The sequence below is a fragment of the Heterodontus francisci genome, chromosome 1 (genome assembly GCF_036365525.1).
Source record: "Heterodontus francisci isolate sHetFra1 chromosome 1, sHetFra1.hap1, whole genome shotgun sequence".
Taxonomy (NCBI): domain Eukaryota; kingdom Metazoa; phylum Chordata; class Chondrichthyes; order Heterodontiformes; family Heterodontidae; genus Heterodontus; species Heterodontus francisci.
Genome location: NC_090371.1, coordinates 228,556,622 through 228,628,710, shown reverse-complemented (window position 1 = coordinate 228,628,710; position 72,089 = coordinate 228,556,622). Strand labels below are relative to the sequence as shown.

Genomic DNA, 72,089 nt, shown 5'->3' with positions numbered 1-72,089 from the left:
TCCTGGTAAATCTCCTCTGCACCCTCTCTAAAGCTTCCATATCCTTCCTATAATGAGGTGACCAGAACTGAACACAATATTCCAAGTGTGGTCTAACCAGGGATTTATAGAGCTGCAGCATAACCTCTCGGCTCTTAAACTCAATCCCCCTGTTAATGAAAGCCAACACACCATACGCCTTCTTAACAACCCTATCAACTTGGGTGACAACTTTGAGCGATCTATGGACATGGACCCCAAGATTCCTCTGTTCCTCCACACGACCAAGAATCCTGTCTTTAAGCCTGTATTCTGCATTCAAATTCGACCTTCCAAAATGAATCACTTCACACTTTTCCAGGTTGAACTCCATCTGCCACTTCTCAGCCCAGCTCTGCATCCTGTCAATGTCCTGTTGCAACCTACAACAGCCTTCCACACTATCCACAACTCCAGCAACATTTGTGTCATCAGCAAACTTGCTAACCCAGCCTTCCACTTCCTAATCCAAGTCATTTATAAAAATCACAAAGAGCAGAGGTCCCAGAACAGATCCCTGCGGAACACCACTGGTCACCGAGCTCCAGGCTGAATACTTTCCATCTACTACCACCCTCTGTCTTCTATGGGCCAGCCAATTTTGTATCCAGACAGCCAACCTTCCCTGTATCCCATGCCTCCTTACTTTCTGAATGAGCCTACCATGGGGAACCTTATCAAATGCCTTGCTAAAATCCATATACACCACATCCACTGCTCTTCCTTCATCAATGTGTTTTGTCACATCTTCAAAGAATTCAATAAGGCTTGTGAGGCAAAACCTGCCCCTCACAAAGCCATGCTGACTGTCTCTAATCAAACCATGCTTTTCCAAATAATCATAAATCCTGTCTCTCAGAATCCTCTCCAATAATTTGCCCACTACCGACGTAAGACTGACTGGTCTGTAATTCCCAGGGTTATCCCTATTCCCTTTCTTGAACAAGGGAATAACATTTGCCACCCTCCAATCATCTGGTACTACTCCAGTGGACAGTGAGGACGCAAAGGTCATCACCAAAGGCGCGGCAATCTCTTCCCTCGCCTCCCGTAATATCCTTGGGTATATCCCGTCTGGCCCCGGGGACCTATCTGTCCTCATGTCTTTCAAAATTTCCAGCACATCCTCCTTCTTAACATCAACCTGTTCGAGCATATCAGCCTGTTTCACGCTGTCCTCACAAACGACCAGGTCCCTCTCACTAGTGAGTACTGAAGCAAAGTATTCATTTAGGACCTCCCCTACCACCTCCAACTCCAGGCACAAGTTCCCTCCACTATCCCTGATCGGCCCTACCCTCACTCTGGCCATCCTCTTGTTCCTCACATAAGTGTAGAACGCCTTGGGATTTTCCTTAATCCTACCCGCCAAGACTTTTTCATGTCCCCTTCTAGCTCTCCTAAGTCCATTCTTCAGTTCCTTCCTGGCTACCTTGTAACCCTCTAGAGCCCTGTCTGATCCTTGCTTCCTCAACCTTAAGAAAGCTTCCTTCTTCCTCTTGACTAGCTTTCCACATCTCTTGTCATCCAAGGTTCCTTCACCCTACCATCCCTTCCTTGCCTCATCGGGACAAACCTATCCAGCAGTCGCAGCAAGTGCTCCCTAAACAACCTCGAAATTTCTGTCGTGCATTTCCCTGAGAACATCTGTTCCCAATTTATGCTCCCCAGTTCCTGCCTAATAGCATTGTAATTCCCCCTCCCCCAATTAAATATTTTCCCATCCTGTCTGCTCCTGTCCCTCTCCATGACTATAGTAAAGGTCAGGGAGTTGTGATCACTATCACCGAAATGCTCTCCCACCGAGAGATCTGCCACCTGGCCTGGTTCGCTGCCAAGCATCAAATCCAACATAGCCTCCCCTCTAGTCGGCCTATCTACAAATTGAATCAGGAAATCTTCCTGAACACACCTGACAAAAACTGCTCAATCCAAACTATTTGCACTAAGGAGGTTCCAATCAATATTAGGGAAGTTGAAGTCACCCATGACAACAACCCTGTTACTTCTGCACCTTTCCAAAATCTGCCTCCCAATCTGTTCCTCCGTGTATCTGTTGCTATTGGGGGGTCTATAGAAAACTCCCAATAAAGTGACTGCTCCTTTCCTGTTTCTGACTTCCACCCATACTGACTCAGTAGACAAACCCTCCTCGACGACCTCCCTTTCTGCAGCTGTGATACTATCCCTGATTAGCAATGCCACTCCCCCACCTCTTTTACCTCCCTCCCTACCTTGCTCGGACAAGGTCACAGAATAGCTGACCAGAAGGTCATGGAGCAAAGGCAAACAATATGTTAACGGTGTGCTGAAAGACAAATCATTCATACAGATAGGGTGTTAATGTGACTGAAAACTGAACAGCCACAAGCACAAACATGACAAAAAAGCAGTGGGTAGGCACAGTAGAAACAAACTGAGCAAACTAAAATAAAATAAACACGAAAAAGAAAAAAGAAAAAATAGCTAAAAATAAAAGTAAAATCGGGGGCCCGCCATGCTCTGAAATTATTGAACTCAATGTTCAGTCCGGCAGGCTGTAGCATGCCTAATCAGTAAAGCCTGCCAGACTGAACATTGAGTTCACTAATTTCAGAGCAGGTAGGCCCCCCATTTTACTTTTATTTTTAGTTATTTTTTTTTATTTTTTCTTCTTTGTGCTTATTTTATTTTGGTTTGGTCAGTTTGTTTCTACTGTGCCTACCCATTTTTTTTTCATGTTTGTGCTTGTGGCTGTTCAGTTTTCAGTCCATTAACGCCCTATCTGTACTAATGCTTTGTCTTTCAGCACAACATTAACATATTGTTTGCCTTTTCTCCATGACCTTCTGGTCAGCTATTCTGTGACCTTGTCCTATCAACACCTCTTTTGTTATCTCTTGACCCACTCCCGCTTTACTTGCTTAAAATCTTTTACATTTCTTATATCTGCCAGTTCCGAAGAAGGGTCACTGATCTGAAACATTAACTCTGCTTCTCTCTCCACAGATGCTGCCAGACCTGTTGAGTATTTCCAGCGTTTCTTTTTTTTTATTACAGATTTCCAGCATCCACAGTATTTTACTTTTAGATTAAGGTGTCCTGTGTTGTCCTTTAGATTAGTTTAGACGTCTTTGTAACAGGGTGTTAGGAGGGTTTTTGTTTTTTTAAATAAACAAGTTTGTGGTTCAGCCGAACCTTGTGTCATGTGCAATTTTGTTCGTGTAATTCCCAAAGTCCAAGAACTGCAGTAAGGGGGTACGGGAACAGAACCTCTTACAGCCTCTAGAGCATCCCTGATTTTAATCACACCATCATTGGTCGCCATGCTTAAATTGCCTAGAACCTAAGCTCTGCAATTGCTATCTAAACCTCTCTGTCTCTCAACCTCACTTTCCTCCTTAAAGTCACTCTTTAATACCTACCTTTTTGACTACATTTTACTCATCAGACCTCTTATCTCCTTATGTGGCTCAATGTCATATTTTGTTTTATATTGGTCCTGAGAAGCACTTTGTGCATTTGTATTACATTAAAGATGCTATATAAATATAAGTTGTTGTTGTAGGCTAATTAAATATTACCTGAGAAATGTTTAATGCATTCAAATCATGAGGTTATCCACTTTGGTGGCAAAAACAGAAAGGCAGATTATTATCTGAACGGTGATAGATTGGGAAAGGGGGAGGTGCAGCGAGACCTGGGTGTCCTTGTGCACCAGTCGCTGAAAGTAAAGCAGCAGGCAGTTAAGAAGGCAAATGGTGTATTGGCCTTCATAGTGAGAGGATTTGAGTACAGGAGCAAAGATGTCTTGCTGCAATTATACAAGGCCTTGGTGAGACCACATCTGGAGTATTGTGTGCAGTTTTGGTCTAGTTATCTGAGGAAGGATGTTCTTGCTATGGAGGGAGTGAAGTGAATGTTCACCAGTGTGATTCCTGGGATGGCAGGACTGACGTATGAAGAGAGATTGGGTCGATTAGGCTTGAATTCGCTAGAGTTTAGAAGAATGAGAGGGGATCTCATAGAAATCTACAAAATTCTAACAGGACTAGACAGACTAGATGTAGGAAGGATGTTCCCGATGGTGGGGGAGTCCAGGACCAGGGGTCACAGTCTAAGGATAAGGGGTAAACCATTTAGGACTGAGATGAGGAGAGATTTCTTCACCCAGAGAGTGGTGAACCTATGGAATTCTCTACCACAGAAAGCAGTTGAGGCCAAATCATTAAATATTCAAGAAAGAGTTAGATATAGTTCTTAGGGCCAAAGGGATCAAGGGATACAGGGAGAAAGCAGGAACAGGGTTTGGGTTTGGATGATCAGCCATGATCGTATTGAATGGCGGTGCAGGCTCGAAGGGCCGAATGGCCAACTCCTGCTCCTATTTTTCTGTTTCTATATTCTTTGGTCTTTTATTTCAATGAATGCGTTAACTTGTTTAAAAGAAATAGCAGAATGCCTCACTTAAATGGTAGACAAAATAGTTTCATATAATTGTGATTGATGTTTGTATGTTAGTTTGTCTTGTTTATCTTGGAAGTATTGATCAGTCACTTTATGTCTGATGTTTGTGCACAACTTTCCAATTTATTGGAAGGATGGACAAAATGGTAATCTTGGCAGTCTTAGCTGGCAGTTTTTGTGTGTTCCACAAATGACCTGGCCTTAAAATCATGGCATATTAATTACTTTTTGTACATATGATTGCCTTGTGATAGGAAATATTTGATTCCTAGTGATTGCATAATGTTCGCCAACTGTTCAGCAGTTTAGTGTTAAATTTCTGTTCATGGTCTCTGCTAAGCTTTTATTGATCTGCAGCTCTGTTACAAGCAGCTGTGTATTTGATGATGGGCTTGCATCTGTATCCTCTGGAAAATGTGTTTTCAAAGCATATCTTGCTAGTCTGGTTGGAGAATGCATTCATAATACCTTTTATTTTTGAAGACTTGCAGTGATCAATAATTATTGAAAATGGGTAACAACTTGTAACGACACATATTTAGGATCTCTGAGGCTGGAACTAAATAGTCATCCCTTCTTTATCCATTTTGATCCTGTGAGAATCCTGACAGAATAATGGCAGGTGTTATGACCAGGTGAGAAAGTGGTCTTGGGTCCCCTTTCAGCCTTCACCTGGTGTTAATGGTAATAGTGTTTAATTTTAAACACACCGTATTTTTAGCTTCCCCTTGGTGAATCCTTGTTCACCGCTTTTCAATTATAAGGCAAAGAAACCAACATAAACAGGCTTTCTTAGGTTTAAGGAAGAAAAGTTGAAATTTATTAAACTTAAACTCGAATTCAGTTAGTACCTACGGATACACGACGTGCCCAGGCTAGCATGCATATGCGATACACACATGCAAATAGAGACAGAAAAGAGCAGAAGAAAAATAAAATGGAAAAGTTTGAGGTAATATCCGAAGAGTTTTTGTTACGGTTCTTTGAGCTCACTGTAGAGTCCTTGATTGTAGATAGATCTTGCTTTTCATTGGGGCCCAGTATTCTTCTTAAACCTCGTTTGATGTAGGAGACTTTTCTCTCTTGGGATTCATGTGTCTTCAGTGGATTCAGAGGCTTGTGAGAAAGCGATGGGAGCAGATAGGAGAGAGATCTTCTCAGTCCAGGAACAAACAGACAATCTTCCCAAACTGTTTGAACAAATTCAAAAAAACTCAGGTTGCCCAGCAGTTTAGTCATGTGACTAGCTGGTTTGACCATGTCCGTTTGTGTATTCAGCCATCTTAGCAGTCAAACTGGAATGCGAGCTCCCCCACCTTTGATGTCTATTAGTATGTAGATGTGTTTTTCCAGCTCTGGCTAATCTGTTTAACAAGTCATTTCCTCGCTCCAACAACAGTTAAAAATCAATGTTCATGACAAAATTGATGTTCCTCATTCTTGGCAGGTGGGGGCCTAGCATGACACCTCCACACCCAGTGGAATGAAATACAATTTGAGAAAAGTGCATTTCAATATAAAATACAGAAAAAAAACATGCATTTCTCTTATTCATTCACAAATCCTAAAACTTATTAAAATCGCCCCTAGTTTGGCATCCCAATAAACATGTGGTTCTTTTAGGGAAGGTTCTCTTCCATTCATTCATTTATATGGTTGCCTAGGGCCTTTGTTCCTGCCGAGGTAATTTTCTTTCCCAGGAGAGTCAGTAATGGGCAGTCTATCCTGAAAGCTCCTTCAGTGCTTTGCTCAGTATTGCAAAGGCTTTTGTCTTTGGGGGATGGGTGGTTTACATTTTTCTGACTGCGGGGGAGTATTCTTTGCTGAGCTCTCCTTTGTCCTCTGGGACACTTCTGCCTGCAGGTGTTTATGCAGACTTGACTGCACCCCCCTGTGGCACTTCGACGAGGTGAGGCATCACCCTCATGTTTTTCTGCCCCTAGAGGTCTTTCTTTGTCCCTGCAGGTTTCTGTAAATGCTGTTAGCAACTCTGGTAGGGTGCTTCTAGTGTCTGCATTTACATAGGAGGATGTGGGATCTAACTTTTCAAATTTTTCGTGGTTGGCTGACCGGTGGGTAGGGGTTTTCATCGTGAATTTCTCCCGGACCCCCTTTAATCTGCCCTCTTGGTCACTTTTTCCCCTTCCCTGACTAACCTTTTGCTAGCCTTGTGCCTGCCTGTCCCCTTTGTTCTTGGCGGGGGTCCCTTACAGTTCATCAGCCCTCTGCTGGAGGGTCCTCCTAACACTTCTACAGGACTTCGAGGTGCAGGTTTCACTGTAGGTTGAGGTTTCCCCTCAACCTGGCACATGTGGCATCTCCTGCAGTACTCTACCACATCTTTGTGGAGTTTAGGCCAGTCAAACTGCCGTCTTATGTGGGCTTTGGTCTTTAATATACCTGCATGTATAGCCACTGTAGTCTCATGGACTCTTCTTAATATTTCTCTCTGTGGCACCACTAACTGGTGATCGACTGTCCACTCCTTGCTCTAAGGTCTGTGATGAAAACTCACTTTCCGCATCAGTACTCATTCTTTAAATAGTAGCAATCAGACACTCTCTCCGCTTCACTTTCAGATTGGGCAGCCTGTGCTGACTCTCATAATATTGGGTCGGCTCACTGAACTTCAGCTAGGGAAAATCCATTTAATTCATTCCCTAGGTCTCCTAACTTTCCAAAGAAAGTCTCAGACAGACAGACCTGGTCATCTGCCTGCAGTGCCAATTCAGTCTCCTCTGGGGAAGCTGGTTTGATCATGGCCTGATCCACTACACATTCAGGGAAACTGCAGGGGACTGTCTCCTGCCACTGCCCTGTCTCTCTGACCTCCTGTGGTCTTTCTTTCACTACTGGGGGAGCTACCACCTTCACCCCTGCCAGATCATTACCTAGGAGCAGGTCAACCCCGTCCACAGGCAAACTAGGGACAATCCCTACGGTCACCGGTCCCAAAACTAGGTCGCACTCCAGGTGCATCCAGTGTACAGATACAGGCATACACTGTCCTCCAATACCATTCACCATCATTCTGGTGTTCACTACACTCTCTTGGGGGAAAGGTCAGGCCTTTTCCCAGTAAAAGGGATCTAGTGGTCCCTGTGTCCCTGAGAATTACTATGGCTTGCTTGCCCCACTCGAGTGGTATTGGATTGCTTTCCCTTCAGATACATAACCTTGATAACCCTCAGAATCCTGTTAAATCCTATAAGCTTCCTGGGTCTCACTCTTACTGCAGGTAAAGCCACAGCTTGTTCTCCTGTGCTTTCCATCAGGATTCCTTCTTAACTGAGCGGGCGGGCCCTAATTAATCCTACCAGCTTTCCCTTTAGTTTCCAGCAGTCAGCTCTTGAATGCCCTGCTTTATTACAATGGAAGCACTCAGGTCTCCAGGTCTCACTCTTGCTCACAGCACCTTCCTTTTTGGCTAGACGAGGGCCCCCTGTGTCTCCTGCTTTCCTTTCTCTTCCTGGACTACTTGGGCTCTTATCACCTTCCCACCCTTTGTCCCTTTTGGATTTGTGGGGGTGGCTCGGGAAGGTTCTCCCCTGGGAAAGTGACATAAATTAAAGCAAACCCATCGGCCAGAATGGCCACTTGCCAGGATATCTGAACCCACTGTTCCTCTACATGGGTCTTTATGGAGAGTGGGAGAGGGTGTTTAAATTCCTCTAACAGAATTACTTCTCTGAGATTCTCATAGCTGAGCTGTATTTTAAGAGCTCTCCGCCCCTCAACAAAAACCAACTGTTCAATTCTTTCAAACTCCAGTTCAGTTTGATTAGCTTGCTTTTTGTGGGTTCTAAACTTTTGGCGATAAGCTATGGGTACTAATTCATATGCCCCGAGGATAGCATTTTTGATGAGTTCATAATTTGATGAACTCTCATCTGGCCACAGGGAATAAACCATATGGGCTTCTCCAGTTAGCTTGTTTTGTAGTAAAAGAGGACAGGTCTCAGCTGGCCATTTTAGCTGCTTTGCCAATTTCTCAAAGACACAAACAATTTTTCTGCATCCTCCTGGATTGGATTAGTTGAATTTTGGAATTAGTTGAGCTCGTTATAATAATTTTGTACCCATCCCTGAATTATGCTCCTCCATATTGGCCATGCTTTCACGAGGGTTACTCAGTCGCCCCCGAGTTAACTCAAGCTGCTTCAGCTCTCTTTCTTTGCATTCTTTCTGGAATATTCTTTCTCTCTCGCTCCTCTCTCTCTTTTGTTCCTTCTCCTGTCTTTCTCTCTATCTCTCCTCTCTTCTTTTCACTTCACGTTCCTTCTGGAAGGCTCTCTCCTTCTCCCTCTCTCTTTCCTCAAATTCAAGTTTCCTCTGTTCCAATTGTATCTTTGCTAACAATACCCTGTCAGAGTCTGCTTCTAACCCTGTTTCTGCCTCTTCAGATTCAAGGGAAAAATGGTTGGCCACTAGCCTTAGGAATTCAGACTTCCTCGCCTTGCCATGTACAGTGATCCCACACTGCTCAGCCATTTTCCTCAACTCCTCCATAGACAGTGCTTTTAACTTATCCCAAGTTACTTCACCCTGGCTTAGGGAGCTACTAGCTTCAGTTACAGACATATTAATATTCAAGCAAACACAACCACAAGAAAACCTGTATTGAAATCTTGCTCTTTTTTGATTGGAAACAATTTGGCTTCCCACTTTCAAGGTCTCTTGTTTGTCTGTGGGTAAAATTCCGGATGCTAGCATCCAAATTTCTGTTACAACCAGGTGAGAAATAGGTCTAGGGTTCCCTTTCAGCCTTCACCTGATCTTCCTGTAATAGGGTTTAATTTTAAATATACCGTGTTTTTAGCTCCCCCTTGGTGAATCCTTGTTCGCCTGCTTCCAATTTTAAGGCAAAGAAACCAGGACAAACAGGTTTTCTTAGGTTTAAAGAAGAAAAGTTGAAATCTATTAATCTTAAACTTAATCTCTAATTCGGTTAACGTCTATGGATACACGACGCACCCACGCTAGCATGCATATGCGATACACACATGTAAATAGAGACACAAAAGAGCAGAAGAAAAATAAAGTGGAAAAGTTTGAGGCAATATCTGAAGAGTTTTTGTTCCGGTTCTTTGAGCTCACTGTAGAGTCCTCGATTGTAGGTAGATCTTGCTTTTCATTGGGGCCCAGTATTCTTCTTAAACCTTGTTCACTGTCAGAGACTTTTCTCTCTTGGAGTTCATGTGCCTTCAGTGGATTCAGAGGCTTGTGAGAAAGAGATGGGAGCAGACAGGAGAGAGATCTTCTCAGTCCAGGAGCAAACAAACACTCTTCCCAAACTGTTTGAACAAATTCAAAAAAACTCAGGTTGCCCAGCAGGTTCGTCATGTGACTAGCTGGTTTTACCATGTCCGCTTGTGTATTCGGCCATCTTAGCAATCAACCTGGAACGCAAGCTTCCCTACCTTCGATGTCTGTTCGTATGTAAATGTTTTTTTCCAGCCACAGCTGATCTGTTTAACAAGTCATTTCCTTGCTCCAGCAACAGTTAAAAATCAATGTTCATGACAAAATTGATGTGCCTCATTCTTGGCAGGTGGGGGCCTAGCATGACACAGGGCTTTGGAAATTTTCTCAACAACAGAATTTTGTTGTTGGTACATTAATTAATTGTGCACAAGTTAAATTGTTACACATAGTCCACCTGTTGAAATTACTATATAAAGCAGCAATAATAATTGACAAAATAGTTTCATGAACAAATTACCCAATGTTAATACGAATACTGAATCAGAATTTCCAATGATCTTCAGCCAACTTTTGGAAAGTTTTGCAAGAGGTACACAATCAATGAGGTAATAATCCCTCATCACTCACATAACTGAGTCCTTAGACTGACACTAAATTGATGGAAACTCCTAGATCCCTGGACTGAATGGTTTATATAATTTCAGATTCAGACACAAGGACAGCAACAGATCTACTCAGATATCTGATATTAATCTTAAACTACCACATAAACACCAGAAAAACAATTTTATATTTAAAAAACTAACCTATGTTCACGCTATTCTCTTTTCTTTCATGTGCCCTCTTTTTAAAATGTTGTTGTTAATTTTATTCTTTTCTAACTGATAACTTCAATCCGACCCAATCTAACCTTTCCTAAGAGGAATTTCAGATGAGCAGATTAATAATTATCCACTAATCCCGCAAGTTATAAATTCAGGCCTATTATTTTTAATTTCTTCGTTTTTATTTCTGCCCCCCCCAGTTCTCACAGCCCATTTTGGATTTTGGAAAAAAGCCTAAAATTGCCACAAGTTTCTCAAATCTGGAGAACTTCATCAACTTTGCTTCCAATTTCTACCCTTCTCTCACCTTCACATGGCCCATCTCCAACTCTTCCTTTCCCTTTCTCAACTTCTCTGTCTCCATTTATGGGGATAGGCTATCAATGAATATATTCGTTATAAGCCCACTGACTACCTTGACTTCACTTCCTCACTCCCTGCTTCCTGAAAGGACTCTATTCCATTCTCCCAGTTTCTACATCTCTGTCACATCTGTTCCACTGATGCAAACTTCCACAACAGAGCTTCTGATATGTCTTCCACTTTCCTCAACCAAGGATGCCCCACCTCTCCCACTATGGTTGACAAGGCCTTTGGCTGTGTCCGATCCATTGCCCACATTTCTACTCTCACACTTCCCCTCTCTCCCAGAAGCAGGTCAGGGTTCCCCATGTCCTCACCTTCCAGCCCATCCGCCTCCATATTCAATGGATTATCCTGTCATTTCCACCACCTGCAGGATAATACCACCACCAAACACATCTTCCCCTCACCTTTCAGCATTCCAAAGGGATCGTTCTCTCAACAATACCCTGATACACTCCTCAATCACTGCTAACATTCTGTCCCCCTCCCACAGCACTTTTCCATGCAAGTGCAGGAGATGCAACATCTGCCCTTTCACATCCTCTCTGCTCACCATCCAAGGCCCCAAACACTCCTTCCAGGTGAAACAGTGATTTATGTGTACTTCTTTCAATTTAGTGTACTGTAATTGCTGTTCACAATGCAGGCTGCTTTCCGGCAAAACACAGATTGAGTGACCACTTTGCGGAACATCTCTGTTCAGTCTGCAAGCATGACCCTGAGCTTCCAGTGGCTTGCCGTTATAATTCTTCGCCTTGCTCTCATGCTGACAGCTCTGTCCTCAGCTTAATGCAGTGTTCCAATGAAGCTCAATGCAACCTCGAACAACAGCACCTTAACAGCAGGGATGGTGTAGGAGGGAGGGTTTTGGTTTCCTGGATAATTGGGGCTCTTTCTGGGGTAGGTGGGACCTCTACAAACAGGATGGTCTTCACCTGAACCAGAGGGGTACCAATATCCTGGGGGGGAGTTTTGTTAGTGCTCTTCGGGGGGGTTAAACTAAATCAGCAGGGGAATGGGAACCTAAATTGTAGTTCCAGTGTACAGGATGTTGTGAGTAGTGAGGTCAGGGATAAGGTTACAAGGACGCAAGAGGGCACTGGCAAGCAAGTACTTGGTTTAAAGTGTGTCTACTTCAATGCCAGGAGCATCCAGAATAAGGTGGGTGAGCTTGCAGCATGGGTTGGTACCTGGGATCTCGATGTAGTGGCCATTTCGGAGACATGGGTAGAGCAGGGGCAGGAATGGATGTTGCAGGTTCCGGGATTTAAATGTTTCAGTAAGAACAGAGAAGATGGTAAAAGAGGGGGGGGTGTGGCATTGTTAATCAAGGAGAGTATTCCAGCGGCAGAAAGGACGTTTGAGGACTCGTCTACTGAGGTAGTATGGGCCGAGGTTAGAAACAGGAGAGGAGAGGTCACCCTGTTGGGAGTCTTCTATAGACCTCCAAATAGTTCCAGAGATGTAGAGGAAAGGATAGCGAAGATGATTCTCGACAGGGGCGAGAGTAACAGGGTAGTTGTTATGGGGGACTTTAACCTTCCAAATATTGACTGGAAATACTATAGTTCGAGTACTTTAGATGGGTCTGTTTTTGTCCAGTGTGTGCAGGAGGGTTTTCTGACACAGTATGTAGACAGGCCAACCAGGGGCGATGCCACATTGGATTTGGTACTGGGTAATGAACCCGGCCAGGTGTTAGATTTAGATGTAGGTGAGCACTTTGGTGATAGTGATCACAATTTGGTTAGGTTTACCTTAGCGATGGGCAGGGACAGGTATATACCGCAGGGCAAGAATTATAGCTGGGGGAAAGGAAATTATGATGCGATTAGGCAAGATTTAGGATGCGCAGGATGGGGAAGGAAACTGCAGGGGATGGGAACAATCGAAATGTGGAGCTTATTCAAGGAGCAGCTACTGCATGTCCTTGATAAGTATGTACCTGTGAGGCAGGGAGGAAGTTGTCGAGCGAGGGAGCCGTGGTTTACTAAAGAAGTTGAAGCACTTGTCAAAAGGAAGAAGAAGGCTTATGTTAGGATGAGATGTGAAGGCTCAGTTAGGGCGCTTGAGAGTTACAAGCTAGCCAGGAAGGATCGAAAGGGAGAGCTAAGAAGAGCAAGGAGAGGACACGAGAAGTCATTGGCGGATAGGATCAAGGAAAACCCTAAGGCTTTCTATAGGTATATCAGGAATAAAAGAATGACTAGAGTTAGATTAGGGCCAATCAAGGATAGTAGTGGGAAGTTGTGTGTGGAATCAGAGGAGATAGGGGAAGTGTTAAATGAATATTTTTCGTCAGTATTTACAGTAGAGAAAGAAAATGTTGTCGAGGAGAATACTGAGATTCAGGCTACTAGGCTAGATGGGATTGAGGTTCACAAGGAGGAGGTGTTAGCAATTTTGGAAAGTGTGAAAATAGATAAGTCTCCTGGGCCAGATGGGATTTATCCTAGGATTCTCTGGGAAGCTAGGGAGGAGATTGCAGAGCCTTTGTCCTTGATCTTTAATTTAGTTTAGTTTAGAGATACAGCACTGAAACAGGCCCTTCGGCCCACCGAGTCTGTGCCGACCATCAACCACCCGTTTACACTATTCCTATACTAATTTTAAATTCACCGTGTTTTTATCTCCCCCTCAGTGAATCCTTGTTCACTGCTTTCCAATTGTAAGGCAAAGAAATCAGATAGGTCTCCTTAGATTTAAACAAGAAAGGTGGACGTTTATTAGTCTTAAACTCTAATTCGGTTAACAACTACGAATATGCGACGTGACCACACTAGCATGAATACGCGATAAACACACATGCAGATAGAGACAGAAAAAGTAGAAAGAATAGAGGGGAAAGTTTGAGGCAATATCTGGTAGTTATTTAAGTCCCCGGGGCCAGATGGGATTTATCCTAGGATTCTGTCGACAGGAATAGTGCCGGAAGACTGGAGGATAGCAAATGTTGTCCCCTTGTTCAAGAAGGGGAGTAGAGACAGCCCTGGTAATTATAGACCTGTGAGCCTTACTTCGGTTGTGGGTAAAATGTTGGAAAAGGTTATAAGATATAGGATTTATAATCATCTTGAAAAGAATAAGTTCATTAGAGATAGTCAGCACGGTTTTGTGAAGGGTAGGTCGTGCCTCACAAACCTTATTGAGTTTTTTGAGAAGGTGACCAAACAGGTGGATGAGGGTAAAGCAGTGGATGTGGTGTATATGGATTTCAGTAAGGCGTTTGATAAGGTTCCCCATGGTAGGCTATTGCAGAAAATATGTAAGTATGGGATTGAAGGTGATTTAGTGCTTTGGATCAGAAATTGGCTAGCTGAAAGAAGACAGAGGATGGTGGTTGATGGCAAATGTTCATCCTGGAGTTTAGTTACTAGTGGTGTACCGCAAGGATCTGTTTTGGGGCCACTGCTGTTTGTCATTTTTATAAATTACCTGGAAGAGGGTGTAGAAGGGTGGGTTAGTAAATTTGCGGATGACACGAAGGTCGGTGGAGTTGTGGATAGTGCCGAAGGATGTTGTAGGGTACAGAGGGACATAGATAAGCTGCAGAGCTGGGCTGAGAGATGGCAAATGGAGTTTAATGCGGAAAAGTGTGAGGTGATTCACTTTGGAAGGAGTAACAGGAATGCAGAGTACTGGGCTAATGGGAAGATTCTTGGCAGTGTAGATGAACAGAGAGATCTTGGTGTCCAGGTACATAAATCCCTGAAAGTTGCCACCCAGGTTAATAGGGCTGTTAAGAAGGCATATGGTGTGTTAGCTTTTATTAGTAGGGGGATCGAGTTTCGGAGCCACGAGGTCATGCTGCAGCTGTACAAAACTCTGGTGAGACCGCACCTGGAGTATTACGTGCAGTTCTGGTCACCGCATTATAGGAAGGATGTGGAAGCTTTGGAAAGGGTGCAGAGGAGATTTACTAGGATGTTGCCTGGTATGGAGGGAAGGTCTTACGAGGAAAGGCTGAGGGACTTGAGGTTGCTTTCGTTGGAGAGAAGGAGGAGGAAAGGTGACTTAATAGAGACATATAAAATAATCAGAGCGTTAGATAGGGTGGATAGTGAGAGTCTTTTTCCTCGGATGGTGATGGCAAACACGAGGGGACATAGCTTTAAGTTGAGGGGTGATAGATATCGGACAGATGTTAGAGGTAGTTTCTTTACTCAGAGAGTAGTGGGGGCGTGGAACACCCTGCCTGCAACAGTAGTAGACTCGCTAACTTTAAGGGCATTTAAGTGGTCATTGGATAGACATATGGATGAAAATGGAATAGTGTAGGTCAGATGGTTTTACAGGTCGGCGCAACATCGAGGGCCGAAGGGCCTGTACTGCGCTGTAATGTTCTAATTCTGATCTTTAGATTAGGCACTTTACAGTCTTCTGGACTCAACATTGCGTTCCAACAATTGCAGACTGTAATCTCTGCTCCCTATTTTGTTTCTTTTTCTTTGCATGTTTCTGACTTAATCTTGTTTATCTCTTGTTTTTGCTTTCAGAGGGCAGCTGTTCATTATTCTGTCATTCACACCCCCTCTGGACACATCCAATGTTTCTTTACTTGTCCCATTACTACCCACCTTGGCACTGCCCCACCAACTCTTTTGTCATTTACTGTCTCCCATCTTGTGCCCTCTCACAGGCCTTCCCTTTTGTTTTTATTCCACCCTCCCTCATTTGACCTACTTAAAAGCTATTGCATTTCTAACTTTTCCCAGTACTGATAAAGTCATCAAACTGAAATGATAACTCTGTTTCTCTCTCCACAGATGGTGCCAGAACTGCTGAGTATTTCCAGAATTTTCTGTTTTTATTTCCCAAATCTTTGTTGTGCTTTTCTGCATTAAATAGGGAAGAAGCAACTGATGGATAACTAAAATGAATCATGGCTCTGATGAATCTAGTAGTATTCAAAAGAAAATTTGCAATAAGCTATTCTCCTCACAATTCCTCCAATCATAACTGAGCGATAGCAAACCTTCTTTGAGATTTGGAGAAATTTCCTCATGGAGAAAAAGGTCATCCTGCAAAATCTAAATATTTCACGATAGCTTGTATCCATCTTCAACAAGACTCATAAGGAATTGCTTGATAAATCCGATTCCTCACAAAATAAATCTCTCATTCTGTGATAGCAACCTTCTAAGCTTATGGAACATGATGGTTGTAACCCTTGTGTGAGAAGGATAAATGAAAAGAAGGCAAGCCTCAGATTAGGAATATATTCCATTCTCCCATTCTCTCTCGAGTTGTGGTTCAGCAATTGGCCAAATATCTCAACACGAAATTGATTATATCAGAATTGTGTTTGACTATTTCAGAAAGAGAGGTACATCTCTTTTGCGACACAATGAGAAAATGGTTTTCCACAATGGAGTGAAGTTCCTGATTTGCAAATAACCAAAGTTTGTAACACAATGGTGCAGTAAATCAAGCAAAATGCACTCTAATCATGGCTTTGTTAATCTTGTCATTGAATCCTGAATAGTCACAACTAACCTAGTTTGGATTAAAGTAGGTCAATACACCTAAGCACTTGATGCTGCTCTTCCTTTTTGTTACAATTTAACTGGGTCATGTATTATCACTTTTGATTGATGGATCATCCTCTGCTTAGTGTGGGAGCCATTAGCAATCATGGCAGTAGTTCAGTTTATAATTAATTATTTTTTAATTTCATATTTAGAGATACAGCAATGAAACAGGCCCTTCGGCCCACCAACAACCACCCATTTTATACTAATCCTACATTAACCCCATATTCCCTCCCACCTACCTACACTAGGGGAATTTACAATGGCCAGTTTACCATCAACCTGTAAGTCGTTGGCTGTGGGAGGAAACTGGAGCACCCGGCGAAAACCCACGCGATCGCAGGGAGAACTTGCAAACTCCGCACAGGCAGTACCCAGAACTGAACCCGGGTTGCTAGAGCTGTGAGGCTACGATGCTAATCGCTGGACCACTGTGCCACCCATGTGAACAGCAAGTGCTTAGTACATAAACACATTTCAAACAGAAGACAAAGTGATTATTGTCATTCCAATGCCAGACTGAATAGTTGCTCATTGAGTTCAATGGGTTAAGTTTTCCTCTTCACTACTTGGGTGGTATTTTGGTGGAGGGGGGTCACATGTCTGTTCTACAACCCACATGATTTTCATTCCATTGATTTCATATTTATTTAAGTTGTCCTAACCTTTAGTTTGGTGCTGGAATGCTACTGTCATCTTTAAGGAGTTATATAAAGCATGCACAAACCTTGAGAAAAGCATTAAAAAGAATGACCCCTTCATTCTCATTGAAAACGGGTAAACAGTTCTTGCTGACACAGACCTGACCCTAATGTATCTGTGTTAATTTCCCATATATACACATGCTATCATTGTCTATTCTATGCCTGGCAGCTCATCCAAATTAGAGACTACAGCCCTGATTTTAACCACTTATGCCAGATGAGAGTTTATCATGGAAACAGTTCAAGGACGTACACAGAAGATTTGTAATACATGACTGGGCAATTTCCCATTGCATTGCGCATTTTTCACAGCTGCTCCTGCTCTTCCATGATAACCTGCCAGATGATAACTTCCTCAGAAGAGCAGTGAAAACCCAGTGTAAACTTGTGATAGTGAGGTCAGATTTACTGATCCTGGCATTAAATGGATGTGCAAGGGCAGAAAATTGACATAAATCTATGCCATTTGTACCAGTGGAGTGGGAGTATCTCCAAGGTAATTCCTGGCCCAAGTACAGTCTTTAGGTGAGGTGGAGTTAAAAGGCACACAGATAAAATCCATCACATTTTTTTGTATGTTATAACTTGCAGCGAATGAGAAAAAATGAAGAAAGCATTTTGAAAAATTTATAGGTACTTGATGACCACACAATCAAACAATATGTCAAAACCCATTATAATTGTGGACAGAGGAATTCATAGAGGAGAATTTTAACCTGGATGAGCACATGGATTTGGGTGTTAAAACTGGCAAAAAGATAGGTGCTCCAACTGTCAAGTTCTGTGTTGAACTCGAGCTCATTAGGTTGTTTGCAATCAAGCCCCTTGGAAATGGTGGATTGCCTAATAGAAACACAGAAAAATAGAAACGTAGAAAAAATAGAAGCAGAAGTAGGCCATTCGGCCCTTCGAGCCTGCACCACCATTCAATACGATCATGGCCGATCATCCAAACTCAGTACCCTGTTCCTGCTTTCTCCCTGTGTCCCTTGATCCATTTCGCCCTAAGAACTAAATCTAGCTCTTTCTTGAATATATTTAATGATTTGGTTTCAACTGCTTTCTGTGGTAGAGAATTCCACAGGTTCACCAATCTCTGGGTGAAGAATTCCCTCCTCATCTCAGTCCTAAATGGCTTACCCCTTATCTTTACACGGTGACCCCTAGTCCTGGGCTCCCCCGCCATCGGGAACATCCTTCCTGCATCTGGTCTGTTCAGTCCTGCTAGAATTTTGCAGGTTTCTATGAGATCCCCTCTCATTCTTCTAATCTCTAGCGTATACAAGACTAATCGACCCAATCTCACTTCATACGTCAGTCCTGCCATCCTAGGAATCAGTCTGGTGAACCTTCGCAGCACTCCCTCCATAGCAAGAACATTCTTCCTCAGATAAGGAGACCAAAACTGCACACAATATTCCAGATGTGGTCTCACCAAGGCTTTGTATAATTGCAGCAAGACATCTTTGCTCCTGTAGTCTAATCCTCTCGCTATGAATGCCAATATACCATTTGCCTTCTTGACCGTCTGCTGCACCTGCATGCTTACTTTCAGCGACTGGTGTACGAGAACACCCAGGTCTCGCTGCATATTCCCCTCCCACCCAGTTTTGTGTCATTTGCAAATTTGGAGATATTCCATTCAGTTCCCTCATCTAAATCATTAATATATATTGTGACTAGCTGGGGTCCTAGCACCGATCCCTGCGGTACCCCACTGGTATCTGCCTGCCATTCGAAAAAAGACCCATTTATCCCTACTCTTTGTTTCCTGTCTGCCAACCAATTTTCTATCCATCGCAATACACTACCCCCAATCACATGCGCTTTAATTTTACATGCTAATCTCTTATGTGGAACATTGTCGAAAGCCTTCAGAAAGTCCAAATAAACCACATCCACTGGCTCCCCCTTATCAACTCTACTAGTTCCATCCTCCAAAAATTCTAGTAGATTTGTCAAGCATGATTTTCCTTTCGTAAATCCATGCTGACTCTGCCCCATTCTACCACTGTTCTCTAAGTGCTCTGCTATAAAATCTTTGATAATGGACTCTAGAATTTTCCCCACTACCGACATCAGGCTGACTAGTCTAGAATTCCCTGCTTTCTTTCTACCTCCCTTTTTAAATAGTGGGGTTACATTAATTACCCTCCAATCTGTAGGAACTGTTCTAGAGTCGATAGAATCTTGGAAGATGACCACCAATGCATCCACTATTTCTAGGGCCACTTCCTTAAGTACTCTGGGATGCATACCATCAGGCCCTGGAGATTTATCAGCCTCAATCCCATCAATTTCCCCAACACCATTTCTCTACTAATACTGATTTTTATTTATTTAGAGATACAGCACTGAAACAAGCCCTTCAGCCCACTGAGTCTGTGCAGACCATCAACCACCCATTTATACTAATCCTACATTAATCTCATATTCCTCCCACATCCCCACCATTCAACCTACCACCTACCTATACTAGGGGCAATTTATCATGGACAATTTACCTATCAACTTAAAGGTCTTTGGCTGTGGGAGGAAACCAGTGCACCCGGCAAAAACCCACACTGTAACAGGGAGAACATGCAAACTCCGCACAGGCAGTACCTAGAATTGAACCTGGGTCGCTAGAGCTGTGAGGCTGCGGTGCTAACCACTGTGCCGCCCCTTCAGTTTCTTCAGTTCCTCTCTCTCACTAAGCCCTGTGTTCCCCAACATTTCTGGTCTGATATTTGTGTCCTCCTTTGTGAAGACAGAACCAAAGTATGCATTTAGTTGGTCAGTCATTTCTTTGATCCCCATAATAAATTCCCCTGTTTCTGGCTGTAACGGATCTACATGTGTCTTCATCAATCTTTTTCTCTTCACATACCAAAATAAATTTTTACAGTCAGTTTTTATGTTCTCCGCAAGCTTGCTCTCGAACTCTATTTTCCACTTCTTAATCAATCCCTTGGTCCTCCTTTGTTGAATTCTAAACTGCTCCCAATCCTGAGGTCTGTTGTTTTTTCTGGCAGATTTATATGCCTCTCCTTGGACCTAATGCTATCTCTAATTTCCCTTTTAAGCCATGGTTTGGCTCCCTTTCCTGTTTTACTTTTGCACCAGACAGGGATAAACAATTGTTGCAGTTCATCCATGCGCTCTTTAAATGTTTGCCATTGCCTATCCACCGTCATCCCTTCAAGTAACGTTTCCCAATCTGTCATAGCCAACTTGCGCCTCATACCTTTGTAGTGTCCGATAGAACAACAAAGAACAAAGAACAGTACAGCACAGGAACAGGCCATTCAGCCCTCCAAGCTTGCGCCGATCTTGATGCCTGCCTAAACTAAAACCTTCTGCACTTCCGGGCTCCATATCCCTCTATTCCCATCCTATTCATGTATTTGTCGATGCCTCTTAAACGTCTCTATGGTACCTGCTTCCACCACCTCCCCCGGCAACATGTTCCAGGCACTCACCACCCTCTGTGTAAAGAACTTGCCTCGCACATCCCCTCTGAACTTTTCCCCTCTCACCTTAAACCTATGTCCCCTAGTAACTGACTCTTCCACCCTGGGAAAAAGCTTCTGACTATCCACTCTGTCCATGCCGCTTATAATTTTGTAAACCTCTATCATGTCGCCCCTCCACCTCCGTCGTTCCAGTGAAAACAATCCGAGTTTATCCAACCTCTCCTCATAGCTACTGCCCTCCAAACCAGGAAACATCCTGGTAAACCTCTTCTGTACCCTCGCCAAAGCCTCCACGTCCTTCTGGTAGTGTGGCGACCAGAATTGCATGCAATATTCTAAGTGTGGCCTAACTAAAGTTCTGTACAGCTGCAGCATGACTTGCCAATTTTTATACTCTATGCCCCGACCGATGAAGGCAAGCATGCTGTGTGCCTTCTTGACTATCTTATCCACCTGCGTTGCCACTTTAGTGATCTGTGGACCTGTACGCCCAGATCTCTCTGCCTGTCAATACTCCTAAGGGTTCTGCCATTTATTGTATACTTCCCACCTGCATTAGACCTTCCAAAATGCATCACCTCACATTTGTCCGGATTAAACTCCATCTGCCATTTCTCCGCCAAAGTCTCCAACCGATCTATATCCTCTGACAATCCTCATCACTATCCGCAACTCCACCAACCTTTGTGTCGTCCGCAAACTTACTAATCAGACCAGCTACATTTTCCTCCAAATCATTTATATTTACTACAAACAGCAAAGGTTCCAGCACTGATTCCTGCGGAACACCACGAGTCACATCCCTCCATTCAGAAAAGCACCCTTCCACTGCTACCCTCTGTCTTCTATGACCGAGCCAGTTCTGTATCCATCTTGCCAGCTCACCTCTGATCCCATGTGACTTCACCTTTTGTACCAGTCTGCCATGAGGGACCTTGTCAAAGGCTTTACTGAAGTCCATATAGATAACATCCACTGCCCTTCCTTCATCAATCATCTTCGTCACTTCCTCAAAAAACTCGATCAAATTAGTGAGACACGACCTCCCCTTCACAAAACCATGCTGCCTCTCACTAATAAGTCCATTTGTTTTCAAATGGGAGTAAATCCTGTCACGAAGAATCCTCTCCACTAATTTCCCTACCACTGACGTAAGGCTCACCGGCCTATAATTTCCTGGATTATCCTTGCTACCCTTCTTAAACAAAGGAACAACATTGGCTATTCTCCAGTCCTCTGGGACCTCACCTGTAGCCAATGAGGATGCAAAAATTTCTGTCAAGGCCCCAGCAATTTCTTCCCTTGCCTCCCTCAGTATTCTGGGGTAGATCCCATCAGGCCCTGGGGACATATCAACCTTAATGCTTTGCAAGACACCCAACACCTCCTCCTTTTTGATAATGAGATGACTGAGACTATCTACACTCCCTTCCCTAGACTCATCATCCACCAAGTCCTTCTCCTTGGTGAATACTGATGCAAAGTACTCATTTAGTACCTCGCCCATTTCCTCTGGCTCCACACATAGATTCCCTTCTCTGTCCTTCAGTGGGCCAACCCTTTCCCCAGTTACCCTCTTGCTCTTTATATACGTATAAAAAGCCTTGGGATTTTCCTTAATCCTGTTTGCCAATTACTTCTCATAACCCCTTTTAGCCCTCCTGACTCCTTGCTTAAGTTCCTTCCTACTGTCTTTATATTCCTCAAGGGATTCGTCTGTTCCTAGCCTTCCTGCCCTTACGAATGCTTCCTTTTTCTTTTTGACGAGGCTCACAATATCCTGCGTTATCCAAGGTTCCCGAAACTTGCCAAACTTATCTTTCTTCCTCACAGGAACATGCTGGTCCTGGATTCTAATCAACTGATTAAGATTCAGGACCGTAGTCTCACAATCAACTACACCACTCTCCATCTTGATGAAGAATTCTATCATATTATGGTCGCTCGTCCCCAAGGGGTCTCGCACCACTAGATTGTCAATTATTCCTCTCTCATTACACAATACCCAGTCTAGGATCGCCTGTTCTCTGGTTGGTTCCTCAACGTATTGGTCCAGACAACCATCCCGTATAAACTCCAAGAAATCCTCCTCTACGGTCTTGTCACTAATTTGCTTTGTCCAATCTATATGCAGATTATACACTCATTTGCATACCCTTGAGCAACTACAAAACTTTGCTCTTCCTTTTCCTTCTGTTCCTACATGTTATGGTTTGAGCAGATGCGGAGGCATGCTGCTCAGATCCTTGCTTTGACTGCTGAGATGATCTTGGTTGAAGACCACTGGACTTTGGAGCTCTTGAGGGCCCCACCAAACACTTCCCCACCTGCACCTGTGCAGGAGGAGATTGGGCCCTTGGGAGATGAGATAGCATTTCAGATACTGACTGAAATGGTGTGCAGGGAGCAACATGTCAGAAGTGGAATATGAGTTCCGATGAAGGGTCACTGAACCGAAACGTTGACTCTGCTTTTTTTTCCACAGATGCTGAGTGGTTCCAACATTTCTTGTTTTTATTTCAGATTTCCAGCATCCGCAGTATTTTGCTTTTATTTATGTGAGAAGTGGAAGCACTTTGAATGGAATCCCCACTGACATGTCCCCTTTTGCCATGATTCTTCTTATGGCCCTTTTGCATTTCACTGCCAGCATTCTGCTGAAAAGTACTTTGGTACAGCTCAGTGCAGCCCCATAATGTCAAGGCTAAGGTATATATCAATCTTTTTAAGGTGACAAACATGTTGGCATCCAGATTTTGCATGCCATAGTCAAGGAGTACATAGACTAATTCAATTACAGTGTTTAATGTCACAAGCAACTGGTCACTCTATCCATGGAAGAACACATCATCGCTATGCCCAATTACATCAACTCACCCATGCTTGAGGCAACCTCTTCCTTTCTATCTGCAATTGTGATCGGTGTGCTTGGAAGGCCTGTCAGTGCATTGGAGATTCTCTGCTGCTGAATAATTTTTCTCTTCATCAACAGCCCCGTGATACACCAACTATGTCCAGTTGAGCAGAGCTTGGAGAGGGCTGCATCTTCTGAAGTGGACTCTCCACTGCTGACAATTGGCAGATGGAAGTTAGTACAGACAAGTGCGAGGTGATACATTTCAGCAGAAGGGATAGGGTAAGGCAATATGTACTTAATGGTAGAGTTCTAAAGAATGTGCAGGAACAGAGGGTGCATTTGCATAGATCTTTGAAGGTGGCAGGACATATTGAGAGAGTGGTTAGAAAAGCATATGGGCTTCATAAAAAGAGGTATTGAGTACAGAAGCAGGGAAATTATGCTGAATCTTTATAAAGCTCTGGTTAGGCCACAAATGGAGTATTGTATCCCGTTCTGGTCACCTCACTTTAGGAAGGATGTATGTGCCCTTGAGAGGGCGCAGAGGAGATTTACCAGCATGGTTCCAGGGAGGGGGATTTTAATTACGAGGTTAGATTGGAAAGGTTGGTGTCGTTCTCCTTGCAGCAAAGGAGTTTGAGGGGAGATTTGATTGAAGTGTACAAGATTACGACAGGCTTAGGTAAGTTAGACAAGGAACAATTGATAGTGCGAGGACTGGGGGGCACAAATTGCAGGTTTTGGATAAGAAATGCAGGAGTAATGTGAGGAGGAACATTTTTATGCAGTAATCTGGAACTCGCTGCCCACAAGGGTGGTGGAAGGGGTGACAATCAATGATTTCAATAGGAAATTGGATGGGCGCTTGGGATTGAGCAGGGGAGTGGGACTAACTGAATTGCTTTGTGGAAAGCCAGCATGGACTTGATGGGCCAAATGGCCTCCTTCTGTGCCATAAATGACTCTATTACTCTTTGACAGTCCAGCTGCTCTTGCTCACTTGTAAAGTGTGAGTCAGCAGGTGAAAATCCAACTTTCTGTTTAACTGGTCCCTCTGAAGTGTGATTATCTGAGCTAGTGCATGGTCTGCATTAGTCCTGTGATGGTGCATCCTCAGAAGGACTCAGCTCATCTGAAAAATCATTGTCGCGACCTCCACTGACTTCTGCTGTACGCGTGAAGGCCCTGTCAGAGATACAAGATACGAATTAATACTGGCAAGGCAAGAACAACAACAACAGCAATTTATATTTATATAGCATCTTTAACATGAAGGCAAGCGTGTTGGAGAGGCAGAGAGGTATAGGACAGGTATTCCAGAGCCTAGAGCCTAGGCAACTGAAGGCGCAGTCACCAATGATGGAGTGATTAAAATCAGGGATGCAAAAGAGGTCAGAATTAGAGCTGCGCAGATATTTTGGAGGATTGTGGGGCTGAAGGAAATTATAGAGATAGGGAGGGGTGAGGCCACAGAGGGATTTGAAAAGAAGGCTGAGAATTTTAAAATCCAGACATTGATTGACTGAGAGCCAATGTAGGTCAAGGAAAACCGGGGTGATAGGGGAATGGGACGAGGTGTAAGTTAAGACACGGGCAGCAGATATTTGAATGACCTCAAGTTTATAGAGAGTAGAATGTGGGAGACCAGCCAGGGATGCGTTGGAATAGTCAAGTCTGGAGGTAACAAAAGGATAAATGAAGGTTTCAGCAGCAGATAAGATGAGACAGGGCGAAGTCGGGTGATGTTACAGAGGTGGAAATTGGCAGTGTTAATGATTGCACGATTATGAGGTCAGAAGCCGATCTTGGGGTCCAGCGTGACGCTCTTATCTCAGAGAGGGTATGAAGGGAGATAGGAGAGAAACTAGCAAAAGATGTGAGTTCAGGACTCAGGCAGGAGGAAGCATTATGGGAAGTTTGTCCAGGTGGGATAATGGAAGGGAGGGATATGGCAGAGGCAGCTAATCAGATGGTCTCGATCTTAGTGACAAAGAAGTCCTTGAGCTCCTCCTAGTTTCTCTCCAATCTCCCCTCATACCCTATCTGAGATCATCTTGTGCATGAGACCTACTTCCTGTTCCCTTGATCTATTCCCACTAAACCATTAATTACCCAACCTCCCCTCCTGGTCCCCATATTAGCCAATATTGCAAACAGTTCTCCCTCTGTAGATGTTGTCCCTCTCTCCTTTAAATCTGTTGTCATCACCTTCCTTATTGTTGGGGGTGAGGGTGGAGGGGACAGGGAGACGGGTTTAAAAAAACGGTTGGCAGTGGAGATAAGAAGCAGGGAGTTATCTTTGCATTCCTGGATGATTCTGGCATCGTGAGTAATTTTAGTAGATGCAGAACAAGACCTGATAGTGTTTTATGTGGTCTAGCCAGATCTGGCGGCGGATGGCTAAAGCAATTGTCCGCCATATCCTTTCAAGTCTGCTCTAAAGGGAACAACCAGGGTGAGAAAGAGTAATAGTTTTATTGGGGACGAGAGCATCAAAGGTGGAGGTGAGGGTATGATTGAGCAAGTCAGTAGCACCAGAAATGTCTGGCAAACAGAGAGTTAAAGGCTAGACAGTTGAGAATGTTACAAGTTATCATTATGAAGATGATCATATTTCACTTGCTGTTGAAATCAAGTCAACATGACTGAGTGCCATATGACTTGTGGATCACTGATATTTAATTGTAATACCAGGTAGCTGGAAGCTAGCTGTCTCCCCCATTGCCAACAACGAGGGATGCCATAAATCCAGTGATCTCCAGGACCTCTTCCTCTGCACTTGTGAGCTGATAAATCTGGTGAGGCATAGCTCTAGTTCTATCCCTCTACCTCGGTAGAGTGCTCCCTTCTGCAACAAGGGAAAAAATAGATCACAAGGAAGTGTAATGTCAGGGCTTCTTGAAACAATATGTAGATAGTCCAACTCGGGATGGGGCCATACTGGACCTGGTATTGGGGAATGAGTCCGGCCAGGTGGTCAAAGTTTCAGAAGGGGAGCATTTCAGGAACAGTGACCATAATTTCGTAAGGTTTAAGGTACTTGTGGATAAGGATAAGAGTAGTCCTTGGGTGAAAGTGCTAAATTGGGGAAGGCTAATTATAACAATATTAGGCAGAAACTGAAGAATTTAGATTGGGGGCAGTTGTTTGAGAGTAAATCAACATGTGGGAGTCTTTCAAACGTCAGTTGATCAGAATCCAGGACCGGCATGTTCCTGTGAGGATGAAGGATAAGTTTGGCAAGTTTCGGGAACCTTGGATAACGAGGGATATCGTGAGACTAGTCAAAAAGTAAAAGGAAGCATATGTATGGACTAGAAGGCTGGGAACAGACAATGCCCTTGAGGAATATAAAGAAAGTAGGAACGAACTTAAGCAAGGAGTCAGGAGGGCTAAAAGGGGTCATGAAAAGTCATTGGCAAACAGGATTAAGGAGAATCCCACGGCTTTATAGACGTATATAAAGAGCAATAGGGTAGCCAGGGAAAGGGTTGGCCCACTCAAGGACAGAGGAAATGGGCGAGGTACTAAATGAGTACTTTGCATCAGTATTCACCAAAGAGAAGGACTTGGGGGATGATGAGTCCAGGGAAGGGAGTGAAGTTAGTCTGGGTCATGTCGATATCAAAAAGGAGGAGGTGCTGGGTGTCTTGAAAAACATTAAGGTAGATAAGTCTCCAGGGCCTGATTGGATCTACCCCAGAATACTGAGGGAGGCAAGAGAGCAAATTGCTGGGGCCTTGACAGAAATCTTTGCATCCTCATTGGCTACAGGTGAGGTCCTAGAGGACTGGAGAATAGCCAATGTTTTGCCTTTGTTTAAGAAGGGTAGCAAGGATAATCCAGGAAATTACAAGCCGGTGAGCCTTACGTCAGTGGTAGGGAAATTATTGGAGAGGATTCTTCGGGACAGGATTTACTCCCATTTGGAAACAAATGGACTTATTAGCGAGAGGCAGCATGGTTTTGTGAAGCGGAGGTCATGTCTCACTAACTTGATCGAGTTTTTTGAGGAAGTGACGAAGATGATTGATGAAGGAAGGGCAGTGGATGTTGTCTACATGGACTTCAGTAAAGGCTTTGACAAGGTCGCTCATGGCAGACTGGTACAAAAGGTGAAGTCACACGAGATCAGACGTGAGCTGGCAAGGTGGATACAGAACTGGCTTGGTCATAGAAGACAGAGGATAGCAGTGGAAGGGTGCTTTTCTGAATGGAGGGATGTGACTACTGGTGTTCCACAGGGAGCAATGCTGGGACCTTTGCTGTTTGTAGTGTTGATTTGGAGGAAAGTGTAGCTGGTCTGATTAGTAAGTTTGCGGACGACACAAAGGTTGGTGCAATTGCGGATAGTGATGAGGATTGTCAGAGGATACAGCAGGATATAGATCGGTTGGAGACTTGGGCGGAGAAATGGCAGATGGAGTTTAATCCGGACAAATGTTTGGTAATGCATTTTGGAAGGTCTAATACAGGTGGGAAGTATACAGTAAATGGCAGAACCCTTGGGAATTTTGACAGGCAGAGAGATCTGGACGTACAGGTCCACAGATCACTGAAAGTGGCAACGCAGGTGGATAAGGTAGTCAAGCTGGCATACGGCATGCTAGCCTTCATCGGTCGGGGCATAGAGTATAAAAATTGGCAAGTCATGCTGCAGCTGTACAGAACCTTAGTTAGGCCACACTAGGAATATTGCGTGCAATTCTGGTCGCCACACTACCAGAAGGATGTGGAGGCTTTGGAGAGCGTACAGAAGAGGTTTACCAGGATGTTGCCAGGTCTGGAGGGCATTAGCTATGAGGAGAGGTTGGATAAACTCGGATTGTTTTCACTGGAACGACAGAGGTGGAGGGGCGACCTGATAGAGGTTTACAAAGTTATGAGTGGCATGGACAGAGTGGATAGTCAGAAGCTTCTTCCCAGGGTGGAAGAGTCAGTTACTAGAGGACATAGGTTTAAGGTGCGAGGGGCAAAGTTTAGAGGCTTTTTACACAGAGGGTGGTGAGTGCCTGGAACTTACTGCCTGGGGAGGTGGTAGAAGCAGGTATGATAGCGATGTTTAAGAGGCAGCTTGACAAATGCATGAATAGGATGGGAATAGAGGGATATGGACCCCGGAAGTGCAGATGGTTTTAGTTTCGACAGGCATCATGATCGGCGTAGGCTTGGAGGGCCAAATGGCCTGTTCCTGTGCTGTACTGTTCTTTGTTCTTTGTTCTTTTGTCAGCTGGGATCTTCTGGAGATGGCGGAGCTTCCGATATCGGGCTGAAAAGGCAGGGGGAGCACCACCACGGCCTTTTCACTCCCCTTCCCCACCCCCGCCACCGGCGGGATACTCTGTTGTTCCAGAGGCAAAGCTTCTGGCACCGGGATCTCCATCCCTTTAAAGACAGGGACCATGCCTCCAAGACCTGTCGGCCGATCAGTGGGCTGGCAGCTCAGCAGTATTGGCATTGCCACCGGGACAGGTGGCCATTACCGTTACTGCAGAGGCCTTTGACCGAGGCTCAGCACTGGAACCCTAGACCTCAGGTAAGTGAGGTGGGCCATTCCAAGAGGCAGTCGTGGTGAGAGGGTGGGTGTGAAATTCGGGGGAGGGAGGTAGAGCTTTTGCCAGCGGTGGTCCTTCTTGGGCCATAGATTGCCCACGGAAGGGGAACCTAACCCCCCAAGCCAACAGGGACCGTGCCTCATTTTACAAGGCGCCCTCCCCGCATTGCGGAGGCATCCCCTCCCGCTGGTTAGATCCCAGCAGCGGCAGGAAGAGGCCCTTAATTGGCCATTAATAGCTTAAAGGCTTAAAGGCTTCAAGTGGTTTCTAGACTGTCGTCGACCTGTCCCCCCGCCCTGTCAAAATTGTTTGGTGACAAGGCAGCAATGGGTCCTCCGCCCCTCTGCCACATGTCATGATTCAACGTGCCCCTGCCCCTGAGCCCGCCTCAGGGGTGGGCCATAAAATCCAGTCCATCATGTGCTCACTTGATGAATGCAGTGCATTTGGTGAAGGTGGCTATCAGGAAATGATATAAAGATGAGGGTGAGTGGCAGTGGTGAATGTACAGGGAGAGTTTGGGGAAGTGCAAAGACAGAAAAGGATGGGTGCATGTGCCAGGTATGTGGGTATGAGGAATAATGCGAAGGAGTAGGCTTGAGAAAGCAGAGCGAGGGGGTGGGGTAATGTGCACAGCAGGATATAGGCAAATGTGCAACTCTACCTTCGTGGTTTGCTTAGGTCCATGAAGCACTTCCTGCATTAAATCCTTCTGGAAAGTTGGATAGACACGTAGTATTAACATGGGAGTTTTTAACATAGGCACATATTTGGATTGTGGAAATTCACAGATTACAGTTAGTCTCCCCTCAATTACCCATTTTTTAAAGATTATTGTGAACACATCCTCGGAGTGTATAGGCAGCTGGGATCGAGCGAGTCCCTCGAGGAGTATAGGGGATGTAGGACTACACTTAAGAAGGAAATTAGGAGGGCGAAATGGGGCCATGAGATTTCCCTGGCAGATAAGATAAAGGAGAATCCTAAAAGATTCTATAAGTATATTAAGAGTAAAAGGGTAGCTAGCGAGAGAGTAGGTCCCCTTAAGGATCAGTGTGGTAATCTATGTGTGGAGCCATGGGAAATGGGCGAGGTCTTAAATGAATATTTCTCGTCCGTATTTACCATGGAGAAGGTCATGGAAGCTAGTGAGTTCAAGGGAGGGAACAGCGATATCCTGGAGCATAATCAACATTACAAAGGAGGAGGTGTTGGAGGTTTAGAAGCACATTAAGGTGGATAAATCCCCAGGGCCTGACCAGGTGTATCCTAGGATGCTATGGGAAGCAAAGGAGGAGATTGCTGGGGCCCATGGCAGAAATTTTTGTATCATCGTTAGCCACGGGTGAGGTACCGGAAGACTGGAGGATAGCTAATGTTGTTCCTTTATTTAAGAAGAGAAGCAGGAATAAACCAGGGAACTACAGGCCGGTGAGCCCTACATCAGTGGTGGGAAAGTTATTGGAAAGGATTCTGAGAGACAGGATTTATATGCATCTGGAAAGGCATGGTCTGATTAGGGATAGTCAGCATGGCTTTGTGCATGGGAAATCATGTCTCATGAATTTGATTGAATTTTTCGAGGAGGTGACCAAGAGGATTGACGAGGGCAGGGCGATGGACGTTGTCTACATGGACTTTAGCAAGGCCTTTGGCAAGGTCCCGCATGGTAGGCTGGTCCAGAAAGTTCGAACACATGGGATCCAGGGTGACCTAGCAAATTGGATACAAAATTGGCTTGGTGATAGGAGGCAGAGGGTGGTAGTGGAGGGTTGTTTTCCAGCGTGGAGGCCGGTGACCAGTGGTGTGCCGCAGGGATTGGTGCTGGGCCCTCTGTTGTTTGTCATATATATTAATGACTTGGATGTGAATGTAAGGGGCATGATTAGTAAGTTGCAGATGACACCAAAATTGGTGGTATAGTGGACAGTGAAGAAGGTTGTCTAAGGTTACAACAGGATATAGATCAACTGGGAAAGTGGGCAAGGGAGTGGCAAATGGAATTTAACGGAGACAAGTGTGAAGTGATGCATTTTGTGAAGTTAAACCAGGGCAGGACATATACAGTGAATGACAGGGCCCTGGGGAGTGTTGTTGAGCAGAGTGACCTTGGGGTGCAAGTACATAGTTCCCTGAAAGTGGCAACACAGGTAGACAGGGTGGTGAAGAAGACGTATGGCATGCTTGCCTTCATCAGCTGAGGCATTGAGTACAAGAGTTAGGATGTCATGTTACAGTTGTACATAACGTTGGTTAGGCCGCATTTGGAGTACTGTGTGCAGTTCTGGTCGCCGCACTACAGGAAAGATGTAATTAAGCTAGAGAGGATGCAGAAAAGATTTACAAAGATGTTGCCTGGTTTGGAGGGCTTGAGTTATAAAGAGAGATTGGATAGGCTGGGTCTGTTTTCCCTGGAGCGAAGGAGGCTGAGAGGGGACATGATAGAGATATATAAAATATGAGAGGCATAGATAGGGTAGATAGCCAGAGTCTGTTTCCCATGGTCGGGTGACTAAAACTAGAGGGCATAGATTTAAGGTGAGAGGGAGGAGGTTTAAAGGGGATCAAAGGGGTAAATTTTTCGCACAAACAATAATGGGTATCTGGAATGAGCTGCCAGAGGAGGTGGTGGAGGCAGAAACAGTAGCGACATTTAAGAGGCATCTGGACAGGTACTTGAATGAGCAAGGCATAGAGGGATATGGAATTAATGTAGGCAGGTGGGATTAGAAAAGATAGGCATTATGGTCGGCATGGACGCGGTGGGCCGAAGGGCCTGTTTCTATGCTGTAGGACTCTATGACTCTATGAGTGAATCCAAATTTTAATTATCCCCTTTTACACCCAACAACCTCCAACTTTTAAAACCGTGTTATATATTCTGTACATCAAATATCATAAGAACATGCAAGTAGGAAAATGCAAATAAATTACAAGATATATATTTACTTCAGTAAAGAGACTTTTCACTTTTTTAAGTGTTCAGATTTTATTCAAAATTCTAGTGGGACATTCACAGATATCAGAAGCAAAAAAGTAATGTGTGGTTATTTGCTCCTATATATATAAACAGATATGGAGTTGACAGTTAAAAAAAGGATGAGATACAAATAAATCTGAAGGAACTTTGTGCAATGATCACATGCAATAAGTTGCTGAGTAGCATGAATAACATGGAGGTAATGGATGAGAGAAATCATACCTTAAAATAGTAAGCAGGTGCAAAAGCATATTATTATATTATAAATCATAACTAGCTCTCTGTTTAGTCCATAGTGGAGTCCTTTGGCACTGAATATTGGTTTATGATGGTGAAGATACAAGATGGTTCCTGGGCAGGGAGCTTCCTACTTTGCACCTCTAACCTTGGTAACCTATTGCCATTCTTTGTGCTTTCTCCCCTAATCCCTCTTGCACTATTTAAGTTCCCCGAGCTCTAATAGTGGTTGCATTTTTACCTGGACTGCAAATTTAAACTGCCACTGCCTGTCCTCTGACCATGCCTGCTGTTTGCTTTGCTCAATGAACACTGGATCTTTTCTCAAATTCTTGGATTTCTCTGGACATCATGACGACACTTCTGCACTGGACTACAATATGAGATTCAGCTGCTCTAACTCTGATCTGCTGCTCAGTTGCCTAAGTTTTAACATAACTTGATTAGCTTACAGCCTTTCCCCCACCACTGCTATCACCTGCTGAGCTTGTGACTAGCCTATTGACTCTATTACTTTTTCTTCTGGTTCCTGGTCAGATTTCCACTCACCTGGTCTGAAGAACATTTCTCTGCCCCCTCCTGGATCTTCTGGTGACCTCCAATTTTGCCATGGTTTCTCTGCCCTCTGAGATTGAGGGCACATCCTGAATCTTCATTCCCATGGAAATACCTCCAACAGTGTGCCCTCCAATACTCTACCCTTCAAGTAGCTTCTGGACTTCGCTCATCAACCACACATGTCTCTGAAATAAAAGCAAAATACTGCATATGCTGGAAATCTGAAATTAAAACAAGAAATGCTGAAAATACTCAGCAGGTCTGCAGCATCTGTTGAGCGAGAAGCAAAGTTAACGCTTCAGGTCAGTGACCCTTCATCAGAACTGGCAGATATTGGAAATGTAAAAGGTTTTAAGAAAGTAAAGCGGGGGTGGGGCACCTCATTTACCAATTAGGCATGCTATAGCCTGCCGGACTGAACACTGAGCTCAACAATTTCAGAGCATGACGGGCCCCCCTTTTTATTTTTAGTTATTTTTTCTTTTTTCTTTTTTATTTGTTTATTTTATTTTAGTTTGTTTAGTTTGTTTCTACTGTGCCTACCCACTTTTTTTTAATGTTTGTGCTTGGAGCCAGGGCTGTTCATTTTCCAGTCAATTCACACCCTCTCTGTACTAACGCTTTCTCTTTCAGCACACCATTAACATACAGTTTGCCTTTGTTCCATGATCTTCTGGTCAGTTATTCACTGTGACCTTGTCCTATCAACACCTTCTCTTTTGTAATCTCTTGTCCCACCCCTGCTTTACTTGTTTAAAAGCTTTTACATTTCTAATATTTGTCAGTTCTGAAGAAGGGTCACTGACCTGAAACATTAACTCTGCTTCTCTCTCCACAGATGCTGCCAAACCTGCTGAGTATTTCCAGCATTTCTTGTTTTTATTTCATGTCTCTGAACTTGGCCAACAGTTCTTTAATGTTTAATGCTGATTCCATCCCATTTATGTCAACTTTATTTCACCATGGGTTCTCTCACACTCACTCTGGATTTCCTCTGGTCTCCGTCCTATTCCCCATTTGTTACCAGGATACGTGCATCCTAATCTTGCTATGTAATCAAGGTTATATAACTTGAGTTTCTCTCTGTCCATTCATGTGTGCATTTTGGCTGCCGCTCCAGACCTCAGCCCATCGCTTCTATTTCCACTTATATCTCCCCTCTTTTAACATCTTATCTCTGTACCTCTCCTAGGCTCCTCTCTCCTGTCACCATCCTTCCTTTCCTACCTTTCCTCTCAGGTACTCTATCCCACCAAATCCCTACTCCAACTCTTCAGCATTCCTCGACCTTCCTACTCTCTTGCCACTGTTCCAGGCTTGACTCTGATTATTGTACAGGGTCTCTCCTTCCCTTGCCATCCTCCAAAGGGCCATTGAGGCACTTGTCACAACCTGCTAATGAACAGCAACCCTAACCACCCCACCCTACTCTCTCACTGACCTTCCCACCCAACATACCCGCTGGAAGCAAATCTTGCCAATTTCCTTCTTGTCTAATCCATCCCTCCCAATGTTGACCCTGTGGACTCTGTTAGTGGATCAGATATCACCACTCCTTTCCACACTTTCCTCCAGAATGTCAGTTCACTTGTGATCAAGGCTCTTGCTATCCATGAGCATATTTTGGATGATCGCATCAACATCATGATCTTAGAAGTTTTTTTTAGGGTTTTTAAACAAGACTCTACCCAATAAGGCAGTATATTTGCAAGTCAAACAGGAGTTTATTAAGTAAGCAACAGCCTACTTAACAACAGGCAATAGACATTCAGCAACCATTCTGTTCTTGCTTCCCGAAGCTGCTGGACACAGGTGATGTCATCTTCAGCTTGTTTCTTCTTCCTTCTCTCTTGATAACTGCGCACCATGCCTGATTTTCAATTTGATTAGTCAAACACGATCTGCCTTATACAAATCCATGCCGCCTATCTTGAATTAACTCAAACCTCTCCACGTACCTGTTGATTTTATCCCCCTATCTATTTTTTCTAAAGCCTTACCCACCACTGATGTCAAACTGACTGGCCTGTAGTTACTAGGAACCTTTGTTCAATATGGTGGCCATGCCTTCAGCTGACAAGGCCCTAAGCACTGGAATTCCATCCTTAAATGGAATAGTACTAGAGAAGGAAGTAGAACCATATTAGGTAGCAGCAGATGACGAGGGAATATGAAGAATACAAAGACAAATTTAGTATGTAAATGCACAAAGTGTGGTGAATAAGCTTGGTGAGCTACAAGCGTAAATAGACAGTTGGGAATATGATGTAGTTGCAATAACGGAGACATGGCTAAAAATGGTGAAGACCGGGCACTTAATATTCAAGGATACAAAGTGTTCAGAAAGGATATGGAAGAAGAAAGGGAGGTGGGTGGCAGTACTGATTAGGGAAAACATTACAGTATTGGAAAGAGAGGATGTCCTTGAGGGGGCTAAGACAGAATCCATTTGGTTAAAGTTGAGAAGCAAAAAAGGTATGATGTGCAAGAACTATAGAGTGATGATAATGGAGGACTTTAATTACCCAAAGATCCATTGGGATAATGTTAGAGTAAAAGGTAAGACTAGGGAGGAATTTCTGAAATGTGTTCAAGAATAACTTCCTTGACCAGTATGTTCTCAGCCCAACTAGGAAGGAAGCATTGCTGAATCTGGTGCTGGGGAATGAGGTGGGCCAAGTATACCAAGTGTAAGAACACTTGGGTAAGAGTAATGATACTATCATAAGGTTTAGATTCGCAATGAAGAACAGCAAGCAACAATCTAAAATAGGACTTCTAAAATAGAAGAGGGCTAACTTGAATGGAATGAGAAGGGATCTAGCCAGGGTAAAAAGGAACCAAAGACTGACAAGAAAAACGGGTGACGAACAAAGGAGAAGATGTTTCACGTACAGTCTTGGTGCATTCTAACAAGGGTGAAAGGTAGGGGAATCAAAATCACGATTCCTTGGATGGCCAGTCAGTTTAACCTCAGTTGTGGGCAAATTATTGGAATCAATTCTGAGAGACGGGATAAACTGTCACTTAGAAAGGATGGATTAATCAAGGATATTCAGCATGGATTTGTTCAGGGAAGGTCATGTCTGACTGACATTATTGATTTTTTAAGGAAGTAACAAGGAAGATAGATGAGGGTAGTGCAGTCTATATGGATTTTAGCAAGGCTTTTGACAAGATCCCACAAGGCAGACTGGTTAAAAAAAAATCATGGGATCCAGGGGAATGTAGCAAGGTGGATACAAAATTGACTCAGTGGCAGGAAACAAAGGGTAATTGTTGACAGGTGTTCTTGCGACTGGAAGGCTGTATCCAGTAGGGTTCCACAGGGCTCAGTGCCAGCTCCCCTGCTTTTTGTGCTACATATTAATAATTTGGATGTAAGTGTGGCACAGTGGTTAGCACCGCAGCCTCACAGCTCCGGCGACCTGGGTTTGATTCTGGGTACTGCTTGTGTGGAGTTGGCAAGTTCTCCCTGTAACTGCGTGGGTTTTCGCCAGGTGCTCCGGTTTCCTCCCACAGCCAAAGACTTGCAGGTTGATAGGTAAATTGGCCATTATAAATTGCCCCTAGTATAGGTAGGTGGTAGGGGAATTGTGGGGATGTGGTAGAAATATGGGATTAATGTAGGATTAGTATAAATGGATGGATGGTTGGCACAGACTCGGTGGGCTGAAGGACCTGTTTCAGTGCTGTATCTCTAAATAAATAAATAAAGTTTGCAGACAACACAAAAATTGTCGGTGTGGTTGATAACAAGGAGGATAGCTGTAGACTATAGGAAAATATCAGCCTACTGGTCAGGTGGACAGAAAAGTGGCAACTGGAATTTAACTCAGAGAGGTGTGAGGTGATGCATTTGGGTAAGTCAAACAAGGCAAAGGAATACACAATAAATGGGAGGATACTGACAGGTATAGAGGAAGTGAGGGACCTTAGTGTGTATGTCCACAGATCCTTGAAGGTAGCAGGACAGGTCGATAAGGTGGTTAACAAGGCATATGGAATCCTTTCCTTTATTAGTCGAGGCATAGAATATAACAGTAGGGAAGTTATGCTGGAACTATATAAAACATCAGTTAGGCCACAACTTGAGTACTGTGTGCAGTTCTGGTTACCTCATTACAAAAAAGATGTAAAAGCACTAGAGAGAGCACAGAGGAGATTTATGAGGATGTTGCCAGGACTGGAAAATTGCAACTATGTGGAAAGATTGGATAGGCTGGGACAGAGGAAGCTGAGGGGAGATTTGATTGAGATGTGAGCGTTCTGGATAGAGTGGATGGAAAGGGCCTATTTACCTTAACAGAGAGGTTAATGACCAGGAGGCTTACATTTAAAGTGATTGGTAGAAGGATTAGAGCGGAGATAAGGAAAAAGTTTTCACCCAGAGGGTGGTGATGGTCTGGACCTCACTGCCTGAAAGGGTGGTAGAGGCAGAAAACCTCATCTCATTTAAAAGGTGCCTGGATGTGCACCTGAAATGCCGTAACCTGCAAGGCTACGGGCCAGATGCTGGAAAGTGGGATTAGGCTGGGAGGCCCTTTTCTTTTCAGCCGGTGCAGACACCATGGGCCAGGCAGCCTCTTTCTGTAAACTTTCTATGATTCTATGATTCTAAAATAGCTCTTCTAATTAGATGATGGTACAAGGACTAGGGGACACAACACTAGGTTTTGGACAAGAGATGTCGGGGAGATGTGAGGAAGAACGTTTTTACACAGTGAGTGGTAATGAACTGAAACTCACTGCCTATGAGCTTGGTGGAAGAGCCAAAAAGGTGGGGGGATCCCCGCCTCTGCTTTATTTTATTCCCCCCACACCCGGCTTGGAGCGATCCTCCGGTCTTTTTTTGTCTAAGTTTTAGGAGGCGCAACCCTTGTCCCTTAAAGACTTTAAAGGGACGAGGAACTCGCCTCTAAGAGCTGCTGGCCAATCACAGGTGTGACACCAGTGTCTGTGGTAAAAGTTTTTGAGGTCTGTAATTGCTAATTTCAGGAATGAGAAATTTTCCATTTACTTCATCTTTCCAGACAAGTCCATCTTTAAAACAATTCACAGCCAACAGTTTCAGTTTCACAGCTGACAGGAGCGGGAACAGCAGCTCCGAACTCAGGACAAGTTTGGGTTTTTCCAGCGGGTTCCGATTTTTTTTTAAACGCCCGCCAAAAACCACAAACATGTCCTGAGTTCGGGAGAGAGGGAGGGAGAGGGAAAGAGAGAGTCATACAGCACAGAAACAGGCCCTTCGGCCCATTGTGTCTGTGCTGGCCATCAAGCACCTATCCATTCTAATCCCATTTCCCATTTTCTGGCCTGTAGCCTTGTATGCTATGGCGTTTCAAGTGCTCATCTAAATACTTCTTAAATGTTGTGAGGGTTCCTGCCTCTGCCACCCCTTCAGGCAGTGTGTTCCAGATTCCAACCACTCTCTGGGTGAAAATGTTTTTCCTCAAATCCCCTCTAAACCTCCTGCCCATTACCTTAAATCTATGCCCCCTGGTTATTGACTCCTCCGCTAAGGGAAAAAGTTTCTTCCTATCTATCTTATCAATGCCCCTCATAATTTTGTATACCTCAATCAGGTCCTCCCTCAGCCTTCTCTGCTCGAAGGAAAACAACCTTAGCCTATCCAGTCTCTCTTCATAGATCAACCATTGAGGGCCTGAAGGCTATCTGAAGCTACGAAGGAAGGGCTGAGCTTAGCATGCAGGAGTGAGGGGAAGGTTGGTTGTGCTGTAGGGAGGCCAATGCAAGAGGGCAACAGGGAAGTAACACCTGGACAAGGATCACAAGTTGGGGCATCAAGAGGGGGCCACTGGCATGGAAGGACTGCCTTTCAGGGCAGGCCACTTATCATGGGCCTCATTCACTCATTCATCCAGGCTTCAGGGACCCTATTGAAGACAAGGTGCAGCTGAGTGGGAGGGAGGGCCAAGCACCTGCAGCAGCACCACAAAGGCTTATGAGCCTACAGGAGGGACTTCAGCGGCCTCTGATGTCCGAGAAGCAGTACCAATGAAGACTTTGCTTCTCCAGGGAGGCCGTGACTGAACTATGTGCCATATGCATAATGAGCTGTGCCCCAGGGGTCTTGGTGGGAATCCAGTACCAGTTGCCCTGAAGTTCACTGTAGTGCTGAACATTCTACGCCACTGGATCATTCCAGGGATCCACAGGGGACATGTGTGGAATCTCGCAGTCTGCAGTACATTATTGCATCCTGTTGAGCCTGTGACTGGCCACCAGTTATCCTGGTTTTTTTGCTTCAGCCTTATCCTGCCAGCTGCATGAGGAGTCCTGGGGAGACCTTGTCACAGCAGCCTTTAGAGCAGGCTTTCAGCTAACACTTCAAGAACACGCTGATGCAGATCCACATAGCCTGCATACGGGCTCACCAGCTGGACATGCTGGCCATGTGTGTGTATTAGTCCCTGTCTGTGTAGCGGAGCCTGGTCTCCAATCGTCTCGGCCATCCCTGCTTTGGACAAATACCTTGCTTCGCTCAGACCGTGTGGTAGTCAGTGTGCAATGGCAACCCCACGTTAAAAGAACCCGCGCACAGGCATCTTGCACCCTCTCAAAATGAACTTCAGGTCCTGGAGTATTAGGATTAGACTATTCAGTCACCTAAGGACCAACAACCCTGGAGTGGAAGAAAGTCATCCACGTTCCCGAGGGACTGCCTAAGAAGAAGAGTGCATCAAGGAGGTCACCAATGCCCTGTTCAGGAGGGCCAGAGATTATGTGTGCTTCGGAATGGATCTCAACTCACAAGCTGAGAGGGCCATTGGTTTCGAGGCCATCGCTGGATTCCCCCAGTTGCAGGGTGTCAGGCATGCTGCGGTTCTCCTGCAAAGAAGAAGTACCACCCTCTTTTGACAGAGATGTTGGAGGGACTGTTAAAGAGAAGAGGAGTTGCTTCCCACACCAGGAGCACCCTGAGAGGAGTCACCAGCTGCGGAAAGTAGACACTCCTCCTCCCGATCATGCAAGCTTCTGCCTCCCTGTTGATCTGAGAGGACAGAGGACCTGGTGGTGACTTGAGGTCCCCTATCACTGGCCTTGCCACTGCTGCCCTGCACCCATGATCAGGATGAGGGTATGGAGGTCGACACAACTTTCCTGAAAACAGAGCCGCCAATATCTCAATGGAGGACGCCACTCAGCCACCAGTCAGAGACAATGTCAAGGTCAAGGGCTGCATGCACTCCTTCATCAACCATGCTTGGGCGCGCATAGCCTTTGGCATCTCTGCCCGATGTTGTTGCACCTCTCGCTACAGCTCAAGCATTTCCCTTGATGTTCCAGAAATCAGACACACATCATGAGCCTGGGGCTTAGCATGAGTATGGCCTCCCACAGTCCTCTGACTGTCAGAGGCCTGGGCTGTCACCCCTTCCATCAACTGCTCGGGTGTGTGTACGATGCTCACCAGATTCTGTACCCAGATCTAAACTCGTGCACAAACCCACTGAGATACATGTATCCACGCTGGTGGAGGGCGGAGGAGTAGGCGGGCCGATGGACCCTCTGAGGCCCCTTTTTCCCCCTCAGAGGTGGCAGGATCCCCCGTGGATTCGACTGTTCTCTGATTTGGCACAGCAGATTAAAAGAACTAGGGGCAGGTAGTGCAGAAGTCCCTTGGGTCTATCTCCCTCTCTAACAGATTTTCTGCTTCGAATACTGTTGGGGGAGATAGCTTCTCAGGGGAATGCAGCAAGAGCCAAATCTGTGTCACCACGGTTGGCTCAGTTACACAGGAGGGGAGGAAAAAAAATGGGAGAGCTATAGTGATGGGGGATTCTGTTGTAAGGAGTACAGATAGGTGTTTCTGTGGCCGCAAACGTGACTCCAGGATGGTATGTTGCCTCCCTGGTGCTAGGGTCAAGGATGTCACGGAGCGGCTACAGGACATTCTGAAGGGGGAGGGTGAACAGACAGTGGTCATGGTTCACACTGGTACCGATGACATAGGCAGAGAGAGGGATGAGGTCCTGCAACAAGAATTTAGGGAGCGAGGTAGCAGATTAAAAAGCAGGACCTCAAAGGTTGTAATGTCTGGATTACTCCCGGTGCCATATGCTAGTGAGTATAGGAATAGGAGGATAAAGCAGATGAATGCGTGGCTGAAGACATGGTGCAGGGGGGAGGGCTTTAGTTTCTTGGATCACTGGGTCTGTTTCTGGCGAAGATGGGACCTGTACAAGTCAGAAGGGTTGCATCTGAACCGGAACGGGACCAACATCCTTGCAGGGAGGTTTTCTAGTGCTTTTGGGGCGGTGGGGAGGGGGGGGGGTTAAAACTAATTTGGCAGGGAGATGGGATACAGAGTGGAGGAACAGTAGGGGGTGATGCACAGCCAAATATAGAAGAGAAACTAAGTCAGTCTGGAAGGCAGAGCAAATATAGAGCTTTTAAGGCACAGGCAAATAATGCAAGGCTGGATTGCATCTATTTTAACGCAAGAAGTCTTATAAGTAAGGCAGATGAATTGAGGGTGATGATTCATACATTGGAATATGCTATTACTGCTATCACAGAGGGATAGGGCAGGACTGGCAGCTTAATATTCCAGGGTATAGAATCTCCTGGCATGACAGGGGGAGGCAGGGGGGTGGGGGTGTAAAAGAGGAGGTGGCATTGCACTGTTGATCAAGGAGTCAATTACTGCAGTAAGGAGGAATGATATCTTCGAAGTTCCTCAAATGAGGCCATATGGGTAGAACCTAAAAACAAAAAGGGGTAATCACTTTGCTGGGAGTGTACTACAGGCCTCCAAACAGTCAGGGAGAGATAGAGGAGCAGATATGTAGGCAAATCTCAGAGAGGTATAAAACTAATAGGGTAATAATAGTAGGGGATTTCAACTTCCCCAATATTAACTGGGATAGTCATAGTGCAAAAGGCTTAAAGGGGGCGGAATTCTTGAAGTGCATACAGGAGAGTTTTTGAGCTAGTATGGAGAAAGTCCTACAAGAGGCGGTACTGGACCTAATCGAGGCATAGAGAGATACAGCACTGAAACAGGCCCTTCGGCCCACCGAGTCTGTGCTGACCAACAACCATCCATTAGGGCGGCACAGTGGCGCAGTGGTTAGCACCACAGCCTCACAGCTCCAGCGACCCGGGTTCAATTCTGGGTACTGCCTGTGTGGAGTTTGCAAGTTCTCCCTGTGTCTGCGTGGGTTTCCTCCGGGTGCTCCGGTTTCCTCCCACATGCCAAAGACTTGCAGGTTGATAGGTAAATTGGCCATTATAAATTGCCCCTAGTATAGGTAGGTGGTAGGGAAATATAGGGACAGGTGGGGATGTGGTAGGAATATGGGATTAGTGTAGGATTAGTATAAATGGGTGGTTGATGGTCGGCACAGACTCGGTGGGCCAAAGGGCCTGTTTCAGTGCTGTATCTCTAAACTAAACTAAACTATACTAATCCTACATTAATCCCAAATCCCTTACCACATCCCCACCACCTACCTACACTAGAGGCAATTTACAATGGCCAATTTACCTATCAACCTGCAAGCCTTTGGCTGTGGGAGGAAACCGGAGCACCCGGCGAAAACCCACATGGTCACAGGGAGAACATACAAACTCCGCACAGGCAGTATCCAGAACTGAACCTGGGTCGCTGGAGCTGTGGTGCTAACCACTGCACCACTGTGTCAATTCTATAATCTTAGGGAATGAAGCCAGACAAGTGGTAGAAATGTCAGTGGGGGAGCATTTTGGGGATAGTGACCATAAGTCTGTAAGATATAAGGTAGTTATGAAAAAGGACAAAGATGGGCCGTAAATAAAGGGGGAAAACCGATTTCAATACGATAAAACAGGATCTGGGAATGGACTGGGAGCAGCTACTTTCAGGAAAGTCTACATCAGACCAGTGGGAGTCATTCAAAAAGAAAATAGTGAGAGTTCAGGGCCAACATGTTCCCGTAAAGGTAAAGGGTAGGACCAACAAGTCCAGGGAACCCTGGATGTCAAGGGCTATAGAGGAATGGATAAAGCAAAAAAAAGAGGCTTATGGCAGATTCAGAGGGCTGAAAACAGCGGAGGGCCTAGAGGAGTATATAAAGTGTAGGGTGGTACTTAAAAAAGCAATTAGGAGAGCGAAGAGGAGGCATGAAAAACACTAGCAGGCAAGATAAAGGAAAGTCCCAAGGCATTTTATAAGTATATTAAGGGCAAGAGGATAACCGTGGAAAGAGTAGGGCCCATTAGGGACCAAAGTGGCAATCTGTGTGTGGAGCCGCAGGACGTAGGTGAGGTTTTAAATGATTATTTTTCATCTGTGTTCACAATGGAGAAGGACGATGTAGGTGTAGAGATCAGGGAGGGGGATTGTGATATACTTGAACAAATTAGCATTGAAAGGGTGGAGGTCTTAGCGATTTTAGCGGGCTTAAAAGTGGATCAATCCCCAGGCCCAGATGAGATGTATCCCAGGCTGCTTTGTGAGGCAAGGGAGGAGATTGCAGGGGATCTGAGACAAATTTTCTAATCCTGTCTGGTCATAGGAGAGGTGCCAGAGGACTGGAGGTGGTACCATTATTCAAGAAGGGTAGTAGGGATAAACCAGGTAATTACAGGCCAATGAGTCTAACAGCAGTGGTAGGGAAACTATTGGAAATAATTCTGAGGGACAGGATTAATCTCCACTAGGAGAGGCAGGGATTAATCAGGGATAGTCAGCATGGCCTTGTCAGGGGGAGATGGTGTCTAACAAATTTGATTGAATTTTTCGAGGCGGTGAATCGGTGTAGATGAGGGTAAAGCAGTTGGTGTAGTCTACATGGACTTCTGTAAGGCTTTTGATAAGGTCCCGCATGGGAGATCGGTCAAGAAGTTAAGAGTAAATAGTGAGGAGGAAAGCCTTCGATTACAGGACGATATAGATGGGCTGGTAAGATGGGTGGAGCAGTGGCAAATGGAATTTAGTTCTGAGAAGTGTGAGGTGATGCATTTTGGGAGGACTAACAAGGAACGGGAATATACAATGGAGGACCTTAGGAGGTACAGAGGGTCAGAGGGTCAGAGGGACCTTGGTGTACTTGTCCATAGATCACTGAAAGCAGCAGCACAGGTAGATAAGGTCGTTAGGAAGGCATATGGGATACTTGCCTTTATTAGCCGAGGCATAGAATATAAGAGCAGGGAGGTTATGATGGAGCTGTATAAAACGTTAGTTAGGCCACAGCTGGAGTACTGTGTACAGTTCTGGTCGCCACACTACAGGAAGGATGTGATTGCACTGGAGAGGGTGCAGAGGAGATTCACCAGGATGTTGCCTGGGCTGGAGCATTTCAGCTATGAAGAGAGACTGGATAGGCTAGGGTTGTTTTCCTTAGAGCAAAGAAGGTTGACGGGGGACCTGATTGAGATATACAAAATTATGAGGGACACAGATAGGGTTGGTAGGAAGAAATATTTCCCTTAGCAGAGGTGTCAATAACTAGGGGGCATAGATTTAAAGTAATGGGCAGGCGGTTTAGAGGGATTTGAGGAAAATCTTTTTCACCCAGAGGGTGGTTGGAATCTGGAACACACTGCCTGAAGGGGTGGTAGAGGCAGGAAACCTCACAACATTTAAGAAGTATTTAGATAAGCACTTGAAACACCATAGCATACAAGGCTATGGGCCAAGTGCTGATAAATGGGATTAGAATAGATAGATGCTTGATGGCTGGCACGGACATGATGGGACAAAGGGCCTGTTTCTGTGCTGCATAACTCTACGATTCTATGCATGACTGAACAGAGATATGTAAGGGTCACGCGCCTGCCATCCCTCCATTGCACACAGCCCTACAATGTGGACCCCTGTGTGCACCGGATGCCTGATGAGCAGCAAGGCTCCAACATGCCACATACAACATTGTGCCCCATGAAGACCTTACTTACTGTCTTGGGAGGGTGCCCCTGTCTCTCCATCCATATCACTTAGTCCATCCTGCAATGCGGCCAACTCCGTGGCCGCCTCCTTCATCACGTTAACACATGTAGCAATGGCAGCCCACCTCTCGTCTACACGTTGCCTCCAATTCCCTCTTCTTCTGCAGAGGGAAAGAAGATGTTGGACCTCGAGCAACATTAATCCCAACATATAGACTTCTGACCATGCAGTTGCCACTGCTGAGGGCACATAGACACCTCCTGCAGGTATTTCCTTCCCAGGGATCTCCGAGATTCCACTATGACAGAGGGCCTCCTTTCTGGGCCACCGTGACAGGATACTGACAAATGATGCTTCCCCTGACCCTTTGCCCATGCCTGCGGTGGGAGGGGGAGGGTTGATCGCTCTCCTCCAAAAGCAACATCCTACCACACCAGATACAAGGCCCAGGAGAATGAAAGGATCAAATGATACTCACTTTTGTAGCCCAGATGAGGTCGTTGAGCCACTTGCAGCATTGTTTCCATGAACACGGGTTTGTGCCATGGCTGCGGACCTCTTCAGTGATGTGGATCGAGGCTGCTTGATTTGGCTCCCAAGTCTCCGCCCCCTATCCCTCAGGAACAAGTTGTCTGTGTTCTCCCTGGCAGCCTGTAGGAGCACCCGGAGGGAGGCATGGGGGCCGCATAGGATCTCCTGTCAGCCATTTTTAAACGTGTACTATAACATCCTCCTCTGCTAGGCCTTCCGAATGCAGAGTGCACTGCGGGCCTGGCAGCCCTTTAAAAATGTCGACTTCAACTGCCAAGGTGTCACTTGATTCCATACTTCCCACCTCTGGGCCCAAACCCAACAACGCACGTGGTCGGAGTTCAAATGTATTCGGCTTAATTGGCTGACCGCCTCTGAACCCTGAGCAGCCGGCTGCTCCTGCCTCCAAGGTGGCATGTGGCCAGCTCCAGGCCTGGCATTTAAAACATAAAATTTGGCCCAGAATGTGCGTTTACCTATTCTTTTTTTCCAGTCTCCAGACAGAAAGTTAAGGGTTTTACATTCAACCCTTTTCCTGTCTGGGAACTTGTCTGAGGAACTGTCTATTGAACAGGCAGTTGGCCATGACCAGATGTGGGCTCCATACAACTAATTCCTGAAGGGCTTCAAAAGGATGTTACAGTTTAATTGCTTCATTGTCTCAGACAATCTATCTAGATGCTTTACGTGACTTCTAATCTGAATTCCTAGTATGTGGCTGTCATGTAAATGTGCTTCCTGACCACAAAAGTTAACTTTAAAGTATAATTTTAATACAAATGACACCAAGCCCCTGTCTGAAATTCTGAAATATGACACACTCAACATGTAATTACCTACCTTTTCATTACAGGTTCTGATTTACTTCTTGCATATTTCCATCATTTTCTGTTTTTATTTCAGATCTCTGGAGAAACCTGACAAAATAAAAAAAGTTGATCATTTTTAATTCCTTTAACTATAATACCAGAGGCCAACCAGACAAGATGACAGATAAACACTTGGCATTACATGATGTTTAATATAATTATATAGTTTTGTTTACAGCTTTAAATCAAAGATATTTGACAAAAAACAAGGAAAAAAGTCTGTTTTCAGGAGTTTGAAGTCATGCTGACATGTGCTAAATTTTGTGAAATGCCCTGAGACGAGGTAACGTTTTTTTTCATTCTTACATAACACCAAACTGTCAATAATAGAATATCAAGGAAATATATTTTTGGCTAATTACAAAAAGAGGCAACAACAAACTGCTGATGATTCATATGTATTTAGAGGTCAAGCTTACAGCAAATCCATCTTTCACATTGAAAGACTTAGTTTAATATTTAATAGGCAGAGGATTTATTCAACTGTCATTTTGAAGCTCTAACCTTTTATTAGAAAACAACTGGGCAATCTTCTATACTCAACACCATGATAATATAAAGCATTTTAACTTCATTTTGACCCTTTTTCCTACACATTTACCTTACTTCTGAATTAAACAGGTTCCAAGGTGAAGGGACAGTGAGTGAAGCCCACTGATGGTGCTGGGAACTCACTATGTAGACAAAATCTAAATCATTCAGGCAATGTGGACCTTAATTGTGTCTATCCTAATGTCTAGACTCAAGTATTAATATCATTTTAAAATATCATCCATCTATAATATATAAAGGGGCAGATTTTCCTGTTCCTGTATCTGTATGTATTGCCTCACTTGGCCACAGCACATAGAGCCAATTCAGGCTGGAAGCATCATACATTCCTAAGGAAACCCAACAAATTTTCAGTCCATTTAAATTGCTGGATAGATGGATGATGGATTCAACTTCCACCTGAAACTGGCGTTAATCAATTTGAACCATATTTAGGACCTGGTGTCATTTAAATGGCACTAGCGAGCTGGAATGTCAAATTAACAACCTGTTGCAGCTCGGCAGTTGGGAAGGGTGGGAAATTGGCCAGCTCCCGCACTGAGCTGGCTCGTAGATCTGTCTAAGTTGGGGAAGGGGGAAATCTTGGGGTGGACATTAAACAGTCCAGCAGGAGTTTCTATGTTGGTCCAGGAAAAGCACTCCTCGTTTTCTCCCCACAAAATAAAACATCTGTCCTACTGGGTTTAGTTGTATTTGTACAAGTAGCATTGTAGAGCATTCCAGAAAAAGTCTTCGGCTCCGTAAAGGTTAACTAACAACTCTTTATTATTTACATTTACAATATACACTCTCCACAAGCCACCTAAGCTAGCATCCTTCATGCTGCTATACTTTCTTGTCAAACCTATCTCACATGACTGTTAGATCGTTGCTCGTACAGCAGGATGGGTCTCTCTCACTGTCTTTAGTATTAACCCTTTACATAATTATACTACATCTCCCCCCAAGTCTTTATCCAACATGTTTCCAAACATATATACATTTATAACTTGTCTACTCTGTCTCCTCCCCCAAGTCTCTAACTTGACAGATTCAGTGTCATCGGAGGTTTGATGACTCTCCCTGATCTGGTTGTAATCTGTCTGGGACAATCAGTAGTCTTCGTAGGAAGTCTGGGTTGCTGACTTGGTTTTTCGTTTCTACAGGTTGTAGTATTCCATTAGGTTTGGGTTTGTTCCTCTTCATCTGGGTCTTGCAGATGGATTACTGGCTGTTGCTTTTGTGGAATAGGAATGATATTCCTTCGATTCCTTTGTATGTTCCCTTTATTTGTTCATATAACATATCATCACTGATAGTCCTCATGTTTATGGATTACTGTATCTTCTCGTTCCAGGTAACATATCCAAACGTTTTGACCATTGTTTAATTTGGGTAAGCTTCTCGCTTGAAATCTCCTATTGTCATTCTGGGTTTGTTTCCTTCTGTAGGAGTTTTCATTTTCTCAAACTTTGTCATAGTCTTGAATCTTCAATCCAGGCATAATTGATGAGGCAGCATTGGAAGATGTGCTCTTAACTTCCTTCCCATTAGTAATTCTGCTGGTGATAATCCACACAGCAGTGACTTTGAACAATAAACTAGGAGTGAGAGAGGAAGATCTTCATTTCTCTTGAATAAAAATGTTATGGTTCTCACACCTTGTTCTGCCTCGCCATTGGACTGTGGATACCTCAGTGAGCTCACAAGATGTTGAAAGCCCATCTTCATAGCAAACTGGGTAAAACAAACGTTCGCAAACTGTGGTCTGTTGTAGTTTAGTTTATGTTTAGAGATACAGCACTGAAACAGGCCCTTCGGCCCACCGAGTCTGTGCCGACCATCAACCACCCATTTATATACTAATCCTACACTAATTCCATATTCCTACCACATCCCCACCTATCCCTATCTATACTAGGGGCAATTTATAATGGCCAATTTACCTATCAACCCGCAAGTCTTTGGCATGTGGGAGGAAACCGGAGCACCTGGAGAAAACCCACGCAGACACAGGGAGAACTTGCAAACTCCACACAGGCAGTACCCAGAATTGAACCCGGGTTGCTGGAGCTGTGAGGCTGCGGTGCTAACCACTGCGCCACTGTGCCGCCCCATGTCTGATAATATTTCATCCAGAATCCCATGTGTCATGAAGATGTCCGCAAGGATTCTGAGAACTACCTTGCTGGTCATAGAATGTAATCATCTGCCTTCTATTCACCTGGAAAAGTAGTCGATAATGATGATATATGACTCCGTACCAAACATGAATAAATCCTTGCTTAACCTTTGCCAAGGTCTAGTTGGAAATTGGGTATTCAACAGAGGTTCATACCATTCTGGCCTCTGTATCACACATGTCTGACAGTTGTTGATCATGGTTATCCTTAGATATCCCAGGCCACCATACCAAAGATTGTGCCCTCTCTCTGCACTTGGTTATACCCAAATGGCCTTGGTGTACTCAATCTTTTTTTTTATTCATTCATGGGATGTGGGCATCGCTGGCCAGGCCAGCATTTATTGTCCATCCCTAATTGCCCTTGAGAAGGTGGTGGTGAGCTGCCTTCTTGAACCGCTGCAGTCCATTTGTGGTAGGTATACCCACAGTGCTGTTAGGAAGGGAGTTCTAGGATTTAGACCCAGTGACAGATAATGAATGGCGATATAGTTCCAAGTCAGGATGGTGTGTGACTTGGAGGGAAACTTGCAGGTGGTGGGGTTCCCATGGATTTGCTGCCCTTGTCCTTCTAGTTGGTAGAGGTCGCGGGTTTAGAAGGTGCTGTCGAAGGAGCCTTGGTGCATTGCTGCAGTGCATCTTGTAGATGGTACACACTGCTGCCACTGTGCGGCTGTGGTGGAAGGAGAGAATGTTTGTAGATGGGGTGCCAATCAAGCGGGCTGCTTTGTCCTGGATGGTGTCGAGCTTCTTGAGTGTTGTTGGAGCTGCACCCATCCAGGCAAGTGGAGAGTATTCCATCACACTCCTGACTTGTGCCTTGTAGATGGTGGAAAGGCTTTGGGGAGTCAGGAGGTGAGTTACTCACCTCAGGATTCCCAGCCTCTGACCTGCTCTTATAGCCACGGTATTTATATGGCTACTCCAGTTCAGTTTCTGGTCACTGGTAACCCCTAGGATGTTGATAGTGGGGGATTCAGCGATGGTAATGCTGTTGAATGTCAAGGGGAGATGGTTAGATTCTCTCTTGTTGGAGATGGTCATTGACTGGCACTTGTGTGGCGCGAATGTTACTTGCCACTTATCAGCCCAAGCCTGGATATTGTCCAGGTCTTGCTGCAGTTCTACACAGACTGCTTCAGTATCTGAGGAGTCAGGAATGGTGCTGAACATTGTGCAATCATCAGCAAACATCCCCTTATGATTGAAGGAAGGTCATTGATGAAGGAGCTGAAGATGGTTGGGTCTGGGACACTACCCTGAGGAACTCCTGCAATGATGTCTTGGAGCTCAGATGATTGACCTCCAACAACCATAACCTTTGCGCTAGGTATGACTCCAGCCAGCGGAGGGTTTTCCTCCTGATTCCCATTCACCTCAGTTTTGCTGGGGCTCCTTGATGCCATACTCGGTCAAATGCTGCCTTGATGTCAAGGGCAGTCACTCTCACCTCACCTCTTGAGTTCAGCCCTTTTGTCCATGTTTGAACCAAGGCTGTAATGAGGTTAGGAGCTGAGTGGCCCTGGCGGAACCCAAACTGAGCATCACTGAGCAGGTTATTGCTGCTTGATGGCACTGTTGATGACACCTTCAATCACTTTACTGATGATTGAGAGTAGGCTGATGGGGCGGTAATTGGCTGAGTTGGACTTGTCCTGCTTTTTGTGTACAGGACATACCTGGCCAATTTTCCACATTGCAGGGTAGATACCAGTGTTGTAGCTGTACTGGAACAGCTTGGTCAGGTGCGCAGCAAGTTCTGGAGCACAGGTGTTCAGGACTATTGCCGGAATGTTGTCAGGGACCATAGCTTTTGCAGTATCCAGTGCCTTCAGTCATTTCTTGATATCACGCAGAGCGAATGGAATCGGCTGAAGTCTGGCATCTGAGATGCCGGGGACTTCAGGAGGAGACCGAGATGGATCATCAACTCGGCACTTCTGCCTGAAATTTGTTGCAAATGCTTCAGCCTTATCTTTCGCACTGATGTGCTGGGCTCCCCCATCATTGAGGATGGGGATATTTGTGGAGCCACCTCCTCCAGTTAGTTGTTTAATTGTGCACCACCATTCACGGCTGGATGTGGCAGGACTGCAGAGCTTAGATCTGATCCGTTGGTTATAGGATCGCTTAGCTCTGTCTTTCGCAGTTTGGCACGCAGATAGTCCTGTGTTATAGCTTCACCAGGTTGACACCTCCTATTGAGGAATGCTTGGTGCAGCTCCTGGCATGCCCTCCTGCCCTCTTCATTGAACCAGGGTTGGTCTCCAGGCTTGATGGTAATGGTAGAGTGGGGGATATGCCGGGCCATGAGGTTACAGATTGTGGTTAAGTACAATTCTGCTGCTGCTGCTGGCCCACAGCGTCTCATAGATGCCCAGTTTTGCATTGTTAGATCTGTTCGAAATCTATCCCATTTAGCACGGTGATAGTGCCACACAACAAGATGGACGGTATCCTCAATGTGAAGGCGGGACGTCGTCTCCACAAGGACTGTGCGGTGGTCACTCCTAACAATACAGTCATGGACAGAAGCATCTGCAGCAGGCAGATTGGTGAGGACGAGGTCAAGTGTGTTTTTCCCTCGTGTTGGTTCCCCCACACCTGCCGCAGACCCAGTCTAGCAGCCAAGTCCTTTAGGACTCGACCAGTAGTGGTGCTACTGAGCCATTCTTGGTGATGGACATTGAAGTCCCCCACCCAGAGTACATTTTGTGCCCTTGCCACCCTCCGTGCTTCCTCCAAGTGGTGTTCAACATGGTGGAGTACTGAGTCATCAGCTGAGGGAGGGTGGTAGGTGGTAATCAGCAGGAGGTTACCTTGCCCATGTTTGACGTGATGCCATGAGACGGAGTCGATGTTGAGGATTCCCAGGGCAACTCCCTTCCTACTGTATACTACTGTGCCACCACCTCTGGTGGGTCTGTCATTTCGGTTTCATTCCTTTTTATTAATTTTGTAGTGGTTAGGTACAACTGAGTGGCTTGCTAAAGCCATTTCAGAGGGCATGTAAGAGTTAACCACATTGCTGTGGCTCTGGGGTCACATGTAGGCCAGACCAGGTAAGGACAGCAGATTTCCTTCCCTAAAGGACATTAGTGAACCAGATGGGTTTTTACAACAATTGACAATGGTTTCATGGCCATCATTAGACTAGCTTTTAATTCCAGATTTATTAATTCAAATTTCACCTTCTGCTGTGGTGGGATTCGAACCCATGGCCCCAGAGAAATACCCTGGGTCTCTAGGTTACTCGTCCAGTGATAATACCACTACGCCACCACCTACCCCCTATCTAAGATATTGGATCTCATTGAAGTAGGAATAACAATTCTGTTTTTATAAACTAATAAGTCGTCAATTATGGTAAAGTATTTCTGATACTCATGGACTTTCTTGTGGCCACCCATCTATACAACATTGTCCAATGCGAATGCACTCTTTGTCATTCTTCTGTGCTTGTCGTATTTCTCACAACTTCTGTGTGCTTGCTGGCCAACTTGGTGCTGTGTGTCACATTCAAAATTCAGTCTTTCTGTGATGGATGATCTACAGTTGCCCTCGATTGCTCCTCGGCTGACGATTGGAACTTCCCGTGGATGTGTACCGTTTCATATGTGTACCTCATTAATCTGAGGTGAAATCTTTGTATACGTGGAGGCATTTTTGCTATTTCTTTTTCATCTAATAAAGAAACCAATAGCTTGTGGTCTGTATTCCAATGATGTAGTTTGAAAATTTTTCACACACCCATGTGACAGCTCGAGCTTCTTTTTTGATAACTGCACAGCTGTGTTTGACAGTGCCCTTGACGCATAGAAAATAGATCTATGGGAACCATCAGTTTGTTCCTGAAAAAGAACTGCACCCAAGCTGTCCGAAGAGGCATATGCTGCTGTTGTCATAGGCAGTGTAGGATTGTAGTGTGTCAACACCTCCGGAGAAATTAGCATCTGTTTAATTTTCTGGAAAGCTTGTTCCTGGTAGGCACCTCAACATCACATTTGCTGTTTTCTTAGAAGTTGTCCTAGCAGTTCAGTTATTTGTGCTAAGTGAGGTAAAAACTTTGTGAGTTGATTTACCATTCTGAGAAATCTCTCGAGTTGCTGAACTGTTGTCGGGATAGGAAAATCCTTAATGGCCCTTGTTTTCTGAGGATCTGCCATTATTCCTTCTTCACTCACAATGTGGTCCAAGAAACAAATTGAAGGGCTGGATTTTGTTCCCAGCCCAATGTTGGATTCTGTGGCGGGGAAGTGGCAGGAGATCGGAGTGACAGTGGTCCACTACGGAGCCCGACATCGGGATTGCTGGGCCCGATCTTCCCGGCAGCGAGGAAGCTCCGTGGCGGCACCTCCACCATTCTACAGTGGGACATGCTTTAAATACTGAAATTGCCTGTTTGCACACATTTTAATGGAATTCGCCGCGATCCTACCAACCGTTCCCAATCTTCAGCTCAACATGTGGAACTCATGTGCCTTCACATTCCTGTCTTTGAAAAGCTGACGTCACCTAGGTAAGAGTCCTCAGTGCCTGCAAAGGATTTTTTTATTTTTATTTGGTAGGTAATACCCTGTTTTTATTCATTTTTGCAGTGAACTTGGACATTGCATTCAATTTAAGTCGCAGAATGAGGGAGGTTTTGGAATATGCATCCATTAACCATGTATCAGCAATAGGGGTGGAAGGGGTGAATTCTGCATTGCTCTGTCAGCAAGCAGGGTCGAAGGGATGAGCTCTGCATGCTTTGCATAGGGGAGAGAGTAGGGGCAAACTGCATCTTTGGAACTGTCTGCAGGGCTGGCAACCTTTTAAAAGTAACACCAGCTCCTGCTCCCATCTCAGGTGATACCATTCACGGCGTCGTCGAGGCCACCCCGCCACATAATTTGTTAATAGGCCGCTGCGACCTTGCGTCCCGGCGGCAGAACAAGAAGATTCAGGCCAAAGTCTTTTAAAATTCACACTTCTTGCTTAAAGTCAGTCCTGCTTCTTGAAGTCTCTGTAGAATCTCTCTGACTTTGTGATCATGTTCCTCCACTGACTTTCCATGTATCAGAATATCATCCACGTGGCATATCACTCCTGTGAGCCCTACTAGGATATTGTACATTGATCGTTTAAAAATCTCTGGTGCGGAGGTTATTCCGAACAGTAACCTCTTAAGAGAAAACTGCCCAAAAGGTGTTATGAATGTAGTCAATAAATTTGAGTTCTCATCCAAGAGTACCTGCCAAAACCCACTATTGGTATCGAGTTTTGTAAACATGGTGCTCTGAGAGAGATTCGATAAACTGTCATCCACCATAGACACTGGGTGAATCTCACAAGCTTCTGCTTTGTTGAGCTGTGATAAGCCCGGGCACAGTCACAGAGTTTTATTTGGTGGCTGGACAGGAACCATGGCTGAACACCAGTGTTATTGGAGAGATAACGTCCATTCATGTCATCTCCTCCTGTACTTGGACTTTGGTGAATAAGGGATGAGGTATTCTTCTTGGTGTGAAGGTACACACTGGTCTGGTCCCTTCCTTCAGAGTGATCTTGTACTTCATCTTTAGTTTTCCGAGCCCTGTGAACAGCTTTGGCAATTCTGTTTGAAAGGAATTGTTTACCTTTGTTTGTTTGACTTTGGCTACCTTGTCAATTAACTGCAGTTATAAGCATGCATTCCTGCTCAGTAAAGAAAATTCTTGATTGTGTAAGACACATAAAGTCTCTTCCAGTTGTCTTCCTTTATGCTGGAGGGTTGCTTGGAGTTTGCCTTTTACTTGCAGTGGCTCCTGATTGGACCAAGCAACAGTGGAGTTCCCCAAGGTCAGTGCTGGGAAAACTATATATATATAAATTAGTTGATTTCAAAATTTGCTGATGACACCAAACTTGGAGGTATGGCAAACAGCGAGGATGATATGAACTGCCTGTAACAGAACATACATAGACTAGCATAATGGGCAGACAAGTGTGAGGTGATGCATTTGGAAGAAGGGATAGGGTGAGGCAATGTAGAATTATTGGCACAGTTCTAAAGAGTGTGGAAGAACAGAGGGTGCATGTGCATTGATCCTTGATAGTGGCAGGATCTATTGAGAGAGTGATCAGCAAAGCATATGGGATCTTGGGCTTCATAAATAGAGGTATTGAGTACAAAAGCAGGGATGTTATGTTGAACCTTTATAAAGCTCTGGTTAGGACACAAATAGAGCATTGTATCCAGTTCTGGTCCCCACTCTTTAGGAAGGATGTGAGAGTCCTTGAGAGGGTGCAGAGGAAATTTACCAGAATAGCGTCATAGAGTTATACAGCACAGAAGCAGGCCTTTTGGCCCACCGTGAATGGTTCCAGGGATCAGGGATTTTAATTACAAGGTTAGGATGGAAAAGCTGGGGTTGTTCTCCCTGCTGCAAATGAGATTGAGGGGAGATTTAATAGAGTTGTACAAGATTATAACAGGCTTAGATAAGTTAGACAAGTAAAAACTGTTCCTATTAACTGATGGTACAAGGACTAGGGGACACAGATTGATGTAGGGGGAATGTGAAGAAGAACTTTTTTAGACAGTGAGTGGTAATGACCTGGAACTTGCTGTCCACGAGGATGTTGAAAGCAGAGATGATCAATAATTGCAAAAGGAAATTGGATGGCCACTTGAAGGAACGAAAGTTACAGGGCTAAGGGGATTGAGCAGGGGAGTGGGACTGACTGGATTGCTCTGCAGAGAGCTGGCATAGACTCGAAGAGCCGAATGGTCTCCTCCTATGCCATAAGTGACTCTAAATAATGCTATGACATCTACAAACATACCCTGGCAAAAGCCAAAAGTGAATATGATCATGTCGGATTTCAAACATGCTGGCATTTTGGGGGATTTAAGCCCTCACCTATACATGAACTACACACGCCCATCTCCCCACCCCAGTTTAAGTGGTTAAAATTCTGCCTAATATCTCCTTTTTGGCTTGGTGCCAAGTTTTGTCTGATTACATTTCTGTACAGTGCCTTGGGACAATTTCCTATGTTACTTTGTCTAAATAAATGCAAGTTGCTATATCAAAGCAAACTCATTAGCAGCTTAACTACTGATTTACCTCAGACCACCCAGACCAACTCACCCCCACTCCATATTTTTTTCAGTGCATGAATGTGGATGCTTTAAAATATAAACAATTCCTTTTGCCAATCCTTTCTATGGAAAAATGGTCAAAAGATCCCTAAACGTGACAGCTGCATAACTTGCCCTTTTGAAATTTATGTGAACTGTGATTGGTTACTCGGATTTTCACTATCCACTGGAATCTGGATGTGGTGACTGACTTCACAAACAGCACAAATGATCAGTGTACCCAACTCCCAGCTTTGTGGATTAAAATTTGTTTGTTGGATCCACAAATTCTACTGTACCTGTTACATAACCGAGAGTGCAAAAGACATCATCTGTCATCATGTTTCCAAATTGTTTTGACCGTTTTTCCACAGAAAGGATTTGAAAAGGCATGCCTTTAAATGTTGTGGTTTGAAGCATAGCATATTCACACAAGTTTAGGAAAAAAGACAAGCCAAAATAAATCTGGCTTACATCCTAATGAAAATTGTTTTCCCCAGAGACTATGAGCAGTAAGCCATTTGTTAGCTTATATCTGGAATCAATAAACACTTCGGGCTGGATTTTATGCAGGAAGCGGAGGTCTCGATGCCAGGCCAGAAAGGCAAGGGGAACCCCGCCTCAGCCATTTTGAGAACCAGCAACTGAATTTTACAGTGTTCAGGCAGTTAACTGCCTGGTGTCGGGGTCCCCGTCCTTTTAAGGTCGGGGTCCCAGCTCCAAGAACTGCCAGCCAATCAGAGGGCTGGAAGCTCATCAATGCCACTGGGAGCGGTGGCCACTGCTGGTAGGCCTGGGACCAGAAGCAACCGTGGAGCCCCAAACTGCAGGTAAGTGGAGACATGCTCACCGGGCCAGGTCCTGTTGAGTGGTCAAAGAGGGGTTCTTGAGGGCAGCAAAAGCTGTTGGCACAGGGTGGCCTTTGCTACCATGGGCCCTCCAAGATCCACAGATTGACCAAGCAGGAAGGCCCCCCCAACCGCAGCTCGCAGGGAAGCCATCTAGTGCTGCTGGGTGGCCTTCCCACATGGCAAAGGGCGCCCATGCCGCTGGTAACATTCTAGTAACATTGAGAAGAGGCCCTTGAGTGGCCATTAATTGGCCACCATTGGGCCTCAATTGACCTCTGGGCAGGAAGGCCATCTTCAGCCTTCTCCACTCCTGACAAAGTTGAATGGCATCAGTAAGGCAACAGGCACTCCACCCCCCACCTTCCCTTGCTCTTTTATGCACCCACTTCGCCCCACCCCCACCCTCCCATGCCACCCTGCCCATCCCTAAAGGGATGATAAAATTCAGCCCTTCATAAACACATTGAGTATTTTACCAGCCCTCTGGAGATAGGCTGGGAGACAAGAGGTTTTGGAAAATGGTAATGGAAGGCATTGGGATGGGCGTTCCAATGTCTTGCCAATACCATGGGATATTACCAGCAAAAGGAACCGCAACAGTGCAGCTGCCCACTGACCAGAGGTGGGTGCCAATTAAGGGCTACCTCCTGCCCAAACCAGCATTTTACCAACATTGGAAGGGGCTACCACTGCATGGGGAGTACTGGCAAGTAAACCCTGGCTGCCTCCCAATGTGTTCCCAATGGGGGTTGTCCTCCTTTATAGCCACTCCATAGCCCATGGATGCCCCCCCCCCCCAACAGCAACAGCCACTGCTGCAGCTATGGCACTGCCACTGGAGGGTGCAACCTCACCCCTCCCCACCCCCCAACCTGCCCTTCCCAATGCCTGCCTGGCCCCGGCTCAGTTAAAAATAAACTTAGCTTGCCTGTAAAGGTGTCTCAGCATGGAGGAACCCTCTTCCTGCTGCCTCAACTGCAGCCACCTCTATCAGTGGTAGTACCGAGGCTGCTGGCCCCTGATGACAGCAGCCCTGGTGGTGGCAACTAAATTGGTCACCACCACTAAAATGATGTTCAGGCTTTTTCCACTCACCTGCACATGGTTGGGTCTTGCTTTCGGTCCAGGCAGCAGGACACCTTACCTTTTTGAAAAATTCCAGCCATTGTGTTGGGCCATCTCTGATCATGGGTGCTTGATATGGGATCTAACAGATCTTCAGCTGTATACAGGGGGAAATTAAAACAAAAACAGAGACAAAGGGGCTAATTATCAACATTCACCACCTAGGTGCTAACCTGATGGAACAGATCGTCCAGGAGAACCCAGCCGATTTTCGTTCCATTGATTTGAATTTGAAAATTACCCACAGGGACAGTCAGGCCTAGCAAAGGCTACAGTCGGGTTTTTTAAAAATAAATAAGCTACAAGAAACAGTGAAGCCCTGCAAAGGAAGTAAAATATTACACAAGGACAGGTTCCACTGACTGAACTAATCTAATCTGATCATAAGTGTTGCTCTATATATCTGCTTGTAAAACAAAAAAACTTGACAATTTATATCGAGCATTGTCTCACTGTGTGTCTGCCTGTTCCTCCTTCAGAAAAATTGATAAAGTCCACAAATATCTTATAATGATAAGGGGATACACCTGTTATACTCCTGAGTTACATCCCTAAACATAAGAAGCTCAGACTGCTTATGGGAGTGATTATCACCACAGTATAAACGAGTATATCTAAGGAAAGGCCCTAAACATGTAACACATGTAACACAACCCTAGTCATTTAGTACTGTGAATTATCATGAGAATCCAACATGATGTGAAGTTGCTGCAACAATATTTCATTGCAATCACTATGTGTTGTAATCCACACGACTGCAGGAAAATGTGCTATATAAATCAGTCTGTTTTGAAGTGCCTCCTATACTTTATTTATGGCTGGTGAAATGGCTATATAATGATTCGGTCTGACTTGTGATGCACCAAAGCATTGAAATTAAAGTACACAGTATACTTAGACCAGTTATGACAACTTTTATTTAAGTTCTGAACCAGAAAAGCATTACTAGTTTGTAATTTAGCATTTTCTGGTTTATGTGGTCTGGTTAACTTGTGCTATAAATTGTATATATTATTACTGATTACTATGCATTCAAACATAAATATAGAGGATTCACAAAAGTAATCCACTGAATGCAGAATACATCTCACAAATGATAAGGTCTGAGTATTCACACACTTATTAAATCATCTAGATCACCTAAATACATGTGGTAAATTCTACCTTTATTGACTTCTTATTCTATTTTTTGAAATATAAGTGCAATAACACAGGGATGGTCACTGCAACTGCATAAATGATATAAATAAGAAATGAGTAAATAAAAACAAAACATATTTAGTGGTTTGGAAACCCATTCATATGGCATAAATATTGAACATTTTCATTTTTATCATACCTGGGCATAGTTTGGCATTTTGCTGTAAAGCACTTTTTTGTTTTCTGGCTGAAATAATTTCAAATGCAGTACAATGATTGCAGTGAGGTGTTGTTGCAGTAAATGGACGTGGAAAAGGACAATTCACCGAGTCTCAAAAACTATGATCTCTCAGTTGGTCAGCCCCAGATATGACTTTGGATTTTCATATTAGTTGACTGTATTGAAAAATGGATGCATGTGTTGGATGTACTAAGATATGGTAGGTATTCTCCCAATCATTCATCGTAACTTTGCTACAGATCACTGGAATCTCCCGAGAAACAATGTAAATGTTTTCAGCCATTTATGTTGCTTCTCTGCAGGTTGTGCTGATCTCCCACTAAAGTTATGGCGAGAGACCAGGCAATGTCCTACAGAATTTCTGGGCCTCTATTTCTTGCATTTTCCATTGTATCTCAGACATACTCAAAGTATTATTTCGACATTTCTCTTAAGCCTGCTTCACTGACAAGATTGACTTGCTAATCTTCCTGCTCCTTTGCCTTCAGTCCCAATGGCAAATTGAGCAGCAGACCCGTATTGGAAAAGTGACAACGTCCACAAGCACACAAACAGAGATTATCCTGCAACTCCAAAAAATAATTCTCCACAACTATTGAACTCAGAGCAGCCATCACAGCCAGAAATAGGTTTAAAAGTCCTCAAGAAGTTTAAAACAACTAACCCAAGACTTACCTGAATACAGCTAGATAACACTGGTGCAGCTTCCTTCCCAAGTGATGCTACTGAGGATTTGTGGGTGGGGTTAGAATGAATGATTACAGAGTTTACCATGTTCAATTTGCCAGAATGATCCTCAACTATCAACAAAATCCTAACTTACATATATTTATGTTGCTTTAACGTGGGTGTCCTGGACAATAAAAAGTTGCCCAACTCAAAATGGCATCTAGAGCAATTACAGCATAGCTCAGGTGCAGCAGATCCCCTTAATAGACTAATGAATAAAGTCAGAAAATGCAGAGTCAGGGGACAAGTGGCAGAATAGATTGCTAGCTGGCTTCTAGACAGAAAGCAAAGTGAGAGTAAAGGGTAGTCATTCAGAGTGACAGAAGGTGGGAAGTGGTGTCAATAAGGATCAGTGCTGGGACACTGGAGAGGATGCAGAGAAGATTATAAGGACAAGACCAGGAAAGCGTGGGTATACATATCAGGAAAGGATGAACAGGCTCGGTCTCTTTTCTCTTGAACAAAAGAAGGCTGAGGGGTGACCTAATAGAGGTCTTTAAAATTATGAAAGGCTTTGGTAGAGTGTATACAGAGAGAATGAGCTGAATTTTATATTGGAGACAGGAGTCCCAGCGATGAGCCTGAAACATAGAAACATAGAAAATAGGAGCAGGAGTAGGCCATTCGGCCCTTCGAGCCTGCACCACCATTCAATACGATCACGGCTGATCGTCCAAACTCAGTACCCTGTTCCCGCTTTCTCCCCGTATCCCTTGATTCCTTTAGCCCTAAGAACTATATCTAACTCCTTCTTGAATATATTTCATGATTTGGCCTCAAATGCTTTCTGTGGTCGAGAATTCCACAGGTTCACCACTCTCATCTCAGTCTTAAATGGTTTACCCCTTATCCTTAGGCTGTGACCCCTAGTCCTGGACTCCCCCGCCATCGGGAACATCCTTCCTGCATCTAGTCTGTCCAGTCCTGTTAGAATTTTGTCGGTTTCTATGATCCCCTCTCATTCTTCTAAACTCTAGCAAATACAAGCCAAATCGACCCAATCTCTCTTCATACATCAGACCTGCCATCCCAGGAATCAGTCTGGTAAACCTTCGCTGCACTCCCTCCATAGCAAGAACATGCTTCCTCAGATAAGGAGACCAAAACTGCACACAATACTCCAGATGTGGTCTCACCAAGGCCTTGAATAATTGCAGCAAGACATCCTTTTTCCTATACTCGAATCCTCTCGCTATGAAGGCCAGCATACCATTTGCCTTCTTAACTGCCTGCTACACTTGCATGCTTACTTTCAGCGACTGGTGCACAAGGACACCCAGGTCTTGTTGCACCTCCCTCTTTCCCAATCTATCACTATTTAGATATGAATCTGCCTTTCTGTTTTTGCCACCAAAGTGGATAACTGCATTTATCCACATTATACTGCATCTGCCATGGATTTGCCACTCACTCAACTTGTCCAAATCACTCTGGAGCTTCTCTGCGTCCTCCTTACATCTTACACTCCCACCGAGCTTTGGATCATCTGCAAACTTGGATATATTACATTTAATTCCCTCACCATATCATTAATATATATTGTGAATAGCTGGGGTCCTAGCACTGATCCCTGCGGTACCCCACTATTCACTGCCTGCCACTTGGAAAAAGACCGGTTTATTCCTACTCTTTGTTTCCTGTCTGCCAACCAGTTCTCTATCCATGTCAATACCTTACTCCCAATCCTATGTGCTTTAAATTTGCACGCTAATCTCTTATGTGGGACCTTATCGAAAGCCTTCTGAAAGTCCAAATACACCACATCCCCTGGTTCTCCCTTATCTATTCTACTAATTACATCTTCAAAAAATTCCAGTAGATTTGTCAAGCATGATTTCCCTTTCGTAAATCCATGTTGACTTTGTCTGATCATGAAGGCAATAGTGGGGGGCATCCCCACCTTGGCTCACCATTCGACCCTAGTTGAATTCAATGGCGGGCAGGTAATTAAGGGCTGTCCCTTTAACGGAAAAAATCCCACAGCTGGGAACTGCCGGCCAATTGAAGGGCCAGCGGCTCAGCAGTGCCATCAGGAATGGTGGCCACTACTAGTACTGAAGGAGGCCCAGAGCAGCAGCCATGTAGGAGACCCTGAGACCAAGGTCGGTGGGATCAGGTTCACGGGGGCCAGTCAGGCTCTGGCAAGGGGATGGGAGGGTGCTTGGTGAGGGCAGGAAGTGTCTTGTCATGGTGGTGGCCATTGCCATCGGGGAGGCCCTCCATGGGCCATGGAATGCCCTCAGAGGAGGGATCCCCCTGCACCTCTCTCCCCCCCCACCGAGCTCGCTAGGAGGCCACCAGATCTCACCTGGCAATGTCTCCATGTGGCACCGGGCTCTTCTGACATTGGCTAAATGCCAGAGGAGGTGGGAGGTGGCTTTTAACTGGTTCTTAATCAGCCACTTATGTGGCTTACTTGGCCTCCCAGTAGACTTGCCATCTGCCACAGTGTCTGCTGCAGACAAAATGGCATGGAATGCAGGGCAATGTTGGGCACACTGCCCAATGCTACCTGATGCCATTTTGTATGCCCCTGGCTCCTAGCAATCTCCAAAGGCCAGATAAAATCCAGCTCAATGTTTCCACTTGTGGGAAAGAGCATAACTCAAGGTCATCAAGGTAAGATAGTTACCAAGAAATCCAATAGGGAATTCAGAAGAAACATCTTCACCCAAAGCGTGGTGAAAATGTGGAACTCCACAGGGAGCAGTTGAAGAGAATAGTATAGATGCATTTAAGGGGAAGTGGGACAAGCATAAGAGGGAGAAGAGAATAGAAGGTTACAATGATAGACTTAGACGAGGAAAGATAGGAGAAGGCTCGAGTGGCACATAAACACTGTCATGGACTGATTGGGCTGAATGGCCAGTTTCTGTGCTGTTTATCCTTTGTATACATATAGATCCTATGTAGATCACGACATAAAATTTTGTATTGCAAAACATGCAACCATGAGTTGAATATTTAGAGTCATGGAGCTAAGAGTCATTTATGGTTGGAGGCTATTTGGCCCATCAAGTCCATGCCGGCTATCCATGGAGATATTCAGTCAGTCCCACTCCTGCTTGATCCCCACAGCCCTTCAGGTCTATTTCCTTCAAGTAGCAACCCAATTTCCCCTTGAACTCATTGATTGTCTCCACTTCCACCAGCCTAGTGGGTAGCGAGTTCATTATCACCCACTGCATAAAAAAAATTCTTCCTCATATTCTCCCTGCATCTCTTGCCCAAAACCTTCAATCCTTGTCCATTCTTCCCTGTACCATTAGTTAATGGGAATGGTTTTTCCTTGTCTAACTTATCTAAGCCTGTCATAATCTTGTACATTTCTATTAAATCTCCCCTCAGTCTCCTTTGTTATAATTCCAACCTAACCTTGTAACTAAAATCCCCCATCCCTGGAATCATTCTGGTAAGTCTCCTTTGCACCCTTTCAAGGACCCTCGCATCCTTCCTAAAGTCTGGTGACCAGAACATGGCGCAATACTCCAGTTGGGGCCTTACCAGAGCTTTATAAAGGTTCAGCATAACTTCCCTGCTTTTGTATTCATTGCCTCTATTTATGAAGCCCAAGATCCCATATGCTTTACTAATCACTCAGCTAAAGATCGATGCACATGCACCCCCAGGTCCCCCGGTTCCTGCATACTCTTTAGAACTGTGCCATTAAGTATATATTGCCTTTCCCTATTTGTTTTGCCAAAATGCGTCACCTTACACTTGTCAGTGTTAAATTCCATCTATCTCACTACCCATTCTGCTAGCCTGTCTATGCCCTGTTGCAGGCAGTTCATATCATTCTCACAGTTTGCCACACCTCCACGTTTGGTGTCATTGGCAAATTTTGAGATTCTGCTCTGTATTCCAAGATCCAAATCATTTATACACAGCAAAAAAAGCAGTGGTCCCAGCACTAACACTTGGGGAACACATTTGCCAGTCTGAAAAACAACTATTTACTACGACTCACTGTTTTCTGTCCTTCAGCCAATTTTTTATGCAATTGGGCACTGACCCTCTTATTCCATGAGCCTAAATTTCATAACCAGCCTTTTATGGGGTACCTTATCAAACACTTATTTAAATTCCATAAAAACTGCATCCACCATGTTCCCTTCATCAACCTTCTCTGTTACTTCATCAAAAAATTCAGTTAGATTAGTCAAGCATGATCTGCCTTTTACAAATCCATGCTGGCTCTCCTTAATTAATTCCTCCATTATTTGCTGCTCCATTCTCAATAGAGAACCTCTGATGATCCTTTTAAAGGAACTATGGAAGCGATATTCAAATTTGCTGGTGATACAAATTTGGTATTGCTTCAATCCCCTTACCCCTCCACCCCAATGAATTTCGAGCTCAGTACAACGTAGAGCTCTTCTTCTTTTGCCTTCGTCTCCACAGCCATTTCCTTGGCTAGGACTACTCCCTCCACACAAGGGTCACACTTTTACCCATCTTCAGTATTCTCCCTCCACTTGGACCTCTCCCTCTGGCCTATTACTCTCTCTAGATCTTTTCTTTGAGAATTGCTGGTGTGACATCGGCTGTCTCAATTTCTCTGCTCTCCTCACTCACTTTAACCTATCTTCCTCAGAACTTACAGCTCTCTGTTTTCTCAGGTTCAACCCAAACATTGTCATCAAACCTGCTGACAGGTTGGTGCTATTGTTGTATGGCGTACCAACTTCTACCTAGCAGAGGCCAAACACCAACTCTCTGACACCTCCCCCATGGACCATGACCCCACCACTGAACATCAAGTAATTTCTTGGACTGTCACTGATCTCATCTCCTCTAGAGATCTTCCCTCCACAGCTTCCAACCTCAGAGCCGCCAATACTGGACTTCTACCTCCTTCCCAAAATCCACATACAGGACTGCCCTGGTAGACCCATTGTTTCAGCCTGATTTCTTTCTATCTTGACTCTTTTGCCTCTTCCTTTGTTCAGTCTCTTCCCACGTACATCTGTGACTCTTCTGATGCCCTCTGTCACTTAATAGTTTCTAGTTTCCTGGCCCTAACCATCTCCTTTCTGCCATGGACCTCCAACCTCTCTATAGCTTTTTCCCCACCAGGACAGTCTGAGGGTTCTCCGTTTCCTCCATGAACGGAAGGTCAACCAGTCCCCATCCACCACCACCCTCCTCCGCCTGGCTGAACTTGTTCTCGCATTGAATAATTTCTCCTTCAACTCCACTCACTTACTCTAATAAAAGGTGTCGCTATGGGTTCCTGCATGGATCTAATCCATGCCTGCCTTTTTGTGAGATATGTGGAACATTCTTTGTTTCAGTCCTATTCAGGCTCCCTACCTCATCTCTTTTTCTGATGACTGATGACTGTATCGGCACCGTTTACTGCTTTCGCCATGAACTGGAAAATGTCATTGACTTTGCTTCTAACTTCCACTCTTCTCTTAGCTTCACATCTCTGACTTTTCCCTTCCCTTCCTTGACTTTGCTGTCTCCATTTCCTGGTATTGAAGATCAACCAATGTTAACTATAAGCTTACTGACTCCCACCTTGACTACACTTCCTCACATCCCACTTCCTGTCAGGACTCGATTCCATTCTCCCAGTTTCTCCATCTCTGTCACGTCTGTTCAGATGATGCAACCATCTATATTGGCATTTCTGTTACATCTTCCCTTTTCCTCAATCAAGGATTCCCCCCACTGTGGTTCACAGGGCCCTCGACCGTGCCCGTTCTATAATCACACACTTCTGCTCTCACCCCTTCTCCTCCCTCCCAGGACCATGATAGGATTCCCCTTGTCTTCACCTTCCACCCCACCAACTTCCATATTCAACGGATCATCTTCGGCCATTTCCATCATCTCCAGCATGATACCACAACCAAACTTCATCTCTCTCATCCCCTTTCAGCACTCCGAAGGGACCTTTCCCTCCACAACACCCTGATCCATTCCTCAGTCACCCCCAACACCACATCCTTTTCCTGTGGCAAGCACAGGAGCTGCAACACCTGCCCTGTTACCTCTTCCCTTCTCACCATCCAAGGCTTCAAACACTCCTTCCAGGATTTATTTCTACTTCTTTCAATTTAATATACTCTATTCACTACTCATGATGTGATCTCCAAACACAGACTAGATGACTGCTTAGTGTAACACCTCCATTTAATCCGCAAGCATGACCCCAAGCTTCCAGTTGCCTGCCATTTTAATTCTCCACCGTGCTCCTGCTTGTCCTTGGTCTGCTACAGTGCTCCAATGAAGCTCAATGCAAGCTTGAAGAACAGCACCTCATCTTTGACTGGGCATTTTACAGCCCTCTGGACTCAACATTGGGTTCAACAATTTTAGATTGTGACCTCTTCCCCATTTTGTTTTTCTTTGCTGGTTTGGTTTTTCCTCCAACACAACAAAAACAAGAAATGCTGGAATCACTCAGCAGGTCTGGCAGCATCTGTGGAAAGAGAAGCAGAGTTAACGTTTACAAACACTGCAGATCCTACCAATGTGCAAGATGCTAGGAGTCTGCTAGGATCCATCACATACTGCAGTTGTTTCATTCCTGATATCGCTACACTGTCTGGACCCCTAAGCAATCTGACAAAAGATACTGCCAATTGGGAATGGACTAAATTACACAAACAGGAAGTACACAAGAACAAATGACATTTGTCAACAAGTTGCATAAATGCCTATTTTGTCCCTGAGAAAGCCACCCAGCTAATCATGAATGCAAGCCCAGTTGGTTAAGGTGCAGTCCTCATACAGAAAGACAAGACAGGTAACCCATCAATCATTGCGATGGCAAGCAGATCGTTAACGCCTGTAGAGCAATGTTGTTCACAAACAGAGAGAGAAGCATTCTCAGTCACATGGGGTATCTTACACTTTCATCTTTACTTATACGGAAGCGAGTTTAAAATAATAACCGATCATAGACCACTAGTGAGCTTGTTCAACAGTCCACATAGCAAACCACCCACTCGAATAGAACAAAGAACAAAGAACAGTAGGGGCGGCACAGTGGCGCAGTGGTTAGCACCGCAGCCTCACAGCTCCAGCGACCCGGGTTCAATTCCAGGTATTGCCTGTGTGGAGTTTGCAAGTTCTCCCTGTGTCTGCGTGGGTTTCCTCCGGGTGCTCCGGTTTCCTCCCACATGCCAAAGACTTGCAGGTTGATAGGTAAATTGGCCATTAGAAATTGCCCCTAGTATAGGTAGGTGGTAGGGAAATATATAGGGATAGGTGGGGATGTGATAGGAATATGGGATTAGTGTAAACGGGTGGTTGATGGTCGGCACAGACTCGGTGGGCCGAAGGGCCTGTTTCAGTGCTGTATCTCTAAACTAAAAAACTAAGGAACAGGCCATTCGGCCCTCCAAGCCTGCGCCGATCTTGATGCCTGTCTAAACTAAAACCTTCTGCACTTCCGGGGACCATATCCCTCTATTCCCATCCTATTCATGTATTTGTCAAGATGCTTCTTAAACGTCGCTATCGTACCTGCTTCCACCACCTCCCCTGGCAGCAAGTTCCAGGCACTCACCACCCTCTGTGTAAAGAACTTGCCTCGCACATCCCCTCTAAACTTTGCCCCTCTCACCTTAAACCTCTGTCCCCTAGTAACTGACTCTTCCACCCTGGGAAAAAGCTTCTGACTATCCACTCTGTCCATGCCACTCATAACTTTGTAAACCTCGATCATGTCGCCCCTCCACCTCCGTCGTTCCAGTGTAAACAATCCGAGTTTATCCAACCTCTCCTCATAGCTAATTCCCTCCAGACCAGGCAACATCCTGGTAAACCTCTTCTGTATGCTCTCTAAAGCCTCCACTTCCTTCTGGTAGTGTGGCGACCAGAATTGCATGCAATATTCTAAGTGTGGCCTAACTAAGGTTCTGTACAGCTGCAGCATGACTTGCCAATTTTTATACTCTATGCCCCAACCGATGAAGGCAAGCATGCCATATGCCTTCTTGACTACCTTATCCACCTGCGTTGCCACTTTCAGTGACCTGTGGACCTGTACGCCCAGATCTCTCTGCCTGTCAATACTCCTAAGGGTTCTGCCATTTACTGTAGACTTCCCACCTGTATTGGATCTTTCAAAATGCATTACCTCACATTTGTCCGGATTAAACTCCATCTGCCATTTCTCCGCCCAAGTCTCCAACCGATCTATATCCTGCTGTATCCTCTGACAATCCTCATCTCTATCCGCAACTCCACCAATCTTGGTGTTGTCTGCAAACTTACTAATCAGACCAGCTACATTTTCCTCCAAATCATTTATATATAATACTAACTGCAAAGGTCCCAGCACTGATCCCTGCGGAAACCACTAGTCACATCCCTCCATTCAGAAAAGCACCCTTCCACTGCTACCCTCTGTCTTCTATGACTGAGCCAGTTCTGCATCCATCTTGCCAGCTCACCTCTGATCTCGTGTGACTTTACCTTTTGTACCAGTCTGCCATGAGGGACCTTGTCAAAGGCTTTACTGAAGTCCACATAGACAACATCAACTGCCCTTCCTTCATCAATCATCTTCGTCACTTCCTCAAAAAACTCAATCAAGTTAGTGAGACATGACCTCCCTTCTCAAAACCATGCTGGCTCTCGCTAATAAGTTCATTTGTTTCCAAATGGGAGTAAATCCTGTCCCGAAGAATCCTCTCTAATAGTTTCCCTACCACTGACGTAAGGCTCACCGGCCTATAATTTCCTGGATTATCCTTGCTACCCTTCTTAAACAAAGGAACAACACTGGCTATTCTCCAGTTATCTGGGACCTCACCTATGGCCAATGAGGATATAAAGATTTCTGTCAAGGCCCCAGCAATTTCTTCCCTTGCCTCCCTCAGTATTCTGGGTTTGGATACTCAGATTACAAGAGTACCAGTTCCAGGTTGAGTATCAGCCAGGCAAGCTCAACCCAACCGACTACCTTTCGTGGCATCCATTTCTGACAGCCGGTCCTACTAGTCGTGAGGAAAAGGTGCTGAACAACACCTTAACTACATAAGCAGAAATGTGGTGCCAAAGTCACTAAAATGAGCCAACGTCAAAGCAGCATCAAAACAAGATGAAGCTTTGCAACTATGTATGGAGGCTATGGAATCAGGAAACTGCAAAGACGTGATCGAGAAAACATTGACAAGCGAAATCGCTCAGACGCTACAAGGTTTTCACAATATGCGAAATGAGGTAACCGTTACAACTACATCTGATCTCGTCTTATGCAGCAACTTTATTGTCATTCCACACTCATTGAGGGAATATGTTGTTGATATAGCACATGAAGGACAGCAGGGAATAGTAAGGACCAAACATATCCTTTGGCAAAAAGAATGGTTCCCAGGAATTGACCATATGGTAGAGCACAAAATCAGTATGTGTTTGCCATGTCAAGCAACCACAGTGTCAAATCTTCATGATCCTCCCAAGATGGCTGAGCTACTTCCAAGACCATGGATTAAAGTCAGCGTTGGTTTCACAGATTTGCCCACAGGTTAATACTTACTTGTTGTCACTGACGACTACAACCGATTCCCAATCACGGAATTAGTTCTGTCAACTTCAACGAAAGCAGACATCCCAAAACTTGACCCGATCTTTGCTTTGTTTGGAATCCCTCAATTGGTAAGAAGTGACAATAGACCCCCATTCAACAGCAATGAGTTCAGTAAATTCACAAATACCTAGTGTTCACACGTAGGAAAATCACACCTCGTTGGCCAAGAGCTAATGGTGAAGCCAAAAAATTAATGCGAACCTTGAAAAAAAGTGATACGATACAGCTGAGAACAAGTCATGGAAGCAAGAACTATATGACTTTCTTCGTAATTACAGAGCGACACCTCACTTGACTACTGGAAAACCAGTTCCGAAGACGGGTCACTGACCCGAAACGTTAACTCTGCTTCTCTTTCCACAGATGCTGCCAGACCTGCTGAGTATCTCCAGCATTTCTTGTTTTTACTCCAGCTACACTCATCTTTGCACATCCGATATACACACGTCTTCCTGAGCTACCCTGCGGAGCTAATGATCAACGTGTACGCGAACACGATCGAGAACAGAAGGATCGAATGAAAGTACATGTGGAGCAAAACATGAAACTTAAAGTTTAAGCCAGGAGATAAAGTACTTGTGAAATATGATAGTCATATTGGAAAACAAACAAACCCTTATGACATCCGACCATTTGTTGTGACGAACAAAAAGGATCAATGATCACTGCTAAGTGCACAAGAAACGCACTGAGAACACCACTGGCAAGCATTGAATCCGATTCCGACATCAACACCTCAGATGAAGAACATGAGTCAAATGAGACGACATCTGATGTCAGACAATATCCTACTCATGAGAGAAAATACCCACATTCGGTGACCATGTTATGAAATGAACTATTTACATTTAAGTGTATCATTTACATTTTTAGACCATTGAAACATGCTATGTCTCTCATTTACTAAGAAGGGGAGGGATGTAGTGCTATACTGTTTTGAAATTGCAACTGTATTGTGCATTGTGTACTCTAGAGGTTGCTGTAGAACACACATGCTAGCAAAGGAAAAGTGAAACCAGGACATAATAAAAAAGAAGCATTTAGGTTCAGTTGCTGCAGTCTTTGTCTCTCTATCTTTGCCTCTTATCGCATACCAAACTTGACTAAACCTCACTCAAGTCCCAAAAACATCAGAGTCAGCAGTAGGAGTGTGTTGCCATGCAGCTAGATACTTTGCCAAAAGAGGTTTACTGACCTAATCAGGGCAAGAAAGTTGAGTGGCATGGCACATTCAAGTATACCCTGATGTGCCTCTTACACCAATCCCCCTCACTCTGCCTTCCCATATTTTCTTCTGCACCTCATTTCTTAAACCAACACCCTTGCAGGTGTAACCATCCCTCTCTCTCTAGTCACTTACTCACATCCCCATCTGACCATCAACCACTGACACTCACCCTTACCTTAATGCCATATCACACCCATTCCCCACAGTGACCCTCCACAAATGTCATCCATCCATCCTCTCAAGCCATTCCATTTCTCACACTCCTAGGTCACTCTTTTCTCTCTTTGCAGAAGAGAGCACAGAACACCAGGGAAAGGCAGAGAACTGGAGGTTGGTCTCCAGTCGTCTCTGTTTTGATGGCTGTGGAGGAGGAGGTGTTGGAGATAAGCTGAGTCTTGGCACACTGCCAATGGAGATGGAGGTCTCCTAGCTAGCTGGTGACAGAATTAAATATCACACAACCACAAGGCATATAATGCTCACGCATGTCGATTTGATGTCAGGAGCCACTGAAATGTGCTAATGTGCACAATAATGACTTAGCATCCTCTCACCTCGACAGTTGTAATTTATGTCTTTCAACCCCCAGGTCCTTCACCATCCTGCAAGAGGTGGTGCAGCAGGGGAATGAAGACCCTTCAGAGAAGATCACTCAATGTGGGCATACACCATCACAGGACACATGTACAGGTAATTGCATTAGCTCATGGTGACTCACACATCACAAATGAGCAGGAGCAGGTGGTGTAGGCAGCAACAGCAGTAGAGAGTCCCTGTCAGAGGGTACAAGACCATCAAAGCTCTGCTTAGTTGGACAGATGCTTAGCTTCAGAGGCGAACAGTGCAGAGGACAAATCTGGCAGATGAATAAAAATAGTGATATTCTATCAGCCTTTCCAGTCACACTTGGAGAGGGTTTACAGGAGACTGTCTCTAATGTGAGTGCATGATGTCTGAGGTCTTTGTGCTGATGTCTCTGTCCATAGAGTATCAGACATGGCAGTCCACCTAGTGCATGCTGGCCCTCATCAATGGCCTTCCCACTCAGAATGCCATCTTAATCAGAATTGATGAAAACCTCACCCTGGCCATTCAGTGCCTCACTGAAGTCTAGCAAAGTCTTATCCGGCAATTGGCTGACAAGAAAGTGTGGTGGTTTATGAGAGGAAAGATGGAGAAAGGGGACATGGAAGTGGGGACTCTGTCCAAAGCTTCTGAGCCCTTGCCCCCACCTCTTTCAGAGCCCCACATTCTGCCTCTTGAGCAGATGGCCAAGAATGGCCCTGCACATGTATAGGCGGGGCAATCACTGACGCGGCACACATTGTCTCCAGAGGATGTCAGCCAAGAACATCCTGAGTAGTCAAAA

The 72,089-nt window shown here is 44.8% G+C and overlaps 1 long non-coding RNA gene across 1 annotated transcript; it reads right to left on the bottom strand.

The window, feature by feature from the left end:
• Positions 1-32,733: 32,733 nt before the first annotated feature.
• LOC137356528 (uncharacterized) lies at positions 32,734-58,059 on the bottom strand. Its single transcript, XR_010971096.1, has 4 exons — positions 57,800-58,059; positions 46,007-46,083; positions 44,644-44,795; positions 32,734-32,921 (listed from the first exon to the last, which is right to left on the bottom strand). It is a non-coding gene; the product is annotated as an uncharacterized lncRNA (long non-coding RNA).
• Between the last annotated feature and the right edge of the window lie 14,030 nt (positions 58,060-72,089).